Source organism: Mixophyes fleayi, chromosome 2 (assembly GCF_038048845.1).
Source record: "Mixophyes fleayi isolate aMixFle1 chromosome 2, aMixFle1.hap1, whole genome shotgun sequence".
Taxonomy (NCBI): domain Eukaryota; kingdom Metazoa; phylum Chordata; class Amphibia; order Anura; family Limnodynastidae; genus Mixophyes; species Mixophyes fleayi.
The window spans coordinates 262476607-262548556 of NC_134403.1; the positions used below are offsets into that span (position 1 = coordinate 262476607).

At 39.9% G+C, this 71950-nt stretch overlaps 1 protein-coding gene across 2 annotated transcripts; it reads left to right on the forward strand.

Annotated features, from left to right (window-relative positions):
* Positions 1 to 20928: 20928 nt before the first annotated feature.
* SOX13 (SRY-box transcription factor 13) lies at positions 20929 to 59697 on the forward strand. 2 transcript variants are annotated; one of them, XM_075196060.1, is made up of 15 exons: positions 20929 to 21462; positions 32416 to 32488; positions 35533 to 35656; positions 37070 to 37160; positions 38504 to 38590; positions 39298 to 39470; positions 39651 to 39719; positions 39829 to 39934; positions 41667 to 41728; positions 41815 to 41977; positions 45265 to 45371; positions 46145 to 46241; positions 50675 to 50815; positions 52727 to 52943; positions 58115 to 59697. In XM_075196060.1, the coding sequence occupies exons 2-15, from the start codon at positions 32427 to 32429 to the stop codon at positions 58356 to 58358; spliced, it is 1743 nt and encodes a 580-aa protein (XP_075052161.1). In that variant the 5' UTR covers positions 20929 to 21462; positions 32416 to 32426; the 3' UTR covers positions 58359 to 59697. The 2 variants fall into 2 exon arrangements, with proteins under 2 accessions (XP_075052161.1, XP_075052162.1); XM_075196061.1 differs by lacking the exons at positions 20929 to 21462; positions 32416 to 32488 and adding an exon at positions 34013 to 34174.
* The last annotated feature ends 12253 nt before the right edge of the window (positions 59698 to 71950 follow it).

Genomic DNA, 71950 nt, shown 5'->3' on the forward strand with positions numbered 1-71950 from the left:
AAGGACTTTCCTCTGTGCGATTTACAGGAACCTAATACAATGTTGTGGCTGCATTTGAGCCTGCACGCATCAATAATATCACCAACGGTTACCATCTAACTGAATTGCAGTACCGGGTGAATATTTCTTTTGTCACTTGTCGACATCTGATCTGCTCGTATATATCATTCCACTGCAACCAGTATGACTTCCTGTTAACCTACCATTTAGTCTTTCACCCATACCTCCATGCTTTTTCTTTGGACCCAATGTTGCTAAGTTCTCCAACAACGTCCTCATGTTTTGATACTATCGCATACAGGCTTACCCTACCTAGGGGCACATTTATCAATATTAACATAAAGTGAAAAATAGTTTTCAATCCTTATCACAATGATAAGGATTGAACTATTTCTCACATTTATGTACAACCCTGCACAGAAACAGCAGTTCCGAAAAAACTGCTGTTTCTGTGATAAAAAAAATCATACTTACCTGCCTCTTCGGAACGCGATGTCCCTGGATCACCTCATCGTCCTCTTCAGTCTTCTTCTTTTACCAATTGCGCATGTGCAGTTCAAAGACCTGCACATGCGCACAAACATCTCGCTTGATCTCTGCAACTATAGTTGCAGAGAGAGAGCAGTGATTGACAGGGAGGGATCACATGATCCCTCCACACATGCGCTGTCCAGCTCTGCTCTTCGGAGCAGAGCTGACAGCACTGAGATTTCTCATTTATGATAATGTACGCCAGCTTCAGCTGGTGTACATTATCAAGACAAGTTCCCGAAAATTTTTTTTTTACGGAACTTGTTAGATTGCAAGAGGGAGCAGTCACCATACTATTGAATGGTGACTGCTCCCCAAAACTAAGCAGAATGCAAAGCAGCAGATATCCACGATATCTGCTGCGATGCACCTTTAATAAATATGCGGGGGACACATCGGGGCATGAATTGTACGTTAGTGCACCTTCACAATTTGTTAAATATGCCCCCTAATCTCTACACTCCACTCATTTGGATACCTTTCGATACACTATCAGACCTTCTACTACTGTGGTCACCATGGCTCCTAAAAAATCAAGACAACCACACCTGCTTCATCTGTTCAATTCTTTAAACTGCAGACTTCTTCATTAACCACTGGAATTCCCAACAGCAACAGCAAAGAATCCTTCAAACATTGTTTTAGTGACTCTCCGAATTCACCCACTTCTCCTATCAATCTTCTCTTGCATTCGGACACATTGGTGCTCTCACCATCAAGACCATACAGCTGTTGCTTGCCTTGTTCAAATCAGAGCTAGTCTTGGATATGATGTCTTCCATACGGGAAATCAATGCAGAAGTTACTGCACTTGTTGATAGGGCCACTCGTTGCCTCCCACAGCAATCTGATTACATTTCATGAGTGGCTGGAACACCAAGTCCATTATTGATAAGATAGCGGACATGGCGGATCACTTCAGATTAACAACATCAAGATACGGTGTATCCCCGAATCTGTCTCCACTTGAGCTGTCTGCTTTTGTGACAGAGCTCTTCCATAAGTTGCTCCCTGCAGCGTCGGACCATGATCTGCTTATTGATCGCATCCATAGGCTACCTAAACCAAGATCTGGCCTTGAAGCGGCTCCTCGTAAGATGCTTATGCAAATAAATTTTTTCCATATTAAAGAAATCATCTTGAGAGCAGCCAGAGTGTCAGAATCTGCAAACTTCCATAGTGATCTTCAACTCTTCCCAGACTTTTCTGCTGTCACCATAGCCACGCAGAGACCTTGCAATGGATTCGGCCCCAGAGCGCACATCAGTAGGGAATGGTTGACAGTGACTGGAGATTGATCCAATGATATCTGGACTTTTTTCACCTGCGTTTTTCTCTTACCAATGGGACCCTCTTTGCGGACAACTACTACCTTTGTAGTTGCTTGCACTCACTTGGCTTTGTGATTTCCATCTTCTGCAAGATGGGACTGCGATTATACACTTTGCTGCTACCTCCTGGTCTGTTGGCATAGTAGTGCAAGGGCTCCACATTGGTTATCCTGTGGAAGATCTACAAGTATGTTTAATTTTATGTTGCCGCTAATGTGGAAACTTATGGATCACATGGATCTCTAGGTATTACACTTACAGTTTTACTGAAGTTCTTCTATATTTTGACATGATAATTCAGTTATGAAGTTGTAGATTGAGTTATATGACATAGCGTTTAGCTTTTTGGTTCTAAATGTGGTATGGGTGGTGACTCTTTATGTTCGAGCCCGCACCCTAGGTTACATATTTTACTGGTTATCCTCCTCCAGCAAATACTTTAACCCTATGTTTTGGGTTATTTAATTTCCTTTTGTTCCCCTGGTTCAACCTCCACCTCCATCCCACCCCTTGGCCTCTCCCCCCTGCTGAAACACAATAATCATTTTTGCCCTCATCATTAGGCACTCATTTCCTCCGCCATGTCTCAAGATACCTTTGTGTGCACTTGATTTATTTGTGCCTCGCGACCCAATTATTACATTTATTGATTTTATTTTGTCTGACAAAATGAAACTTGAAAAACTCTTTTGCACTCCAGATGCTCCAAAAAAATGGTTTGACCATGCTCCTCTGTTGTGGACTTGGAAGCTCCCTCGACCGTTTGGCATCTTGCTTGAAGCTAAAACCGCTCTTAAAGAGGCCCTAGACTTATATACCCTCACTAATCGTTCGGAAGACACTTCCATTTTTACCTTCCGCTGTACTTTCAAGGCTGTAGTTTGAACCATTCAACCACATTGAGATGTTGATTAAATTGTTACATTGGCTATACCACCGCAAAGTTGCAGAAAATGTGGCCCTCGAACTCCACGTACTGCTGGTGTAATTGTGGCAAGTTTGGTGATGCTTTCCATGTCTTTTTAGCTTTGAGATGGAGACAATGGGGGTTCCTTACTCCACCACTGCATCCTCTCCTCTAATGAAGTGGTTTTGCTAGCACAAGATCGTTACTAACATGGCCATCCTCGTCTTAAGTTCCAACATCTGATTCTCCATATTTTATTACCATATTTTATTACTTATTACCTTATTAGTCTTATTCGGCTCTAATATGCGCCTCTTCGTCTTTCCATGTTTCTGTTTTTATTGAAAATTTGGTCTATTTTGTACTGTGTGTTTTATTGTGTTCATACCACACTGCATACCGCCTTCCCTTTGTCTTTTTTCCGTACCTTTCCCCTTTTTGCTTTCTGTTCCGCCATACTTGAAAAACCTTAAGAAAAAATATTTATGATGACATCACATGAGTGATGTGACATATTACTTGAGACTCTAGATTCATAGATAAAAAAGATGGAAGCTTTCTACTCAACCAGAGTGCTAAAACCAGCGCAGTCTTCTAGCAGATAGAGACGACAGAAACCAAATGTGAATCACCACTAATGGATACAACCTACCTAAAGTTGGAAAGAGAAGATTGTGTTCTAATAAACAATGAAAGGTACAGACAAGCAATGGGGGCATGTTTTATGTTGCAGCAATTTTATTTCAGATGTCATTGGAATTATTTGTAAATGAGTGATTAACCCTTGACAAAGGGATTGGAATGCAGCCTTGCAAGTCATGTAATATCTTAAATAGTCTCAAGACATGGAGATATCCACAATAGAAGACCTTAAACTTATGACCTATATGGGCGCAGACTGAGCTAGTGACTCCACTGATTACAGGTCAACAAGTAGTTTCTTATTCAAATTAGGGGATAACCTGATCCCTTGGTCCAGCAGAAAGACAGCATTAGTTGCTTTGGCATCTACAGAGGGGGAATATGGTTCATCAGTTTATGCTAGCCAAGAGGTGATTTGGAGATCAGAGCTGGATTAAGGGGGGGCCTCCCTCTCTCCTGGGGTCCCCTGTTCCCATAGACAGTTATCAGTCTCATGCCTTTTTAAAGGCATGAGACTAATCTTTCTGTACAAACTCCTCAGAGCACTCAAACAGTGTTCTGAGGAGTCTGTACAGATTAGCTTTATGCATTTAAAAATGCATTAGACTGATAACTGTCTCCGGCAGCCTCCCAATGCAGTTCTCAGAGAGGCAGTGTGATCACTTCTGCAGCTGCGCTGTGAGCTCCTTGCTGCTCATCAGTGCCAGAGGTCATTACTAAAGATAAGTGACAAGCTAAATGACTGGCCCGCAATGAGACCTCTGAAAGAAGGAAGGGGGGTGCAATGAAACCTATCAGGGAAGGGGGCTGCAATGAGACCTATGGTGGAGGCGGGGCTGCCAAGAGATCTATGGTGGAGGGGGACCTGCAATGATACCTATGGTGGATGAGGGGGGGCTACAATGAGACCTATAGTCGGGCCTGCAATGAGACATGTGGTGGAGAGGGGGGCTGCAATGAGACCTATGGCAGAGGGGGGCTTCAATGAGACCTATGGCAGAGGGGGGGCTGCAATGAGACCTATGGCAGTAGGGGGGTTTCAATGAGACCTATGGTGGAGGGGGGGCTGCAATGAGACCTATGTTGGAGGGGGAGCTACAATGAGACCTATGGTGGAGGAGGGGGACTGTAATGAGACCTATGGTGGAGGAGGGGGACTGTAATGAGACCTATGGTGGAGGAGGAGGGCTGCAATAAGACCTATATTGGAAGGGGGGCTACAATGAGACCTATGGTGGAAGGAGTGTTGCAATGAGACATATGGTGGAGGAGGGCTGCAACAAGAGTAACATGGAGGGGACTGCAATGAGAGCAACACAGAGGGGGCTGCAATGAGAGCAACACGGAGAGGGCTGAAATGAGAGAGGTATGGAAGAGGAATGAGAGAGATATGAGGATAACAATAACAGATTTTTTCTCTCTTGTGAATGATGAAACGATGCCCTTAATTTTAGACAATCAGGCCCGTCCTGTCCTAAGTGCCCCACCTTCCCCCCCAAAATAAAAACCCTTAATCCAGCTCTGGTTGATTTCGGTGTGCCAGATGCAAGAGGATCTCGGACAGTGATATAGAAAGACAGTCAAGAGTATATCTGACTTGCAAATATTAAGAAGATAAAGGCAAATAGCAAAGCGATAAATGTGAATAGCGAGAAGATAAATGCTATAGCAAAGGATATTGATGACAGACACAATCGCCTACTTGAGGTACACACTGCAGAAACTTCCTCCTAATGCAATATCACCAGGGCCGGACTGGCCATCTGGCACTTTTGGCAAATGCCAGAAGGGCCGGTTACTAGCTGGCCGGCCCCATCGCTCAGCACACAGACTGTCATGCCAGAATTCAGCATGACAGTCTGTGTGCTGAGCAGTGGTGTCGGCACTACACTTACTTCCTGGTGTGGTCACTCCTCCCCTCTCTCCTATGAATGGCCCTGGAGATGTCACATGGGACGAGCACCATGTGATAGGTGCCGTCCCATGTGTTAGGAGAGACTGTACAGCGCGCTGCGGAGCGCACAAGGTAAGAGGGAGGGGGTAGTTTGTGTGACAGGGGAGCTATATGTGTGACAGGGGATCTATATGTGTGACAGGGGAGCTATATGTGGACAGGAGAGCTATATGTGTGACAGGGGAGCTATATGTGTGACAGGGGAGCTATATGTGGACAGGGGAGCTATATGTGTGACAGGGGAGCTATATGTGTGACAGGAGAGCTATATGTGTGACAGGGAAGCTATATGTGTGACAGGGGAGCTATATGTGTGACAGGAGAGCTATATGTGTGACAGGGGAGCTATATGTGTGACAGGGGAGCTATATGTGTGACAGGGAAGCTATATGTGGACAGGGGAGCTATATGTGGACAGGGGAGCTATATGTGGACAGGGGAGCTATATGTGTGACAGGGGAGCTATATGTGTGACAGGGGATCTATATGTGTGACAGGGGAGCTATATGTTGACAGGGGATCTATATGTGTGACAGGGGAGCTATATGTGTGACAGGGGAGCTATATGTGTGACAGGGGAGCTATATGTTGACAGGGGATCTATATGTGTGACAGGGGAGCTATATGTGTGACAGGGGAGCTATATGTGTGACAGGGGATCTATATGTGTGACAGGGGATCTATATGTGGACAGGGGATCTATATGTGTGACAGGGTATCTATTTATTTGTGTGACAGGGTATCTATTTATTTGTGTGACAGGGTATCTATTTATTTGTGTGACAGGGTATCTATTTATTTGTGTGACAGGGTATCTATTTATTTGTGTGACAGGGTATCTATTTATTTGTGTGACAGGGTATCTATTTATTTGTGTGACAGGGTATCTATCTATTTGTGTGACAGGGTATGATTACAGTGTAACAAAAAATAACACAGAATTTACTGACAGGCGCCAATAAAAATGGGATCGACAAAGTTAAAAAATATATAAATCAAGCTCTGAATGACAATGAATACAAATTACCAAAAAAATAACCCCCCAAAAAAATATCCAAAGAATGACCTTTATGATTATAGTGTGTATGTGTGTAACAGTATAACTATAGTATGTGTGTGTGTGTGTGTGTGTGTGTGTGTGTGTGTGTGTGACAGGTTATGATTATAGTGTGTATGTGTGTAACAGTATAACTATAGTATGTGTGTGTGGGCCGGTGTATGACCATAATGTGTGTATGGGTAGCTCTTAATATGATGTGGGAGGTAGGCTGTTAATCTAATAGGGAATTGCAGGTGGGGGCTAATTATTGGGTGCTATTCTATTTGTGGGGTGAAGATGGGGGCAATTTAATAGTGGGGCCTATCAATTTCAGATGGGGTGATTGGATTTTTAATTTAATGCTAGGGTGCTTTGGAGAGAGGGAAATAGTTTTATTTATTAAATGGGAATACTATTTAATGTCAGGGCTAGTTGGAGGGAAATAGATGTATTTATCAAATGTGAATACTAGTACTTTAATGTTGTGGCTGCAGTGAGGCCTAATTTTAAAACATGGATGCTATATTGATTTAACACCAGGGCTAAATTTCATCTGCTCATTTTTTTCTCCAAATAGGGCATCCAACATTCCAGGATCCAGACAAGCAGCAACTGATCTAAAGACACCAGCAGCCACAAGTGGTGACCATGACAAGACAGGTAGGAGAGACCAGGACAGTCTGCCAACTGTTCTGAATTTGATGGGTGACTGTCCCACTTAGTCAGGATTTGGTCTGACTACAAGGACAGTTGGGAGATATGCCCTGCTTCACACTGTACTGCTTGTTAAGGCAGAACTGCGTGCACCTAACAGTAGTGCACACTGTATTGCCTTTGTATTTGTCAAAAATTTGTCTAATAGCCAAATTGCATCATAGGAGCCCCCCTGACTTAAGTGCCCGGGCCCCCCGAGCCTTAATCCAGTTGGTCAGCAGGAGGATCTGTGCTCCGTCCCGGACAGGGCACAGCCTGCAGAGCAAGCAGCGGAGCTCTAAGTCTCACGAGATTTATTAACCTCATGAGACTAAGAGCTTCCCTGCTCACTCTACAGGAATGTCAGCAGCATCAGAAGCATAGATAAGTACACTGGGCTGGGGGTGTCATAATGTATCTGGGGGGGTGGCGTAATGTGGATGGGGAGGGTCTGATAAATGTAATGTTTTATTATAATGTATGTATCAACGCACCATTTTGACCACGCCCCCAACATAATGTAGCTACGCCTTTGGCGGCACCGCCACTGCACTTCGGCACACATTTTTTTTTCCAGCTTATCAACAGAGGTGGGCCTGTGTGCTTTAAATGCCAGGGCTGATTTTTAGTCCCAGTCCGGCCCTGAATATCACTAATGATTTTACCAATGACAAAAAGTCCAGATCGAAACAAGTTTTACATGATTACCTCCAGATCAATGCTCTTCATCTGTCATAACCATCGGCTGAAAAGATTGTGACTCTGTAAACTCTATGGAGATCTGTCTACACCGCTGGTTGTGAGTGCGTACACACTTCAGAATTTGCCCAACATCGTTCCATTGTTTATAGAGCTTTTTAGTCTGTTTATAAAATAAAATCAAACACTACGATGTGCTTTAGAACGATAATCGTTGCAGCGTACATGCTAATGCGATATCTGACCTGGGGGTAAATGTACCAAGCTGAAAGTTTTCCGGCGCGTTTGAAAAACCAATCATATTCTAGCTATCATTTGTTTAGTACATGCTACAAAATGATAGCTATAACCTGATTGGTTGCTATAGGCAACATCTCCAATTTTCAAACCCGCCGGAAAACTCTCAGCTTGATACATTTACCCCCTGGTGTGATTGGCACAATAATTGGGTGAAAAAAATGTAGTGTGTACCCAGCCCCTAGTGCTGTGGTTGTGTTTGTATACTTGGAAACCGACAATACGTCAATTAGTTGTCGAATGGGAGTGTTAGTTTAATAATTATTCATATACTTATCGAAACAACCATTGTACAGTATGTGTTTTTGCTTAGTTGTTAGCAAAGTAATTTTTTTAAAAAAACCACTGAGACAGAAGACAGGAAACTAGAAACTGAAAGTTGACTGAAATGACTGATGCTGCAGTGTAAGACGTAGTTAATAACATTTTCCTTATAATTAAAACATCTTTTACTTCAACATGTCTGGACAATGTCCTGAATTATCTGCTGTTGACAGTCTTGCTATACACAGGAGTGCTAGCAGATTACACTTTATGTGGTATATTTGTAAATTTGATTTCTATTTAAATGAATAGACTTATAGCAATTGTGAAAAAGTTGCAAAACACTGAATCTTGAATTATTATTTTATTTCCCTAATTTTTCCTTATATAATGGACTTAATTTTTTTTTTTTTTTTAAATAAATAAATAAATAAAAAAATAAAATAAAATAAATATATTTATTATATAATGCTAAGGAAAGCCCTATCACTCTGGTAAACAAACAAAGTGTTGGTCAAAAGATGCACCACAAACCTGACAATTAGCTTATAATGAGGGGGAAAAAACCCATATGTCATGAAATGGTTACTATACACATTTTTTATTTCATTATGTTTTTTATAAATGATGAAGTCTATAGTGAGTAGTATGCCACACCTACAATGCTGCTACCCAAGGGAACACAACACAGACAATAGGAAATGACAACACAGACAATAGGAAAAGAGACAATGAGCGGCACATACAATGGGAGAGAGAATATAAGCAGATGCAGGGGGAGCAGTCTGTACAGTGTATGGCCATGTTCTAAACAGTACAAATATAATCTGATCATAATTGATACAGTTTATACTGTATCAATTATACAGCTCCCCTCATTATATAAGTCTGAGGTCATTGACTGACCCAGCAGTTGTAAGAGAATATGTGCAGCCAACCTTTCATTGCCCTTGGGTGGCCAATATAACAGTGGTGGGTCTCCTCTATTTTGTAATCAACTACAACAATACCTGCTTAACCTGTTTCTGACCTCTCCTATTAGGGAGTGGCTGACAGCAAAGAGAAAGAGAAGGACAAAATATCATTATTTTAAGAAGGGAGGGGGGGGGGTTGTAATGATAGCACTTTTGGATCTAGTGCTTACATGGTATAAGGTTTTTTTAACCAGCATTGAGAACAGCGTGAGTATAGGAGGCTTAAGTAGTATTAAGGCATAATGGAGAGACAATGTACAGAGGGACAGTGTTTAAAACAGCTCTATAGTGAAGTTTTAATATTAGGTATTAACAGCCAGTGTAACGATTTACGGATGGAAAGAAAGAAAAATCAGCAAGTGAGGTAGATGAGAAGGTCAACAGCATTATGGATTAATTGGCAATAAAATGGGAAATTTAAGGGGCTATCCAAATTTAGACAACCCCTTCCCCCACATCCTATACCCCTCACAGCATATGAAAACCCTGATGTTACCTGAAGCCACATGCTGGAAAGTACCACTGAACATAGCTTCTCCAATTTACAGGACATGAGGACTCAAATCATTCAATTGTATTAAATAGAGTAGAATAGAAGCCTTTTATTCTAAAGTATTAAATCGGACATAAACTGCAGAGGCTGCTTTCAGATAATGTGCAGTTTGGATTCGGGTAACAGAAAATGACCCAGAGTAGGAACTACTTTTGTTTGCTATTTGAGGGCAACAGAACATGAAGAGGGGATAGTTGCTGAAAAGTGGATCAATACTTTAAGTGAAAAGACAATAATGAGGATTTTAACAATAAAGGATGTGAATCAATTATATGAAAGCATCTCACTGGATTTTAACAGTGATTGTATGTGCAGAGTGTAGAAAGGTGATAAAAGGAACACTTTTGAGCAGTAGCAATAATACTTGCTTTGTTAAATGTAATAAAATTATTCAGTGGGGTAGATGTCTTAGGAGCAGGTTAAAAATATGCATCCTGCAAGTAGAGTCCATGAGAAAATAGTGCCTATATAATTTCTTGCTGTTGCTTCCATGCTACATATTTTATTCCTGCCCATGTGAATGACATACATAGCATTGCCATGAGATAAATAGCTAGATCCCTCCCTAGCAGTATACTCGCATTGCATTCAACATTATTGTATTGCGCTCAAGTGGACGAACCCTTTGAGATGACCAGAGTGATTAGGTTTTTCATATTTAGTTATCACTTTGAACACTTACTAAATGTAATATTTTCCTATTTTGGGCTATATAGACAGAACTATAATATTTTTTTTAAAAATAATTACAATTTGGGTATTTTTTATTGACCCTGGACTCCAGAATGCCCCCATACAGAATAGTTTTATCTTTCTGTCCTTTTTAATGTATATTGTCTAATCTGAGGTGCACAATCTACAAAAACAATGTAAAACAATAATAAGACAATAATAATGTAAGTCTTTGTCTAAGGATATTAAAAGTGTTAGAGAAGGAGCCCTCAGGTCTCCATTATGGATTTCCATCTTTCTCCTCTAGAATGAGAGTACACCCGTCTCTTAGAGATGTTTTTTTTAAAAAAAAAACTTAGTGGTGAAGCCAATTACCTTGAGATGGAAAACTTACTGGCAAGGCTCTCTTTCATCTTGTATCTGTTGGGAGGGGGCTTAATCACGATTTTGTACAAGCGGATTGTTCACCCTGACTAGACTTGTGGCATTCCTGGTCGCAGGATTGCAGACAGCCTTGAGCTGCTGAGGGATACGGTCCATTACATCAAAGATCGCCTTGCACACATGGACCTGGTCAGTCTTGATCAGGAGAAGGCCTTTGATCGTGTTTCTCGTGATTTTATGCGTAAGGTTCTGTGCAGGTTTGGATTGGGTGATATGTTTTGTTCTTATGTTAACCTGATGTACTTTGATATTTACAGCTCAGTGTTGGTGAACGGCTGGAAGACTGACCCCTTTTCTGTCATGTCTGGAGTCAGACAAGGCTGCCCTCTTTCACCTCTTTTTGTCTGTTGTATAGAGCTATTCGCGATGTGCATCAGGCGGAATCCAGAGATAAGAGGCATCACCATACAGGGTCCAGACCATCTAGAGGCCAAGTGTTCGCTCTACATGGACGACGTCACTGTCTTCTGCGCTGATCAGCGTTCGGTGGCAGCACTCGTCCAGACTTGCGAGAACTTCGGCCGAGCTTCAGAGGCAAAGGTCAACTGCGGGAAGTCAGAGGTGATGCTGTTCGAACAGGGGCACCTGTCATCCCCCACTGCATTCCCCTTCACAATCAAGCCAGACTACATCAAAATCCTTGGAGTTTGGTTTGGTGGAGAGGAGGCGGCCCTGAACTGTTGGGAAGAGAGACTGGCGACAGTCAGACAGAAAATCAGACTGTGGAGCCTCAGAGACCTTACTAACGAAGGGAAAGCACTGGTGCTGCGCAATGAGATCCTTCCCGTTCTGCAGTACACGGCCCAAGCTTGGCCACCTCTTGCTGCCATCTGTAAGACCATTTCAAGGACAGTGTTTCACTTCATCTGGGGCTCCAAATTGGACAGAGTGAAGTGGTCAGTCATGTACAAGGAGCCCCACAAAGGTGGGAAAGGGATCCCTGATATCCCCACCATGCTGCGGGCCTTCTTTGTTTGCAACTGCATCCGCAGGACACTCCTTGAAAAGAACATTTGCTCTGCTGGGAAGTCCATGTCTCGCTTTTTCCTCCTGCCTCTTTGGAGGACCCTTGGTTGGGACAAGTGGGACAGCTCCTTCCCTTACAACTGGACTACACCTTGGTTTTACCTGGATGTTGGACAATTTGTGAGGAAGCACCATCTAGAGGGACTTAAGCCAGACTTGTGGAAGCCTTAAACTATCCACAAGATCATCAGAGCGAAGGACCTTATGGAGTCTGTTCCAGGGCTCCCTGTGGCTACGGCCAAACACATCTGCGAGAATGTGGCCTCTAAGAGGCTGACTAATAGACATAAGGACATTGCATGGAAGGCTATCCAAGGGGGTCTGCCTCTCAGGACATTCATGCACTCCCGGAACCTGTGCAGATATGTTCGCTGCCCCTTTTGTATCACCAGAAGGGAAACAGCTCAGCATATTTTTTGGGACTGTCCCACTGCACAGGCACTGTTGGATGCCCTGGAACATGAACTTAAGGACAGTGTGCCCAGGACTTGCCTTTCATACCATTCGGTATTTTATGGATTATTTCCTGGGACCCACACCATTGGGGCACTCCAGGAGGCCTGGAGCCTAATGAACTGTTTTAAGGACGCTATGTGGCTTGCCAGGAATCGCCTCATCTTGAAGCGGGAGAAGATGACCATCCAGGACTGTCGCAGACTGATCCACAGCCTGCTAAGAGACTATAACACCCTTGACAGTCCTGAGGAAAAAGAATACGACTATTGTTGTCTCTTCTCCTTCTCCCCATTGTTTGTTTTTTATCAATAAAATCTTTGGTTTGTGCCTCCCCTCCCTTACCCCCTCCAACCCATTCCCCTTTCACAGCTTGAAGTATTATTGAATGTCATGTCTATTTATGCACCCTTCCCTTTGTGTCTGTCCTCAATAAAACTCACCCTACCCCTCTCACCTACCTCCCACTCACATCCAATGTTTTTTATTGTAATGTGATATTGTTTAAAGTTTGAATGGTTAGTGCAGTACTTAATGTTAGGGATGAGCGCGCTCGGATTTCTGAAATCCGAGCCCACCCGAACGTTGCGGATCCGAGTCGGATCCGAGACAGATCCGGGTATTGGCGCCAAATTCAAAAGTGAAACTGAGGCTCTGACTCATAATCCCGTTGTCGGATCTCGCGATACTCGGATCCTATAAATTCCCCGCTAGTCGCCGCCATCTTCACTCGGGCATTGATCAGGGTAGAGGGAGGGTGTGTTAGGTGGTCCTCTGTGCTGTTTAGTTCTGTGCTGTTTAGTTCTGTGCTGTTTAGTGCTGTGCTGTGCTGTGCTGTGCTGTGCTGTGCTGTGCTGTGCTGTGCTGTGCTGTGCTGTGTTCTGCAGTATCAGTCCAGTGGTGCTGTGTGCTGTGCTCTGTCCTTCTGAGGTCAGTGGTGCTGCTGGGTCCTGTGCTGTGTCCTGTTCAGTCCAGTGGTGCTGTGTCCTGTGCTCTGTGCTTCTAAGGGCATAGTTATTTCCCCAATATTCCCCTGTGTTTAAAAAAATAAAAAAAAGTTTTTTTAAAAAATACCAAAAACTACTTTAATATTTTTTAATTACCACAAAATTTTCACAACCAATCCAGTGGTACTGCAATATTACAAAGTTTACACATTCTGCAGTATCAGTCCAGTGGTGCTGTGTCCTGTGCTCTGTCCTGCTGAGTTCCGTAGTGCTGCTGGGTCCTGTGCCGTGTCCTGTTCAGTCCAGTGGTGCTGTGTCCTGTGCTCTGTGCTTCTAAGGGCATAGTTATTTCCCCATTATTCCCAAGTTTTTAAAAAATAAAAAAAAAGTAAAAAATAATAAAAAATTAAAAAAAAAAAAATATATAATAATAACCAAATTTGCAAAACCAATCCAGCATTATAAGTCCATTGGTACTGCAATATTACCAAGTTCACACATTCTGCAGTATCTTGTGCTACATATAATGGAGAGCAAAAATTTGGAGGATAAAGTAGGGAAAGATCAAGACCCACTTCCTCCTAATGCTGAAGCTGCTGCCACTAGTCATGACATAGACGATGAAATGCCATCAACGTCGTCTGGCAAGCACGATGCCCAATCTCCTAGTACAGGGCATGTAAAATCCAAAAAGCCCAAGTTCTCAAAAAACAGCAAAAAAAGAAACTTAAAATCATCTGAGGAGAAACGTAAAGTTGGCAATATGCCAATTACGATAAGTAGTGGCAAGGAACGGCTTAGGCCCTGTCCCGTGTTCATGACTAGTGGTCCAACTTCACCCAAGGATCAAAGCCCTCCTCCCCCCCCCTACAAAAAATTTAAGAGAGTTATGCTGTCAGCAACAACAACAAAACAGCAAAGAACTCTGCCTTCTAAACAGATGACATCACAAATCCCCAAGGCGAGTCCAAGGGTGTTGTTGGTTGTGAACCCTGACCTTCCCATCACTGTACGGGAAGAGGTGACTCCATCCAGCATTTGCAGCACGCCCTCTGCATATGCTGGAAGGATCACCCACAGTCCAGTTACAGATTTGGCTAATGAAGGTGTGAATGTTGTGCACTGGGAGGAGGATATTGATGTAGCTGGCGCTGAGGAGGATGTTGATGATTATGATGCAGACAGATACCAAATTGCATTTCTCAATTTCTATTTATATTCTAGATTATATAACGGCTGAAAAGTTTTCTGTTTTACTCCTAGTGGAGAGGGGATCTGATGCAGACAGATACCAAACTGCCTTTGTCCATTTCTTTGTATATTTGAATTGCTAGTTCTACAGTCTATGCAGGCTGCTTTATTTATATTCAACTACAAGTGTAGGGCGGGGGGGCATAGATAGCCACCAAAGTAACGTGGTCCATTTAATTTCACTTTCTAGCTCCACAGTCTGTGCAGCCTGCTTTTTTTTATCTTCAAAGTATTTATATTTACAAGCCTTGCAATCTAAATTAACTAGAGGTAGTGACGTGGTAGAACTCCAAAAGGCAGTTTGGAAGCCCCTGTACAAACTGGCTCTATTTTTTAACTGAGTTGTCCCCCCTCCAGTGTGTACTCGGAAAGAGTTTTTAGTGCAGCGGGGAACCTGGTCAGTGAGCGGCGAAGGAGGTTGCTTCCTCACAACGTTGAAAAAATGATGTTTATAAAAATGAATAATCAATTCCTCAATGAAGTACAGCACTGCCCTCCAGACAGTACAGAGGGACTGTGGTTGTGGAGTCCAGCGGGGACGAATTGATAATGTGTGAGGAGGAGGAAGTACACACTGTAGGGGGAGAGGAATCAGAGGTTGAGGATAAGGACGACATCTTTCCTCAGTAGAGCCTGTTTAGTTTGTACAGGGAGAGATGAATTGTTTTATTGGTGTGGGGGCCCAAACAAACCAATCATTTCAGCCACAGTTGTTTGGTAGGCCCTGTCGCTGAAATGATTGGTTTGTTAAAGTGTGCATGTCCTATTTCAACAACATAAGGGTGGGTGGGAGGGCCCAAGGACAATTCCATCTTGCACCTTTTTTTTTGGCATTATGTGACCATTCAACAGTCGTTTGCCATGTTCAAAAAGTAAAAGAAAATGCCAACAAATTCAATAAATTAAATCAAAAGTTAAATGCCCTGTCATTATTTAAAACAAGAGGTTTTGACGTGCTAGAATTAGTGTAGTGTTAAGATGTTATAAACACTACACTTGGAAATTGGAGGAGGTAATGTGGCCCCGGTATCAAATTGGGTACCGGGGCCACCCCACTATGCAGTCCAGATACTTGTTTGGTGGAATTCCGACACGTGGAGGGTTTTTAAATTATATTGTGGCCTCGGTACCAAATTGTGTACCGGGGCCACCACACTACGCAGTCAAGATACTTGTTTGGTGGAATTCAGACCAGTTGAGGGTTTTATTATTATATTGTGTGGACCACTCTATCTATACCACACTACAACTCTATACCACTCTATTTCCTACTTTAATTCTATTTAATTCTATTTCCTACTTTAATTCTATTACTAATTAATTACCATAAAGAGGAACAAAAAAAACCAATTTTACCAAAAGTATAATATGACTTAGACTTACAAACACTACACTTGAAAGATCGTGCCTTTAAATGAAAAAGTCAGTCTTCATTGCACGACTATGTGCAAGTGCAACAGGGACATTTTTTTGGGTTTACAAAGTCAAACAATAACACTACGACCCTGTCTGTCTGGGGTCTGTCAATGACGAATTGTCTGGAGCATGTTTGGAGGAGGTATTGTGGCCCCGGTATCAAGTTGGGTACCGGGGCCACCCCACTACGCAGTCCAGATACTTGTTTGGTGGAATTCTGACACGTGGAGGGTGTATTTATTTTATTGTGGCCCCGGTATCAAGTTGGGTACCGGGGCCACCCCACTACGCAGTCCAGATACTTGTTTGGTGGAATTCTGACACGTGGAGGGTGTATTTATTTTATTGTGGCCCCGGTATCAAGTTGGGTACCGGGGCCACCCCACTACGCAGTCCAGATACTTGTTTGGTGGAATTCTGACACGTGGAGGGTGTATTTATTTTATTGTGGCCCCGGTATCAAGTTGGGTACCGGGGCCACCCCACTACGCAGTCCAGATACTTGTTTGGTGGAATTCTGACACGTGGAGGGTTTTTTAATTATATTGTGGCCTCGGTACCAAATTGTGTACCGGGGCCACCACACTACGCAGTCAAGATAGATAGATGCGTATCATAGATAAAGTACATTCAGTGGTGTGGGGCAAATTGAAAAATATTCAAAATGCACTGACATTATCAAAAACAAGAGGTTGTCACACGCTAAAACTCCAACATGTATATGATGGAGAGGATGGAGGAGCAGCCGTATGTGTAGTGTAATGCAGACCTGTTGAAGGTTTTTTATATATTTTATTGTGGTGCCCAGTGCCCACTCCTCTACGCAGTCCAGGTACATTTATTGGTGCGAATCAAACAAGTTGATGGTTTTCTTATTATATATATTGTGGTGACCCACTCCTCTACGCAGTCCAGGTACATTTATTGGTGCGATTCATAAAAGTTCAGGGTTTTTAATATATTGTGGTGACCCACTCCTCTACGCAGTCCAGGTACATTTATTGGTGCGATTCATAAAAGTTCAGGGTTTTTAATATATTGTGGTGACCCACTCCTCTACGCAGTCCAGGTACATTTATTGGTGCGAATCAAACAAGTTGATGGTTTTCTTATTATATATATTGTGGTGACCCACTCCTCTACGCAGTCCAGGTACATTTATTGGTGCGATTCATAAAAGTTCAGGGTTTTTAAGATATTGTGGTGACCCACTCCTCTACGCAGTCCAGGTACATTTATTGGTGCGATTCATAAAAGTTCAGGGTTTTTAAGATATTGTGGTGACCCACTCCTCTACGCAGTCCAGGTACATTTATTGGTGCGATTCATAAAAGTTCAGGGTTTTTAATATATTGTGGTGACCCACTCCTCTACGCAGTCCAGGTACATTTATTGGTGCGATTCATAAAAGTTCAGGGTTTTTAAGATATTGTGGTGACCCACTCCTCTACGCAGTCCAGGTACATTTATTGGTGCGATTCATAAAAGTTCAGGGTTTTTAAGATATTGTGGTGACCCACTCCTCTACGCAGTCCAGGTACATTTATTGGTGCGATTCATAAAAGTTCAGGGTTTTTAATATATTGTGGTGACCCACTCCTCTACGCAGTCCAGGTACAATTATTGGTGCGAATCATAAAAGTTCAGGGTTTTTAAGATATTGTGGTGACCCACTCCTCTACGCAGTCCAGAAAGATACCTTTTTGCAACGTTTTGGACTAATAACTATATTGTGAGGTGTTCAGAATACACTGTAAATTAGTGGAAATGCTTGTTATTGAATGTTATTGAGGTTAATAATAGCCTAGGAGTGAAAATAAGCCCAAAAACTTGCTTTTTAAACTTTTTATGTTTTTTTCAAAAAAAATCCGAATCCAATACCTTAAATCCGAACCGAGACCTTTCGTCAAGTGTTTTGCGAGACAAATCCGAACCTCAAAAATAACGAAAATCCGGATCCAAAACACAAAACACGAGACCTCAAAAGTCGCCGGTGCACATCCCTACTTAATGTATAGTGTAGGATGTTATATCTTGTACTTTATACCTTGTATTGTGCTAAAATGTATGCATGACTATGTCTTACGGTGTACTGTGTACACTTGAATGAAACGTATCGCCTCTGTTTTTTGTACTTTATACAAATAAAGTTACTTTTTCAATCAAAAAATCTGTTGGTCTATTCCAGTGGATTCCAAACTTTTTCAGTTCAAGACACCCTTAGGGTCTCCAAAAATTTTTCAAGGCACCCCTAAGCCAAAATAATTACCAAGTAGTCCCCCGGCTTGCTTACCACTGGCCCTGGCCGCGGCACCCCTGTGAGATCTCCAAGGCACCCCAGGTAGCCTAGGGGCACAGGTAGGCTGTTCCTGTCATTTGGTCAGGAAAAAGACATTTTTCAATTTACTAACACACCCACTGGAAAAGATCTGGCCTTCTTAGCTCAAGCTGAGTGTATCACAGAGGGGCTTGTTAGTGTGGTTGACAGACAATAGAGGTTAAAAAGCTAGCCGAATTTCAACATCATCATCTATTTATTTATTTATATAGTGCCACTAATTCCGCAGCACTATACAGAGAACTCATTCACATCAGTCCCTGCCCCATTGGAGCTTAGAATCTAAATCCCCTACCATACAGACACCGAGAGAGACTAGGGTCAATTTCTTGATACCAGTCAATTAACCTACCAGTATGTTTTTGGAGTGTGGGAGGAACCAGAGCACCTGGAGGAAGCCCATACAAACATGGTGAGAACATATAAACTCCACACAGATAAGGCCATGGTTAGGAATTGAACTCAAGACCCCAGTGCTGTGAGGCAGAGGTGCTAACCACTAAGCCATTGTGCTGCCCAGACTTTACATGCATATCCTAAAATTTTCCTATCCATTTCAATGACAAGACTATTCATCAGGCTATTTTGGGGTCCATTTGTCAATATTTTCAATGCTATTGCAGCATGTCGGGTTAACATCAAAAGACATCTACCCACTGTATACAGCTAAGGGAATGTAGTGCAATATAACAATATGTTAAATATGTTAAAGCAGCAATCTCATGAAAAAATGAGGTGTCATTTTAACATAAATCACTGTGGTCAGCTATAAGTAGTTTGGTATTTACAATTTTTCCTTGGTTAGTTTCTTCAGGCTGTTATTAATGATTGATTAATCATTTATAATACTGCAGTGTCATGGACTACTATGGCAACCACAGTCACATCATCATCATCATCAATTATATATATAGCGCCACTAATTCCGCAGTGCTGTACAGAGAACTCACATCAGTCCCTGCCCCATTGGGGCTTACAGTCTAAATTCCCTAACACACACACACAGACAGAGACAGACTAGGGTCAATTTGTTAGCAGCCAATTAACCTACCAGTATGTGTTTGGAGTGTGGGAGGAAACTGGAGCACCTAGAGGAAACCCACGCAAACACGGGGAGAACATACAAACTCCACACAGATAAGTCCATGGTTGGGAATTGAACTCATGACCCCAGTGCTGTAAGGCAGAAGTGCTAACTACTACGCCACCGTGCTGCCCTACACATGACATGATGTAGTGAGCAGAGAGGCTTTGGAACATGATGTGAGCTTTATCTGCTCCATGTAATGTAAAATCCTCCCCCTCTGCCTTCACATGACATTCTGAGAGCCCGTGTCTGTGCAGCCAACTGGCAGAGAGATTTTGAAAAGGAGATGATAATTTCTGGAAGGACAGCTAAGGAAAATGCATGCTTAAAGTGTACTTAACTTGCTATTTGAAGAAAAAAAACTATATGTGGGATTGCTGCTTAAGTAATAATAAAGTGAAGCAAACATACTATCATGTTATGAAACTCTAATAATAGTCTAGTTGAATCCACCTAAGATATTTTTTTATCACAGCAGAATAATTTTTTCAATAGAAAATTCAATCTGCTGAAAAGGTATATGTTTTATTGATATTGTTTTTAGAAAAACCTCAAAATATTTTCCATATAATGATCTGCAAGTAATGTATTATTCACCCCAAAGACATAATAGCTATGGGTTATTATAGTTGGATGCACTGTACAGAAAAATATATTTTTGTGCATTCAACAAATGTGACTCTAGCCTTCTGACCCACCAATATCAGAACCCTGTTGTCTTGCTGTACTGCTGCACCAAGGACAATTGCTATTGCCTCATACAGATACATGTCTTTGCTATTCTTTAAAAGACCCCAGCTGGCACATATCAATCACTGCACACCAAAGGTCAATAAAGCGTCAACAAGGCTCACTTGTTTTTTCTAAGCAATGGTATAAGAACTCAGAAACAGGTATGAAGAAATTAAATCTTAAGTACGTGCTCATAAAAAAGGGTAATTTTATGTTTTATTGTGAGAATCAGACGGACTGACCAGTGCTACACGAGTTAAATTATATGTATGGAGTATATGGGGCCTCTGAGTACTCCCCCACTTCCCTTTGATGTGTCCCTCACGGGACAAGAATGTGCCCCCTCCCCCCGGAGCAGGACTGAGCCATTTCCGGCTGCTCCCTGTAATAGGGTCTACGAGCATCATATGGACAGAGGAACAAAGGGCTTTTCTTCACTACCCCTCCTCTCAATGACCCATTGTTCATTGTTTTCCTGCTGGGCCTTTTGTTAATTGTCAGCTAGACACACACCCAGACATTAACGCAAAATGCTATGCAGACAGAATTCAACACAACACAAACACTAAAAACACTATATATATATATATATATATATATATATATATATATATATATATATATATTTAATATGTGTATGTACTATGTCAAAGGGTGAGTGACTGGAATAAATATTGATCATCACTGTTAAGAATATAGTGTATGTGTTTTTCAATACTAGCATTGTAAACAAACATGATCTTTTTGTCCAGACTCCATGTGGCACGCTGTCAGATTTGTGCAGATGTTATTGAGGTAAAGAAGGCAGACAGCAGTAGCATGTTGTTATTCTCCTTATAATGTGTTTGTATAAAGAATAATGGGTTTATCTTCTATGCACAATACGATCTGACGGTGACTGGTAAATACACGCACACACAGCAGGGGGCGGGCAGGAAACAGCTATTACATCCCAGGAGAGGCTCTCACACCCACAGGATCACAGAGGGGGAAGAAGGGTAGACGTACAGGAGCAGATAGGGAGGAAGGCAGTAGACTTGTGCTAAGTGAGAGAAGTACTTTTCCTACTGACAGGACCAGACAGATCGCTGTCGGAGTGACCAGATAGGCATCCAGAGTGCGGACTGGGCTGAGAAGTGGTCTTACAGCTTCCCACATAGACAGGCTGACTGCAGCAGAGTCATTGCAGGAGACACAGCACTTCCAAGAGCAGTGAGTATGTCTTTCATGGGGGACATGTCCGGGGAGGGGCTCCAGTCCCCCAGCTGTCGTTTATAGCACCCACATCTCTGTCACTCGCCCGTCTCTGGCAATATTGTTATTTATTTGTTTTTCGTTAATGCTCCTCATGAGAAGATTGGTAACTTTTTCTTCCTTGTTGCAATTAAAATATCCTCTCAACTCCATCTCCTCGGTGCCAACTAAACCGTCCCACTTCCCTGTTTTGTTTACACGCCACATAAAAGTAGCCTGAAGTACATACGTGCCCACCATTTGTATACATACAACGACTGTGCACTCCGTCCTATCCCAATGCTGCTCACACCCCACCCCCAATGCCACTCTGTGTCCTCAGTGCAGGTGAGAGGAACCTTGTATATCTCATTGACCTTTTATCTTGCAAAATGTTCATCTTAATCTTTACAGTCTTTGGCGCAATGTTGTTTTTGTGTGTCTAATAACACCTGACTTTTGTTGACAGTATATTGATTTTTATTAGTTTGTGTGCATCAAGTAATAATTATACCTGCTTACCATCTAGAGAAGCATGGATTTCAGTGTGGTTTCTGTTTATAGTGTTGTGTACAGCTTTGTCCAACACATTTCCCAGTGTAAGGAAACAGTCCTGTATAGCCAGGACTCCCATATAAAAGTAGCAAATGTGCCACACAATGTTGTAGATGCAGAACCATTTGATGTGTTTTTATGTCCAATGAAAAACTGTTGGACCCTTTTAGTTCTGCTGTATATAACAAAGTACCAGGTGTGTCGTGTGTGTGTGTATATAGAATATATATATATATATATATATATATATATATATATATATATATATATATATTCTGCTAGCATTACTCACTTCTCTCTGCAGCAATATGGATTGTTCATAACTGTCGGTATGGTTCCAGAAAGGTGTGCGAGAAGCAAAAGCAATTATTGCAGACATGATATATGTAAAATGAACTCTAATTGCTGCTAATTTGTGAAACATGATATATGTTAATCTACTATAGGAACAGTTACCCATTTCTTATTCTGTTTTTACTTAACCCACCCCCACTCCTTCACATAGGTGAGTGGAAATTTCCATATAGTAGTTAATTTCAACATACTTATGATTATTTTTATTATGATTAAATTTTAAATATTGCCAACATATTATACAATTCTGTACAGATAGAATTGTATTAATTCACATTGGTACCTGCTCCAGGCAAACTTACAGTAAAGTCCCACAAATTAGAAACTGCCAACTCCTAAGGGAATAACATTCAGTGGTATAATTGAAGATTTGGAGAAGGTGATGCCACATTCAAACCGATTTGAAGCAAAGTTAGGTTTATTCCACACCTGAAATGTTTGCAGCAAAGTGTTCATAGTAGTATTTCATAGCCCTTATATACAGGTGCATTTATGCACAATACAGTCTTTTACAGTATTCAATCATTTGATATTCATGCCCTTCAGACTACTCTGAATTACAGATAAACTGTTCACCTTTGATATACAATCAAGTATATGTCCTATAGTATCTACTAACAGCAAATCCCCTATTGTCTTGTATTCTCATTGTCTTCTGAAACAATGTATGTTCATAGTTGTTCTATATCTTGGTGTGTCTTTATCAGAATCCAATCTAAGCTCAATTGGATCTCACATGCAGCAGCCAAGGCTTTGTCCTATGACTCAGACCTTCCCCCCCCCCCCCCCCCCCCCCCCTTTGTAAATGTTGGTGTTCAGCTTTTATCAAATGGATACAAAACAGCTTTGTCTTTGCAAGGGTTGGACTACTTGTGTTGACTGAAACTATATACACTTGTTTTGTATTGGGAATCTGATTTATAATCCTCTACCCCACACCTAACACAGGCACACATACACCAATTGCATAGGGAGATAATTAATCTTACAGTTTTTGGATTGCGAGAGGAAACACATGCATGCTCTGTTTAGAGTCCAACTCAATTCACCAGTGCTAACCATGGTGCTACCATGATGCCCATTTTTGTTTGGTTCTTACATTACAATACATGTTTATTAGATACAGTCATGTTGATAGTCTAACTTAATATAAAGCCATAGAAATGCCATAAAAGGATGTCCCAACTAATTATAATGAGGGCCACAAATAACTTATCCGAGAGGTTGGTCATCAAGCACTGATGATATGTGCGTTGCAGACTAGATGAAGTGGCCCTCTGCTGCTGTGTGTTGTCGACTAGAAAAAGTGTCCCTCTGCTGATGTGCGTTGCTACAAAGTAAAATGTTGCCAACACAAATTAAATCATGTCCCTCTGCCTGGTTGCTGAATTATTGGATGTGTGGACAATTTATTCACTCGGAACGTCAAATTACAGCAATTGTTCCATCATCAAAAAGAATGATGGGATCAAAGTATAAAGGAGGTAACTACTAGTTCATGTTTGATTGATGACATTATAAGCGCACTGATGGGGATCATTGATTTTTTTTATCGCTTTCTTAGGTGTATATTTACCAAACTGCGGGATTGGAAAAGTGGAGATGTTGCCTATAGCAACCAGATTCTAGCTGTTATTTTGTAGAATGTACTAAATAAATGATCACTAGAATCTCACTGGTTGCTATAGGCATTGTTTATTTAGTACATTCTACAAAATAACAGCTAGAATCTGGTTGCTATAGGCAACATCACTTTTTTTTAATCCTGCAGTTTAGTAAATATACCCCTAAGTGTATAAATTCAATTTGATCATTGTTTGTGGAGTCGCACATGCTGCAATTTGACGTCTGTTTAGTTACAATTGCATAAGTATGAATAAAGATTTTCCACATATACACAGATACAGTGAGGGCCATATTTCTGCAATACATTGTTGTGGACACCACTAGCTTAGTATAAAGCCATGTAATTGGCAGGATATGTCTTACTTCTTATAGCAATGCATGGAAAGCCACAATGTTTAAAACCATATGGTGGAGGTCTGGATCCAATTCCAAATTTTGTAGGCTACATATAATGTGGAAAATCCAAGTTGGTCAAACCGCAACAGCTACTGTGGTCCAATGCAGATATATCTATATATTAGTTTAATTTCTAGTTCTGGCAGCACCTGTTATTGGTATGGGGCTTGACAGAACCCAGATAAAAATGAGTTTCTGAGGGAGCCTTTTGCCTAGCTTCATGTTTATTATATTTCACGCACGTGAATAAATCAAATTTACTTAAACCCAAAATTAAACTGCACGTTAATAATCATAGCTTGTTGAAATCACCTACTTTTTACCCATTTCAGTACCATCCTGTTTTACTCCCCTAAATTATTCCATCGCTCATTTTATATCCTTTCAACTCTCACAGTCAGTGACCTTATTGGATCATGAGGTCAAACTGTTCTTTTAAGCATACTCAAACCCCATATCTCTGTGAGCTTGGTATGCATGCTCTGACCAATCATGTCGTGCATCTCCGTTAGTTAAGCGAGTGATTTTATTTTGTTACAGCTACATCAAAACATTACAATAATCAGTATGGGAAAGCTGCAACATAACATGCTTGTGTATTTGCATTGGTAGGACACTTGCTATGGATGCTTATTGAAAATAAAGTGCACTCAGTTAAAACATAAAGTTGTTGGCTCACATATTGGAGTAATATGTTTGTGTTTTGTTATTTCAGTCAAATGTGTGTTTGTTTATATTTAATGGTAAGCCGTTCCAAGCACCCAATCAGCCCTGGTACTGGACTGATATATTAGCCACTAACTATATCTGTAATGTGCCTCACTGTGGCTTTACCAATAAATTAAAATGCAGTTGTCATGCAATTTAGATTTACAAAATGATACCAACACAAATTACAGCATTGGTTCTCGATGGTGTGATAACAAACTTATTAATGTTTTAAGACTCTAAACTGCATGATTACTAAAACAAAATCATTGTTTTTGCTGAACTTTTGTTTTGTGTAATATTAGAGCTGCTAAAAAATAGGCAAAAATGAGCAACATTTATGAAAACGGCACCAACAGTTTCTAGAAATGTTCCCCTATTAACTTCATGTGTTTGCCCTAAGCCAGTTCTAGCTTTACATAGCAGAAATGCATTATTAGTGCCTGTCTTGTGTTGTTTTGCTTTCATTCAAAAGTGCTATTTAATATTTTTTTTTAAATGTCACCATGGGTCCCAGCAACAATATCTGCACCTAATTTGGATAAGCTGCCCCCTTTTGTGTGCATGCTGCATTATAGATATGGGGCTCTTATTTTGCAAATTGCCACTAACAGAGCAGCTGGAGCCCACATTGTGCTCAGGTGAGCTCTCCATTGTAATGGTATTTAAAGAGAGATCGGTCAGTGAATCTAAAGCTGTCCACGAACACATCATTTTTAAATCCTTTGTTTTTTATTTAGAAAAGTTGTAGCATCGAGAAATAAATATTAAATACAGGATTACGATTAAAGCATTTCAATCTGATCCCCTCCGTTGAAAAAGTTCAACCTGGTTTCATTAGAATATCAATCAATTTGATGATTGTGTATTTGTTGTCACACACGTAGATTGTGCAACAATATGATTAAAAGATTAACCTGAAAAAAGAAATTTAGTGAAATTTGCTGGAAATAGGAACTGCAGTTGAATTCCTTTTATTTTCCTGGGTTGTAAATTTTTAAAGTAAATGTGATGACATTATTGAAGCCTTGTAGAGCAGGGAGTTGAGGTCCTGGGAGTTAAAAGGAGCTGGGAACTTTACAAGTAGCTGGATTAAAATCAAAGCCTCATGCGTGGATGACCATCAAAGGAGCAACCTCATCTGTTGTGTAGATACAAAGCGCCCTCCTTTCTACAGGTCACAGTGCGGGTAGAGTCTATAAAGAGTTATTAGTGCAGTTACGCAGCTGTGTTGCAAATCTTTAAATATACATTTTACATAATCCTGCCTGGGATATATGCCTGTTGATGAGAAAAATTACACATACTGCATCAGGAAAACAAAGCACAATATAAATGGACTGCTGTAGAAAGGTGAACAAATTTGCTCATGTGTTTACATATCATCACTTTGATGGCCGTAATGAGTAGGTTTAAACATCAGCAAAGTTGATGCAATACTTTTGTAGATACTTAAACAAAAATCTACAAAAAAATGGTTTGCACGGTTTTTTTTTTTGTTTGTTTTTAACTGGACATGCTGATTCTACCTTTCATCATCATCTATTTATTTTGTGGATAATGCAGATGTAATTATTGTTTAATATAAAATACTAATGAGTATATTTATCATCATCACCATTTATTTATATAGCGCCACTGATTCCGCAGAGAACTCATTCACATCAGTCCCTGCCCCTCTGGAGCTTACAGTCTAAATTCCCTAACACACACCCACACACAGACACAGAGAGAGAGAGACTAGGGTCAATTTAGTAGCAGCCACTTAACCTACCAGTATGTTTTTGGAGTGTGGGAGGAAACCCACGCAAACACGGGTAGAACATATAAACTCCTCACAGACAAGGCCATGGTCGGGAATTGAACTCATGACCCCAGTGCTGTGAGGCAGAAGTGCTAACCACTAAGTCACGGAAAAGTAGAGCTGTTTGTAGCTATAATTTAACTAGTACATTCTCAAAAATTACAGCTAGAATCTGGTTGTTATGGTCATCACCTCAATTTTTCCTTGTTAGGTTTGATAAATCTACCCTAAGCAATAGTTTAAAGATGATGTAAATGCAATGTCAAATACCCCATGTTCACCAAGGTATGGGAATGTTTACATATGTTACTAATATTTATATAGGAGTACTTGTATTTTTGTATAGTAGGCTGTAATTCTCTAATCCAGTGATGGCCAAAAGGTGCCCCTTGCGGGGTGTCTGCAGCCCTCCAAACTTTCACCCATAGCCCCCAGCTCCTTCCTCCTTTATTGTCAGATTTGTTTCTTTACAGCTTGTGACACTTGTTTATCTTACGTTAAAATGTCTACTGATCTTTTATTACGACAGGTGTCTTGGTTAACTTATCACTGAAATTAAGGGTAATGTCTGGCCCTGTGGAAGGTTAGAAGGAAGCGCTAATCTAGTTATGGGCAACAGATGGCCCCCCAAGCCTTCACTTGCATCCCTCCCGTTCTTTCCTAGTTTATTGTCAGATTTGTAAGTTAGTAGCTATTTTTAATAAAGTTTTACAAGCGATGATCTATTATTACAGATGGATGTTTCTCTTTTATTTTGTTGACTATATTGTTTTAACTTATTACTGATATTAAAGGTAATGCAAGGTCCTTTTGCAGGTTACAGTGTCGCACAATGCCGCCCCAAAGTTCTTTAGGCTGCCCATCACTGTTTTAATCCATACGGGACGTAAAATGAAAAATAACTAGATACATGTATTGAAAAGTAAACCATGCTCCACTCACAAAAAAGAACATTACATGCTATACATTTCTATTACACAAACAAACATATCATATCCTGTTGTTTTGGCAAGTAGAATTAGGGAAATTGTGATTTAATTTTGTCACATGCGTCTGTCTGTAATTGCAACCTGTTTGATGCAAAATTGAGACGTTACAGGCCAAGGGCTAAATTTACTAAACTGCGGGTTTGAAAAAGTGGAGATGTTGCCTATAGCAACCAATCAGATTCTAGCTGTCATTTTGTAGAATATATTAAATGATTACTAGAATCTAATTGGTTGCTATAGGCAACATCTCCGCTTTTTCAAACCCGCAGTTTAGTAAATATACCCCCCAAGTGTTTCAGCAAACTGCTATTTTTGTGCATGTTCTCTTTTGGGATACTGCATAGACACGACACCCATTGATGTTCTGTTAATAAAATAGTAAGCACTAACTAATACCTAATGTTACATACTCTGTCTTAACTAAGCTGTAGCTAGGTCACAATGTGGCATTGTGTCTACTGGAAGTTTCTTCATATTCTAACCTCAAAGTCAGTACAGTTAGCTGATGAAGTATCTTCCATGTTCTGCATTACTGATGCTGACAGATACAATCTTGGGATGGAAAAATAAACTTTAGAAAAGGGTGAAAAATAGAAAATAGATAGAATCAATTCTGTACCCACTTCCTCTGTCTTTAAAGGTAGGACCAGATCTATGGTGGGATAGTCGATAAGAATAAACTTGTTTCACTTCTTGAGTACATTTTACAAATAGTGATGTGGAATGCGATACTGTTGCCTGTGACGTCGATAACAAGTGGTGTACAAAACAAGGGAGAAAAAAATAATTGCTAAAACAATACTTGAATCAATTGGCGGCAGTAAACGGACAATCCGGTCTCTGTTTGCAAAGATTTGTAGGTAAGGAGCATCCAAATGGCATGACCACTGATTAATTCCAGGTTAATGGGCAGTTTGCCAATTTTACTTTTTTTTGGTAGTCTGTGTTCTTCCAGACGATTAATCTATTGTGAGGTCCTAAAGTTGTTGTGGTGAGCCATTACTTTCCTTTTTAGCTTCATCTTCCAATTACCCTTCAGTGTAACCAGTTTAGTAGCATAGAAATATGTGATTGTTCTGGAAGCTTCTGCATTGAGATGGAGGTGATGGTTCTTACTTTATCAAGCACTGTTTTCATATAGATCATGTGTTGGGGGGGTTTGGGGGCTTCATTGAATCTTGTTTTTTACAATTCTCTTACTATCTTTATTATCATATGCAGTTTTATTGCTCCTAGGAGCTAAATTGCACACAATGATACATACATTGTCTTGTACTCTTTGACCATATTGTAATTTGTACTCAAAGCTTCTTCCAGATGGGGGACTATCTGAGACACTTTGACTCTTCAGATACACTTCTCAAAGGCCTAGCTTCAATGGAATTCTTAAAAAGTGCTCATACATGTTTACAAATGGTTTTCTTAAAACAACAAAAAAAAAAAAGTACAAGGCATGGAAAGTGAAGACTGCTATGTTTTACATGCTACTGAACGGCTGTGAATGGGAAGATAAATATCCACCTGTATGTAACCTTGTGTATGTGTGTGTGTGTGTGTGTGTGTGTGTGTGTATATATATATATATATATATATCTCTATCTCTTTTATACTCCTGAATATGCTTGTTTTCCAATGGTGTTCTGCTCAGTCCATCACATTGTGTGATTCCTACCCCCCACTGCTCTCAAAAGATGGGCAGTGGTTCTTGACATTTTTGTGATCTTCAGTAATTTTTATGTGGAAAGGTGAGATGACACATTTATTGGCCAAGGAAGCTTTCACTATCACTTTGGAGATATTAAAACAACTAAACCAAAACCAGTGACAAAAAAACAAAAACTTTTTAGATTGCCTCAGGTCTCTGTAAGGCAGTTTTTTCGGAGACATTGTTATGAAGCGCATGGTGTGTGTAAAATGAATATATCTGCATGGTCATGTTTATCTAACTATATGTACAAAGCAGTGCAATTAAAAAATGCCTGTTAAAAGCAAAGATAACTCTGTACTTTGCCACCACTTTACACAAAGTGTTCAAAGCATGTTCTCAAAGTTCCCCTACATTGTAGTGGTTTAAGTACCGAGTGATAACGCTTGTTAGGCTGCAGACAACAGAAGAATGAATGCAAAGGAAATGCTTGTCAAAAAGTGCAAGCACAGATTCATTCGCTTACGTAATCTAAAAAATTATAAGCGTAAAAAGGCGTTTAGCGGGTCCAACTCTTGGTTTCTATGGCCGTGTGAGAACCTAAACCCCTCACTAGGTTACCTTTCTGTTTTACACATGAATATCAGCATAAAGCTACTTTGTATGAATAAATATCATATCGGCACTTTAAAGCATTGTACAGTGAATATAATCCCCTCTTCATATATACTCATTCATATGTGTGATTATTTTGTACGGAAGCCTATTTAGTGAGCACATGTTCCTCACAATTTTACATTGTAACACGTTTGTTTTTGTTATGCTTTATTAAAAAGCTAAAAACATGCCACATAATTATGTAATGGGGAGACATGCAGAAGTACACAAACATCTCTGACACAAATTTAAATATCCCAAAAACAAAATATCAATGGAGTCATTGTCATTCAAGCATAGGTCCTCATTTAAAGTTAGCAGTAAATCCAGCTAGAAGCTGTAATTTTGTACCTTAGATAAGCCTTGTTGTGCAGTTGGTCGGGGGAGGGGGGGTGAACGAAGTTTAAAATGTATGTATGGCTCTACAACTGAGAATGGGGTGTATCCTAGGCCAACTCTAAATCACTGTGCAGGCAAAATTTTGCCTATGTGCGTGCGTGCGTGTATGTATGTATGTATGTATGTTTTACACTTGTCTAAGTGCACGTTTGTACCCAGCAGCTGAATTTACTTCTAAATCATCCACATACTGTGTTTATGTTACGTTCATACATAGTCACTGTACAGGGAAGCATGCTTCATTTCTGTCCATATAAGTACAGTAATGATGCACATTACAGCCTGCACACATGTTTTTATATTTATTATCCATTCAAAAACCTTATAGCTTGTAATATGTTCAGTATCTGGACATGGATAAGGTTACATTATATTTACAAAACATGCACTCTATGAATATAGACAATTTACCAAGAATATTGTAGAAAGTTGGGAGTATAAATATATAAATGTTCTGCATGTAATATGTATTGTCCTAAAATAGAATAATTAAACAAATATAGTTCTGATATGCTACCCCTCAACTGTGCTTTTTTTCTATAATGTTATAAGTCCTACTTTTTACACTGCAAGTACATGTTTCTTTGTTTTTAATTTGCAGTTGCAAAAAGAAATGTAATTGTGGTTCAGTGCATAAATATTTAGCATTTTCGCTGCAGCCTGTATTTATAAGAATGTTTCATTTACTATACACCTTTTAATGAGTATTCTCTGGTGTGTTTAGAGTTACTGTACCCTTACTAAGGTACCTTTGTAAGACCTGTCTGACCAATCAGGTTTCTGACTATAGAATCTTGGCAGCCATCTACAATTTTTATTATTTTTTTTACTCAATGAGATGCATTTAGCGTGGCCATTATTTTCCCTTTATCTACAATTGGGCGATATGCTGTAATTACTAGTTACCCTTTTGTTTAATTTTTAGTTCTTCTAAAGTTCAAATGAGTCAATTTCAAGATCTGTAGACATGTACATGTTTGTTTGGGGGGTGGGGGTAAAATACATATTTATACACCTTATACAAAATGAAATACAAATAGTACTAAATACTAATGCATGTGATGCCAGCTCTCTACAATACTAAATGAAACACTTTACTATAATGTTCACGAGAAGTTTATTACTCTTTATTTGCATTGTTTTAGAAATGATGTGTACATGAGCAAATAAATTAGAGAACAAGTTGATATATTACTACTATTGCCATTATTTGAAAAGGTAAATCAGAACTCTGTGATCAGACTTGATAACCTACTAGTAAGGTGCGTAAGAAAGCAGCCAGAGTTGACTTCCTGTAGCCTTGTTTAAAAGCAAGCATAAATGCTGGGATTAAATATTGTGTTTATTGGCAGTAACACATGGTAGTTTGTAAAATGAATAAACTGGTGTAGGTTATTGTGCAACAAGGGGAAATAAATATTTTTTCCTAGTACAAATATAGCAATATATGATGAAAATGGATACATGTACAAATTGTGTTTTGGAGTCTGATCTGCAAATTTCTTTTGAAGATGTTGCATTAGGGTTTCATATTTACACTGAACATTTACCTTTATTTTTGTTTTCTTGCCCTGGTAGTTCAGAGAGATCTGAATGTAAAATATGTCTTTATAATTTGTGGTTCTCTCTGAGAATTGCTGCACTTTGGGTGTGTTTAGCCAACTTGCACCAACTGGGGAGTTCAGTTTTAGCTTGTAGGCTCCAGTTGTCATTTTCATTTCTTTAAGCCATATTCTAAGACAGTTCTTTCTGCCATTTGTCTTCTGTATTTAACTTTTAAATGTATTCCTCTCTTGCAGTGTCTGCTTGAATGGATCCCTCAGATGCACAAGAGGATGTGAAATGGTGTGCTGGGCACATGCAGGAGGAAAGGTAACAGAAATATGACCCTGTTCAGGTCCAGATTTGCATTGCATATGAAAATGTTTGTTTAATTCGGTTAAAGTCGGTAGATGCAAAATCATTGTGGCTTAAAATTTCTCAGTTTGCAAGACATGAAATTAGGTATAGAATATTTCCACACCTAAATTACAATAAATGGCGCTCTAGAATGCACACACACTGCTGCTTGGGTGATCTGAGCGGTACTAAATGTAATTCATGATCAGCAATTAAAATGGACATTAGCCTAAAGAAAATACTCCTTGGATCTGTAAACGCACCATGGGTATGCATCCTTATTGTAAGCAGCTTGTCATCAATTTCCCTGTTGTGTACTCAGATGCTCTCTGTTGTCCCATAAATAGTATACAAGTACTTTTGAGAAAGTCTGTATACATAAAGTCATACTACACTAAACTTCTGCCTTGTGTAGTAACATTTCTAGTTCATCAACTTAAGTTCATAAATATTTATTCAAAAAGTTCAAGAAACTTTTCAGAAATAAGTGTTGATTAGGGGAATAACTTTATTTATGTGCAAGCGTTCCTCCCTGTAAGCATACACAGAGTTCAGAGCCTGAATGACTTGCAAGCTTGATTGCTTGTATACAGCTGCATAACAAAGAACTTAATCTGTCACTTACTGACTTATTTCTTTGTTCAGCAAACGCACCCAAAAACATAAAGTAATAGACCAGTGTATGATCTATGAATACATTTACACTAATATTGCTTTATGCTTTCATCTTGCACTGCATTTTTTTTCTTTCAAAAACACAGTGCACTATGTTCCCTTGTTTGACATTCATGGGGACGCCTGTGGAATGCGTTATATACGTTCCATGTGTGTTTACAATCTGTTTAATATTTTGTGGGATAATTCATTTTGAACAGTAGTACTGTGGGTTAAACATATTATTATGTAACCCTGGGTACTTAAAAAAAAAAAAAAAAGCATCTTTAGCAATGTATTCGTATGTTTTTGTTTTTTTTTGACGGCAATATAATATTTTGTTAAGGCATATGTGTACATATACTGAGTCTTAAAGTACTAATATTCAGGCAATAATAGAGTGGTATGTTTATTAATTGTGTACTACACAGCCAGATGACCAACATTCTAAATAAATCGAAAGCTGTGTGTATACTGTGTTGTATTTTGTCTGTAGGCAATAGGTCAAAAAATAAAACTTAATTTGAGGCAGGAGATTTAATCAATTACAATCTTTCTCTTTTAACACAATCTCAATGCAACTTTGGAGAGATGTGTACATTGAATTGTTGCAAACACAGAAATACTACTAGTTAACAGGTATACAGCACAGAGAATAATTCAGATCAGGAAATTAAACACTAGTGCATTGAGCAAGAAAAGCAACTTTTTTTTTTCTAAATGCACTTATTAACAAGGGTGTTCTATACTGTCCCTTGTGTGTTCCCTTCCCTGGTGATCAGCGGCCCAGTGTGAGGAATGTGGGAGAGGCTCACTGCGTGGAGTGAGGGTGGGGGCAGTCATTGTACTCTAACAATGCCATCCTTAGCAAAGGCAGAGTCCCCACAGCAACCTGCAGGGCAGGAACAGACCTGATTGGTAGGGGGAGGGAGAGAAAATGGAGAGAACGAAGAAGCAAGAGAGAGAGCAAGAGAACACCAAGCAAATAAGATTGAGATAGCAACGGTAATGTTCTGATTATCTCTCCATACATTTATAAGGGGATATAAATGTACATGTATTTTCTATGTATCTTTCATTTGTAGCTTATTTATAGGTGTGTGAGGCAAGTAATGTAGGTATATGTGGTTTGATGATGTATGTCTGTGTGTGTGAGTGTGCAGGTTCCTGGCAGCGGAACACTATTACAATGCCCCATTGTGTCCTTGTCATACTTCCTTTGTTGGTTTGTCCGTTCATTGTTCTGCTTCCTCTGCCCCCTACTGAGTGGCCTCTCCCTGCCTTGCCTCCACTGGGAGGCTTTTGCACTCCCACCACTTCTGTGCCAGCAAAGCTTTTGACTTGTCGGACCACATGCAGTGGTGAAAGTGTTAATAAGAAGTAATGGTCTTCAGTACTGAAAGCAAACACGTCTCTGTAAATGCTTAAATACCATGTGCATGGGAGACATTCACTGTATAGCCTACACTTTTGACTTGACGCATTTCTGCTGTATGTCTTATTTTATTCTAATGTTTTATTTTCCTAGTCCTTTTTTTATTTCTTCTTTCACACCTGGCCGTGTTTACCCATCCTTTCTCCCAGACCTATACTGTACACAGTTGAATGAGAATAGGGAAAAGATACAGCGAACCCAGATGTACCGACTACAATGATTGTGAACTTTGAGCTGTGGATTTGCTTTCTTTGATTAGGTCTTTCTCCCTGAGCATACTAGCAATTTGGTTACATTCTGACAGTCTGCTGGAAAATATGCCCCATTTCTAAGTAAATGTACTTAAGTCAGTCGTAATTCATTCTGGTTCTATAAATATTCAGTGCAGTTCTGCACATAGTAATGTATCTGTAATTACTAATAAGACAGTTACTCTGGTGATTACCCTGTTCATACGGTTGAAATGCTTGGTCTTGTAAAAAACTAATTTAGGACAAGTGTCTTACTTTAACTCCACAGTCCACTTTACATAGCTATTCATATTTTTCATGCAACAAATGTCACCTATTCAAGGATCTGCTGCTTTTTTTCATACCTGTTTTCCAGGTGCATTCAGCTATGGGAATTATTTGCTTATCATTACCGGAATTACAATAAATGCTTGCAATGTTTATACTGCAGTTTTACTGCACAAATAAATTAGAAGCTCAAGTATTCTGTGATGAGGAAGTAATGGTTAAATATCACGCTGGGAGCTGTTCATGAACAATCTGCAAATGTGCAGTAACTCATGGCAACCAGGGAGCAACTAGCTGTAACCAATCTAGTGCACATAAGATTGTCTAATTGCTATAAGATACTGCATGTGTGGACCTTGTTAGTAAATAATCTCGTTTGACTGTAACCCTATTTACATCCTATATTGCAGTTTGTCTTTGAAGTTTTCAGTTCCTCCGTCGGGGGCCTACAGTAAAATGGAAGAAGATTGTAAGGAGGACGTCATACAACATATGAGTAGTTCAGCCTGTTTCAAACAAGACTCCTCTCCACATGTGAGTTGGTTCATTATATGACACATGAAAGTCAATAAGATTACAAAAGATGCTGGTGATGCATAGTCCTGCTAATAGCACAAGAGGTACTTACTTTAGTATAATGGGTAATAACACTTAAAAAATAAGCATGAAAGATCTACTAATTATTTCTTCATATGTCCGGTAAGACTAAGCAGGTCTTAAGCTGCCCAGACATGTAGGGCATTTAGATGGGGACTATTTGGTCTAAAGCATCCAAGTTGACTAAGTCAATGTCTGAGGCCAATGTGAATGGCAACCATTTAATGTCTTATCTGGACTGATGGAAAATGTGTTCTACTGATCTGACATCATTCTCAAGCTGCATTAAATACCCCCATATGATATGATCCTTAGGCCTGAGCACCGGGTGACCAGATCCTTCCAGATTGGACCTATGGATGTGTTAGTGTATGGGCAGCTTTAGTATATAACACTTAGATAACCCAATATTAATGAATACAAGACTAAAACTAACGACGGATATCTTCTCAAACAACTATGGACTGTCAAATAGAAGAAGTACCAGTAACAGTATTCTGCTTTATTTTAATTATTTAATGTTGAGCACTTTGAGCTATGTCTATTTGTGTCACCATTAACAGTTCCAGGCTAGACCTTAGTCTAGTAGTAAAATAACTTGGATCTGCCTGTTGGGTTTGTTTTGTGTACAGAAAGAGGGGGCAAAGGGTTGGGAATTTATTGCTGTGTATAGCAGTAAATGAGATAAGGCTTCTGAGAAGTTATTTATTAAATTGCAAAACAACATATTGTAAAACAACAAAACACAATAAGAAATATTGTTTTACTTTTAAATTGGGAAAAAATGTTTTCCACTATTCTTGGAAATCTGCATGTCTAACTGAATGAATAAAGTGGTTAATCATATGGTATTTTTTAAAATTGGCATAAGTAAATGGTAGGTACAGAAGTGGCTAATCCTAGATTGCTCTATGTACTATACATTTTTTTTATTTTATTTTTTTACTTTTATTTTGTTTTGAAAAGCAATAAATCAAAGCTTGGTGCTGCATGAAATGTTGAATCCTGCAGATCATTTATATTCTAGATTGTTTGTTTTGTTCTCTATGTGATGGCAATATTCATTTTTAGTTTCTTTTTTCTTTTTTTCAGTTGACAGTAGTGCCATCTAGTGTGTATACTGGGAAAATAAATTAAATGATGTTTTGTTGTTGTTATTTTGTAAATAGCTTAATTTAAACTGACTAATAGATGCAGGAAATAAATGTTGCTGATGAACCTATCCGATTTATCTTTTATCAAAATTATGTTATTAATAAATTAAAAAAATATGATTTTTTTTTTTTCAATTTTTGTGGGTGTCATGTTTTTAAATTAGGTTCACTGTTACTTGCTCTTCTCTCTTCCCAGAATGCCTCTTACCCAGCTGAACCCCAGAATAGTGCACCTGTCTCTAATGGTCGCCAAGAGAGTCTGGAGCTCAGCAGAACAATGAGAGATGGTAACATTCTTAACCCATGCCCCCAAAAAGTTAACTTTTTTTATGCTCTGACTATTATATTTGTATACATTACTTCTGAAAATGATTTGTTCTAACAGCTTTAGCTGGTTACAGACTTGCAATGTATTGCAATTATATATGTAAATAAAAAGAACCCAAACACTTGTATCATCATCATCATCATCATCATCATTTATTTATATAGCGCCACTAATTCCGCAGCGCTGTACAGAGAACTCATTTACATCAGTCCCTGCCCCATTAGAGCTTACAGTCTAATTCCCTAACACACACAGACAGAGAGGGATACAGACAGATAGAGAGGGAGAGACTAGGGTCAATTTTTGATAGCAGCAAATTAATCTACTAGTACGTTTTTGGAGTGCTTCTGTGTTTCATCTTTTTACTCTCTCGAGGGCAGATCTCGGTGCCCTAAGGGATGCAAGATTTAAATCCAAACTATGGCGTTAATGCAAGATTTAAATCCAAACTATGGCGTTAATCTAACTGCTCACTGCGATCGTCCAACGATCGTCGCCTCTCTTCCCCTCTGATTGCCTCCTCTCACGCACGTATCCAAGACTTCTCCCGCGCCGCTCCCCTCCATTGGAACAAGCTTCCCCGCTCCATCAGAACTTCCTCTAATCTGTCCTCTTTCAAACGAACATTAAAAACCCACCTTTTCCTTAAAGCCTTCCAGTCTCATGCCTAAACTCCCACCGGTCGGCTACCTCTTTCTCATCCCTTCTTCCTTTCTCCCCCTTCCTCGACTCCGTCTCCATCTCTGTTTCTCCCGTCTATCCGTCTCATCCATGTATCTGTCTGTCTTCCCCTCCCTTTAGATTGTTCGCTCCTTTGAGCAGGGCTCTCATACCTTCTGTTTCCATCACTTTTAACTGCGCTCTCCAGCTACTCAGCTCACCTCCTCTCAGTCCCTCTGCCCTCTGTCTCCTCTTGCTTCTCTCCGCTCCCCTCAGTGACTCTCAACCTGTCATCCGTGCCCACCCTCTTGGGCCATAGTTACCTGCCTATACTCACTTTTCCCCTCCCTCCCTCTCTTTCATGCTGTGCCTGAGCCCCCAGAGTTATAGTGCTTACTGTTACTTGTACTGTGCTGTTTCACCTTGTACTGTGCCATTGTTTGTCCTTGTACGGCGCTACGGATACTTTGTGGCGCCCTATAAATAAAAATTATTATTATTATTATTATTATTATTATTATTATTATTATTAACTGTGGCTTGCCAACATCTGTAGATGAAGTTTCTTTTTGTCTTTGACAACACATGTAATATGCAGCAGTGCTTCCTCTATTGTTATTCATGATTACTTTTCCCTCACAGCAATGCCTGCCCTAGAGAAGTTGCTGTCAAGTGATTGGAAGGACAGACTTTTGGGAAATGGAACAATGGACAGCAAAGATGTGAAAGGTAAGTGATTTCCTCATTACAGTTGTATGTAATGTGTATTCCAGTTAGGCTGGGTACACACCACAGAAAATTCTCCCGTTGCGATATCGTTAATGATTTTACCAAGAACTGAAAATCCCGATCAGCATGCCGATTCATGCGTTATACACTCTGCATGTTTTACAAGATTTCCTTCAGATCTGTGCTCTTCATCTTTCATAATCATCTGCTAAAAAGACCGTGACTCTATAAACTTTATGGAGATCTATGGACACTGCTGGTTGTGAGTGGACACACACTGCAGAATTTGCCCGACATTATTCCATCATTTGTAGAGAGTTTTAAACCGTTTATAATATCAAATCAAATGATACAATGTGCTTTGAAACAATAAAACATGATCATTGGAACGTACACACTAATGCAATATCAAACATAACGGTCATGTATCGTGTGATTGGCACAATAAACAGATGGAAAAACCTGTAGTGTGTACTCAGCCTTAGTGTTGTGCAGTCCTAAAACTGCTGCCCTTTTCTGACTATTACAGATGTATATACTGTTTTTGGGTTTTTTTTCTTACTGTAATATATATTCTTTCCTTAAGGGCTTGGCACACATTGCTATACATATTTCATTTCTATTGTAAGCATTAAAGCATGTTTTCTGTTTTATACATGTGCATGTAATGGCCATTTGCTTGTACATGAACTCCCCTTTGCCTATAGGCACCCAGGAGAGCTTGGCAGAGAAGGAGCTGCAGTTGTTGCTCATGATCCGCCAGCTGGCAGGGCTAAGGGACCAGTTGCTTAGTGCACATTCTGAGCATAGGAACATGGCAGCCATGTTGTTGGAGAAACAGCAGCAGCAGATGGAGCTTGCAAGGCAACAGCAGGAGCAGGTAAGGAAAAATTAAAGAGAACTTGGACTGTTTGTGTGCTGGCTTCACGCATTTTGAGTATTCTTTGTATACACTGTATTTGTGTTTGGGTTCCATCATTATGAGTACTGTTTTTATGTGCACTGTAGTGTTTATCATCCATGTTCTCTCTTGTGCACTTATATTACTTTCTCTGTACAGATTGCTAAACAGCAGCAGCAGCTCATCCAGCAGCAGCACAAAATAAATGTGTTACAGCAGCAAATTCAGGTACCGGTTACTCGTGTCTAAATTATTTTTTTTTTTTTCATTTCCTTATTTGTTCAAGAATTAACAAACCCCTCATGCTTTCTTTTTTTTTCTCATTGGACTTTTGCAGCAAGTAAATATGCCCTATGTCATGATTCCAGCATTTCCTTCTGCTCAGACAGTCCCCTCAGATTCCCAGATATCGCCTCTTATACAGCCTATTCCTTGCAAACCAGGTGAGTGCAGGACAGCTTTCTCTTTAGCCTGTGTTCAGAATACACAGTTTAAAATTGATAAGCAGGGTTAGATATATTTATAGCTGCCTATAATGGAATTGCCCATTTATGGGACAAGGGTACCTTTTTCAACTTAACCATATGCAGGGCCGGTGCTAGGGTCCATGGCGCCCTAGGCATTTTGTCAAAAGCCCCCCCCCCCGCAAAAATCGGTGGCCCTCCTCCCTCCTCACCCCGTCTTTCCTTACCTTGCCTCACCACCGCCGCCTCTCTGCTCCGTCTCCTTCCCTCCACTCACTGACACTGTTGGCCCGTGATGATAATGTCACGGCCCGACAGTCAGTGGGTGGAGGGGAGGAGACGGAGCAGAGAGGCGGTGGAGGTGAGCAATAGCCTCATCCCCCCCCCCCTCCCCGTGGATGTATCTGAATGCTGTGCGGCAGCCGTGACGGGTATGGTCAGCGGTCGCCGCACAGTTTTAAAGTAATTTTCATTCTGTGGCGCCCTCCAGAGCCCGGCGCCCTAGGCAAGTGCCTAACCTTGCCTAATGGGAGCACCGGGCCTGACCATATGTATTTTATCAAAGCAAATCCCAGGTGTTGATAAATTACTTTTATCTTTAAATGGGAAAAAAAAAACACGTCACACATTTCATGTGTGTTCGTGTTAATTACATATTATTTTTTTCCTGAAATTCTCACCAGTCAGTGGGACATTAGAGAATTGCATCTAACCCTTGAGTTTTTACAAAAGATCTGCTTTAAAATTGAATGATATAAACAAGGTCGTCTTGAAAATAAGAGAATTATATAAAAACATTTAATTTATTGCTTTGGTACTTTTCTAGAGTAAAATAGGCACAGTCTGATACTAAAACCTGTCCCTAGAAAACAACCTATCAAAGTGATTTACGGTTTAGAAATAAAACAATTTATACATGACTTATGGACATTACTAGCTTGAGGAAAAGTGTAGGGTCCACAGTATGTAATGCACATTGCATATAGTGTATGATGCAAAATTTTTCACTGTTAAATCTACATTTAGAATCCTTTAAATGTGCATGGAGTTAAGAGTAAGAACTACATATCTATTTAAAGAACAGCTACATAGGCTCGTTTATATTTTCCACATATTCCTCAACGTTTGCCAGAAATGACTTTGTGCTTGTCGTAAGGGACTATCCTTTAGTATGTCTGGTTACTGTAAGAGTGAAGATTCTGTTGTAGTTTTTTCTTTTGTGTGACCTACATGAAAACTAATTTTTGAGCAGTATAAGTATGGACACCTAGAAAATTAATTGGGAAAATTGTTTTGAAAGATTTAAAAAGGTTTCAAAAGATGAAGACTGGTTAATGGCATGGCGCAGTGGTTTTTAACCAGGTGTGTGACAACATTTCGGGGGATGTGAGTCGTCAAGCTAGAATCTTCTTCTTCTTTTTTTTTTTTTTTAACAGAAAATAATTTAGCATTTTGATTTGTAGATGATATAAGTAATTAGTTAAATCGATGTCCAAGATCAGTGAGAGATTGCAGTGACTCATTGAGCAATAAAAAACATATAAGTAGAAGCATTTCGCAATAAACTTTTATGTTTTCCTGATCTAAAAATCTGAACATATTTTTCAACGGGGTGTGAGAACATATTGCTGCCACTATTGCTCTTTTTACGATTTTAATTACAATATTTATTTGATTCATTGTTAAGTATGTCACACTTATCTAATTACAGTGGAATATCCCATGCAGATGCTTCATCCTACCCCACCAAGAGCTCCCTCTTCTGGAAAACAGGTGAAGTATTGCAGTACTGTGACAGAATCAGTGAGTCTAAACAGTGAGGTGAAAGGATGTTCTAATGCTCTTCTACTCTATGCCAGGAAACATCGCAGCCTCTGAATTTAACAGCCAAACTCAAATCTTCTGAACCATCTCCCACAACCAGGAACTCACCAACTTTAAAGCTATCCCCAGGAAACTGCAATGGTGGGGGAAGCAGCCGGGATCATGTATCCAGCCCACCGAGGACTAATCTACCACTTGGTATGTTTACTGTATACTAAAGTCTCTGCCTTTTGGGATTATACCCTTTCTCACATCCTTATCCGTTATTGACTTTTGTGGTATAGTTGATTGCTATTTAACCGTCCATCCTGATACCACCTCGCAAGTCATTATTAGGATTGTTGTGACCAAGTTAAAAAAAAGCACCTTTTATGTTACCCAGAATTATTTGTTTGTACACAATTTTAGAATGACTGACTATTTATGGTTGTATCCCATAGTCTAAACAAATATATGTATTAAATAGAATAGGTTGTGCTGGTTTTTGTCTTTCTTTTATGGTATTAACTTATGTGGCAGACTTATTATAGCATTTTGATTTTATACTACTTGGGTGTTAAATTGGGTTGAGTCCAGGGTTCTGTGCTGGCCTGTGAAGTTATTCAACACCAAACTATGAAACCATTATTTTTTTTATGGAAGTCACTTGTGCACAGCAGCATTGTCATGCTGAAACAGGAAAGGGCCTTCTCCAAACTGTTGCCACATGTTGAAAGCTCACAATTCTGTATGCGGTTGCAATATGATTTCCCTTTACTAGAACGAAGGGGTCCAGGGTAAACGTGAAAAAACGGCTCCAGACCATTATTCCTCTTCCACCAAACTTTACAGCAGTAGTAATGTTTGCCAGCCAGTTGATGAAGTGCGATTCGTCACTCCAGGTAACGCATCTCCCCTACTCCAGAGTACACCACTCCAGTTGATGTTTGGCATTGCGCATGGTGATCTGAGGCTTGTGTGCTGCTGCTCGGCCATAGACACCCAATTTGTGAAGCTTATGATGAACCATTCTTATGCTAAGGTTTCTTCCATAGGCAGCTTGGAACTCTGTGTTGCAACTGAGGAGGAATACTTTTTATCTACTTTAGTATTCGGCAGTCCCTTTCTGTGTGGACTTTCATTAACAATTGAACTGTTGTTGCTCCTAGACCTTTGTTGACAAACTAACTTGTTGGAAAGGCAGCATTCTATTATGATGCCATTTTGAAAGTCGCTGAGCTCTTCAGTACTACCCGTTCTGTTGCTAATATTTTATCTATGGAGATTGCATGGCTGAATGTTTCATTCTATGCACCCGATAGCATTGGGTGTGGCTGAAATGGCTCTAATTAATTAGAAGGGACGTCCACATACTTTTTGGTCGTGTGTGTGTGTATTAATATGGTAACGCTGACAGAGATTCAGACATTGGACGGTTGGGTTGAGCAGCATGATTGGTCACGTTTAAATCCAGACTAGTAAGCATGCACGAAGCACCGGAACTCGTAGGGGGGGAATTCAATTGCCAGAGATGTGGTGCGTGGACATCGCGCCACGCACATTGCCGACAATTACGGTAGAAACCTCTGCTCATTTTCCCTCATATCTGTCAAATCTTTTCCGCAAGGTGTCTCGCGGAAGTTTCGAAGACCCTTCACGTCTAATTGAATTTCCTCCATAACCTAGGCTGGTTGAGGCAAATGCAGGTGGCTGAACAACAGAGTGGGTTCTCCCACATAAAAGCCACAGCCTGCACTAGGTTTTTTCAGGATTGGCTGGTCACACTATAACATGGAAACCTGCAGCGATTATATAGGATAAATCGATCAGCCACAACATTAAAACCACTGACAAGTGAAGTAAACAACATTGATTATCTCGGTACAATGACACCTGTCATGGGATATATTAAGCAGCAAGTGAACAGTCAGTTGGAAGCAGGACATATCAGCAAGTATTTGAGCTACATTGACAAGGGCCATATTGTGATGACTGCATGACTGGGTCAGAGCATCTCCAAAACGGCAGGTCTTGAAGGGTGTTCCCGGTATGCAGTGCTTACCGAAATTGGTCCAGGGAAGAACAATCAGTGAGAGGGTTATGGGCACCCAAGGCACATTGAAGGTGAGAAGGCTAACCTGTGTGGTCCAATGCCACAGAAGAGCTACTGTAACACAAATTGCTGATAAAGTTAATGCTGGCTATGAAAAACAATGTCAAAAACACACACAGTGCATCGCAGCTTGCTGTGTATGGGGTTGCATAGCCACAGACCAGTCAATGTGCCCATGCTGACCCCTGTTCACCATCAAAAATGCATACAATGGGTACTTGAGAACCAAAACTGGACCATGGAGCAATGGAAAAAGGTGGTCTGATAAATGAAGCTTTCTTTCACATCATTTGAATGGCCGGGTGCGTGTGTGTCAAGTATTCAGGGAAGAGATGGCATCAGGATGCACTATGGGAAGAATGCAAGCCGGCAGAGGCAGTGTGATGCTCTGGGCAATATTCTGCTAAAAAAAAAACCTTGGGTCCTTGTATTCATGTTGATGTTACTTTGACACGTACTACCTACCTAAACATTGTTGCAGACCAAGTACACCCCTTCATGGCAACGGTATTATCTGATGGCAGTGGCCTCTTTCAGCAGGATAATGCGCCCTGCCACACTGCTGAAATTGTTCAGGAATGGTTTGTGGAACATGACAAAGAGTTCAAGGTGTTGACTTGGCCTCCAATTCCCCAGATCTCAATCGATCAAGCATCTCTAGGGTGTACTGGAAACACAAGTCTGAGCCATGGAGGCCCCACCTCGCAGCTTTCAGGACTTAAAGGATCTGCTACTAACTTCTTGGTGCCAGATACCACAGGATAACTTCAGAGGTCTTGTGGAAGCTAATGCCTCTGCGACCTACAAATTATTGAGCAAATTATTTAAATGTTGTGACTGATCTGTGTTTGTGTGTGTGTGTATATATGTATGTGTGTATATATATATATATATATATATATATATATATATATATATATATATATATATATATATATATATATATATATATATATATATATATATTCCAGAATAAAATATGATTTTTGTCCTGATAAATATTTAGGTACAAAATGGAAAAGTTATCCTCAAGAAATGTTTTGTAGACCAAATGTGAAAATCAGTTTGGTCAGATCACCTGAAACAGGTAAATGGGACAGTATTAATATGTTTGTCTTGATTACATCACAAAGTCTTGGTACACAAGCCCATTAATTGCTACCTTACTGAAATAAATATTAGACTGGGGTGCTGTATCACTCTGCTCTTATATGTGCAGAACAGTGTGTACAAAGGTGCCTAGCAATGTGTTCTTGGAGTAGTGAGCAGGAGATTGTGAAGTCTTTGCATGCTAGGATATAAATTTAGCGTGCCACTTTCAATTGCATGTTTCTTTTTTTTTTTTTACACTCCTTTCTTTCTTAGCTTTTTATAAACGCTTTTCACTTATCAGGTTTCCTGGGTGAAGGAGATGCAATCACTAAAGCGATACAGGAAGCACGACAACTTCTCCATGGACAGAACAGAACACCAGAGCACCGTGAAAGTCACAATGTTAAGGTAAAAGGGGCAACGGGGATTTTTTATTGCGCTTCCTTAACAAGAAGGAAAGATTACTTGATGGCTGATAAGAATGATACAGGAAATGTGATAAGTTGGCTGATTCTGCACTGGGGAGTTCTGAGAAATTCAAACCTCTAACTTTGGAAAATGTTACTAATCTTTAATCCTAAATTCAAATATCTGTTTCATTTAATTTCTTTCCTCAGTCTTACCATTGCAGGTTTTAAATGTCTTGTTAGCATTTGTTTGAATACACTCATGTAGAAAACATCAAGCTGTAGGATGTTTTATGAATTGAGATCCAAATGTTGGTTGAGAAAAGAGCCATTAATCTACAACATGCAAGGGTATTACTAGGGAGGAACAAGTTTGTTTTGGCTGCTTGATATGTCGTCTGAATATTTTGGGTTTGCATGGCCTGAGCAGTGTTGTAAAGTGAAATGCAGTTTGATATGGATTTGGATAGATATAATCCATTAGAGTTTTGGGAAGTTACATGATCTTCCATATCATAGAACAGAAAATAATGGATTTGTATTGCAGATATTGATAATAAAATGTTTCCCATTCCCATTATTTCGTTGATTCTCTGTAAACTTGAGTAAAGGGGGAGAATGTAAACTAACAAATCAATAAGCAAATTGAATTGTGGCGTTTTGCTTATCTGTAGCTACAACTAAAGCTCACGAAGATCAACATATTGTAGCGTACATAGAGCAGATTTTACAGCTAATCTCCATAATAAACTACAGTGTTTCTGTGTCCTGCAGGAAACTCTTGAAACCCTGCCAGAAAAGGAGCTGCATGATGAGGCTTCTCTGCAGCAAGGTGAAGACTCTCTGCTGCGGTGCAGCATGGACATTGATGGTAAGGCCTACAATGCTAACTACCATATATAGTATATATGGCCTCTATTAAATGATCTGCAATTTTCCTGGTAATTTGGCCTCTTGGAGGGAAAGGCTCTGTTAATCAGTGGTTGGTACATTTTACCATGGCAGAGCCAAAAATATTGTAAATAGTTTGTATGCATATTTGCAGGGAAGCAAGTTTTTTATGTGCGGAATACCTACATGGTTATGTGGGGCTTTCTCTTTCATTCTGTCTGGGGACACTGTTACCATGGGTTGTATGAGGGTGCATGCAGTTGACACTTAAAAAGTTAACTAGTGTTTAATGTAACTTGCTGCTGTCTCCTCCCCTCTGTAACCCCCTGTAGCCTCAGTGTAGTTTAAGTGCCCAAGAAGTTGGGCTCATCCAGTACTGCTCTGCAGGTCCTTTCTGTTTGTTAGTTATTTCTTTCACACTAGTTGGGGGACACTGCTCACCTTGGGGTATAGAGGGTGCGGTGGAAATAATGGGACTAAAAAACTTGGCTAGCCTGCTCACCTTCCCTCTATGCCCCCTCCACAGGAAGAGCTTAGTTTTTTTTTCTTGGTGCCTATGGAGTAGGGCACTTTTAGTCTAGTCTTAGAAGTGTTTTTTTTATAGATACTAGGATTTCTGAGTTGGCTCCTCTGGCAAAGATGCTGCTGAGTTTTTAGGTGATGCGGTTCTGGATGCAGGTCAGGGGTTGTCAAAAATATCTTCCTTAGCAGTGGCAGCTAGGCGCACATTGTGGTTAAGATCTTGGGAGGCGGATGCTGATTCCAAGAGAGCTTTGGAATCTGTCCCATATGACAGAGCGGCTTTGTTTGGTACTCCTTTGGACAAATTCATCACTCAGACCACAGGTGGGAAGAGTGCTCTTCTTCCGGTAGCTGCATCAAAAGCAAAAGAGAGGCATTTTCACTCCTTCCAGTTTGTCGGTCGCACTAGAGGTGGTTATTCCAGAAGCCAAGCTCCAGTTACAAGGGGAGGGGGGCAAAGAGGCAGACATGCCTGGACAGGACATCACCCTGCCCCTAAGCCAGCAGACAAACAGCATGACTTCCTGCATCCTCCACCAGTGGCCCAGGTCCAACACAGACGACTGAGTGAAAGGTATAGTGTCCAGGGTATACATCTTGGACCTAGTGGGGGCACCTCCATGGTGTTTCATGACTACACCTTTTCCCAGGGAGTCATAGAAAACACAGGATTTGTAGGGGGCATTAGTCATCACGAGTGTTCACAAAGGTGATGGCTATAATGGCAGCTCAGCTGCTTTTACAGAGGGTGACTATTTTACCTTACCTAGGCGACCTGCTGATCAAGACTGAGTGGGACCTCTGCTTCAGTCACATCTGCAGCTGACCAGGGACATTCTGTAGGAACATGGATGGGTGACCAACTACAAAAAATCCAGTTGGATACCAACCCAACATATGGTGTTCCTGGGATTGTTGTTAGACACAAATTGTCAAAGGGTTTTTCTCCCTTCAGACATAGTGCGGAAGATCCGGCGTCAGGTGAAAGATCTTTTATCTCTAAATCGCGTTTCAGTACTTTAGTGTATGAAGCTACTGGTTCACATGGTTTCCTCATTCGAGGCACTGCTGTTTGCTCGTTTCCATTCGCGCAAGTTCCAGCAGGAGATTCTGGCAAAATGGTCATGGTCTTTCGGTTGTGACAATCCTGCAATTTCAGGTTTGTTCATTCTGGGGATGTACAACTGGGAGGCCGACTACTTAAGTCGGCATGCCCTTCACCAGGTGAATGGTCGCTCCATCCGAAGGTGTTTTCTCAATTAGTCCTCCGGTAGGGTCAGCCAGAAATAGACATGATGGCCTTGCGACACAACTGCAAGGTAGAAAGGTATTATGCCAGGTTAAGAGGCCCTCAGGCATTCTTGGTGGATGCTATGACGGTACACTGGAACTTCAAGTTGCTGTACCTTTACCCTCCACTTCTGATGCTGCGGCGGATCTTGCAGAAAGTGAGGCAAAACGGTGCCAGTGATTCTACTGGCACCAGATTGGGCGAGAAGAGTAGTACTCAGATCTTCTAGACATATCAGTGGATCATCCTTGGCATCTGTCTCTCAGGAAGGATCTTCTCAGTCAAAGTCCATTATTTTATTTTCCATCAGAAGCTAGATCGATTGGCTTGGAAGTTGAATTCTTGATTCTCAAAAAGAAAGGGTTTTCAGAGAGAATGGTTAAAACCTGATTCAGGTGAGAAAACCGTCATTCACCATTTATCACCGCATTTAGAAAGCATATATATTTTGATGTGAGAAGATCAAAGTGCCTACTAATTCTTTTCGTTTAGCCAGGGTGTTGACTTTTCTGCAAGATGGTCTGGACAAGGGATTGAGGTTGTTGTCCCTTAAGGTCCAGGTAGCGGCGTTGTTGGTGTATTTTTACAAATGTATAGCTCTGTTACCGGAAGTGCAGACGTGTCTACATGGTGTACTTCATGTACAACTGCCTTTTGTTCCGGCATTGGTTCCGTGGGACCTAAACTTGGTCCTTTCGCCGCTTCAAAATCCGCCCTTTGAACATTTGGAGTCCGTTTCTTTTAAAACCTTTTTGCTGGCCATTGCTTCGGAGAGGCGAGTTTCGGAGTTGGCAGCCCTGTCATGTCGGGCTCCTCTTCTGATTTTCCATGACGATCGTGCTTGGAACGAAGTCTTCGTTTCAACCAAAGGTGGTCTCTAGGTTTTGCATAAATAATGTTCTGCCAGTTCTTCCTCGGATTCGCTGGTGCCTGGTCAGGACTCAGTCTCTTTAGATGTGGTAGAGCTTTGAGAATTTACAGCTTCGGTTTGGAACACTGATCATCTTTTAGCTCTGTATGACGATCGCAAACGTGGCTGGTCGGCAACAAAGCAGACAGTGGCTAAATGGATCATCGCTACTATCCGGCAGGCGTACATTTCGGAGGGCTCTCTGGTTCCTGAAGGTCTGACAGCTCATTCCACGAGGTCGGTTAGCGCCTCTTGGGCGGCATGGCATGGGGCCTCGGCTGAGAAGTTGTGTAGGGCAGCTTCTTGGTCTTCTGTTCATACATTCACCAGGTTTTATCGTTTCCACGTTTTTGCTTCAAAAGACGCAAGTTTGGGCCGTAAAGTTTTACGTGCCGCTCATTCTGAGCATTCCCACCCATAGGGGCAGCTTTGGAACATCCCTAAGGTGAGCAGTGTCCCCCAACTCGTGTTCAAAGAGAGATTTTATGGTAAGTACAAAAATCCTATTTTTTTTCTTCATTTATGCTTATTTTGTACAAGCAGGCAAGGGTATAAGTGCTACGTGCAGCACTTATACTCAGTGTCTGTAATGGAAGCTCTTCCGTCACTACAGACCCATTTTACTTTATTTTCTCACAAGACCATGACAGCGGCTGCTAAAAGCATAGCTGTCACTAATTTACAGGCTACGAGGGCCATCATGTAGAGGGCACTGGCGCCTTGTAATGTGGGTGGCCATGACAGACATGGAAGATGCCAAGTTCCCCGCTGTATCGGAAGGGGGACTTGGATCAGACTATGGCCTGCACCGTTATGGAAATAAAAAATAAATTAAGTAAACAGTACCCAATGTCCTCAGCTATGTGCGGGATTCACAGGGGAAGCGCCGCATAATGGCTGTGTATGTAAACACAATATGTATGATACATATATCATTTGGATATGTTCCTTCTCCCTATTAGTGAGGACAAAAAGAAAATTGTAGCAAGTACATTCATACATATCTATCTATCTCTCTATATCTATCTGTTTGTGTGCATATTAGGAAATTTAGACTGTAAGCCCCACTGGGGCAGGGACTGATGTGAATGAGTTCTCTGTACAGTGCAGCAGAATCAGTGGCGCTATATAAATAAATGATTATGATGATCTCTCTCTATCGCTCTCGCAGTGTCCCACAGATGGAATCGGAGAAAGATTTATTGCAAGTACAAAAAATTGCAATTACTAAATGGTACAAAATGAAAATTGTAAAGGCAACAGAAACCCGCCAAGATTGAAAATGACGAACTAGAGGTCTTCAAACCTTAAAATTCCTATGCTGGTCAAAATGTTGACATACATTTTACATGGCTCCGCTAACTGTGTAGAATTAATCCATGGTTTATTGTATTTGTTTCCTTATTTTGCTAGTTTAATCCTGCAATATTTGAATTTTAAGGATTTGTCCCAAAAAGAGAAAATATAAGAGCTGGAATACATGTGGCCATTAAGAGGTTAATATATATTCTAATTGAACTGCCCTTTCTTCCCACACCAAAAAATAAAAGCAACAAATAAAACAAAATTAGAATTTAGTCATTGACATTTCCTTCTCACAAGGGACAGCCTCATGTATTTTTATTTGTGTTTTATAATAATTTGAGAAATGACATTCAGCTTACTTAAGCCTTTTGTCTTATTCCTATAGGATCTCGTCACTTTCCTGAGGGACGTGGCAGTCACATTAAACGTCCAATGAATGCGTTTATGGTGTGGGCGAAGGATGAACGAAGAAAGATCTTGCAAGCGTTCCCAGATATGCACAATTCCAGCATCAGCAAAATCCTAGGTGAACTTATTTTTGTATGTAAAAGGGAAGAATTACTGTATCATACTGTATCACACTGATGCTTGTGTACACTTAAAATTTGCTGTCATCCAGCCCTTCTAATGGGTTTCAGGAAAGATATAACAAAATGTTTTCGTACTTGCTTATTACGCTCCATACACACAAACAATATTAAGTGTTAAACACATGTTCTCAAATCCTATTAAAACATTCTTTGGTGCTGATAATAATGTAAGTTGACATGACAAGTGTACGCTTTGCTTACATTTTGATGATACCAGCAGCATTTAGAAGTGTTAATGTGTGGTAAAAATACAGTGTTGTTTTACTTGAAAGCTTATGTAATTCCTGAAATGTAGTGTACTATGTAAAGTTAGAGACCCGTTAATGAACACTTATGGAAGGCATTGTGACATCAACACCATAGTGCAAAGATTTATCTATGTAAATAGCATTTTTTATTATTATTATTGTCTCTTAGGGAAAGATTTAATTCAGCGCAATGTGTCTCCTGAACAGTCCACGGAGACAGTTTGCGGCGATGTTTAGAATGGAATCTACTCTCATTTTTCCTTGCACCTCATAGATATGCGAGGAAAAATGAATGGAGATGCCTTACTGTAATGGCTGGCAATGTGCGCAGCTGGACATTGCGGCCAATTGAATCTCCCCCTTAGTAGTTTATTTTGGAGGATTACTCTACCACTGGACATGAAGTTATCAATTCTATGGTCAGGTTCTGCAGTATTCACTCAGTGCCATGTCCCTTCTAGCACAGTTCACCATAGTTTTCAGGAGATGTTGCCTGGACGTAATGGACTTAAACTTAAATGCAGTAGCACTATTGTTGAGTTAAATGCACACACTGCCTAAAAGTTTCAAAAGAAGACTTGCAGCTGTAATTTTAACAGGGAAGGGTCTGCAAGTAGTAAGGAAAAATTGTTCCTAAACGGACATCAATATATAGAAGTAGGAGTGAAGTCTAGAAGAGGAGAGTTTTACTGTCTACTGTATATCCTATAAAGTTGTGAGTCTCGGCACTGGACGTCTGGTACCCTCAAAAAGCCATGTTTTTGAGAATTTCCATCTGAGCAAGCAGGAATACCAATTACTAACACATTGGATAGATTTTGCCTGTGTTTATAATCACATTAGAGAGGCATATAGATGTTTGGTGTAGTTAATTACCATATCCTATATCGTTCATTGAACTGCAACTGTTTTCGGTGAGGGTCAAGTCTAACATCCTTTCATCTTGCTGGTACTTATAACTATTATTGCTTATATTTATTTGCATAGATCATTTAATGCTTTCTTCGACCCCACTTTCTATGGAATCGCCCTACCATAGAAAGTGGTGTTGCTTTTTCAAGGGCTCTTGCCAACAAAGGACAACTGTCAAAAGTTTAGAACTCTTTGCCTCTTGATGTCTTGGATTTGTCAGTGATCCTCAGACCCTCCTAGTCAGCCAGTTGGGGTAACTTAGATGCCCATGGGGAAGTTCCCACTTCTGAGTTGGTCTGTCCCATTATTATCTGTTTGGTTGTGTATTTAGAATTGCTTCATTTATTTTCTGAGTCCATATACTCTTTCATGAAGACAAAGCAATTCATAAACTGGATCATTTATTTATTTTTAAAAAATAGATCTTGACATGCCAGCTGGCAAACTGGTTTGATTACATTATTATTGCAGTGCTCCAAACCATAAACAGCCCTACTAATTTGGTAGCATGTGGCTATGCCTTGATCTAAGAGAAAAGTCTGGTATACCGCACACCCATACATAAAATTAAACTTTATTATGGCTATTTTATGTATCCGACTATAAAGCGGGGATTATATGTTTTAGGCACTAGGCAGCAATAGTTTCGTGTTTTGTGGTTGATAGCTGTATTTGCTCCCTATGCAGGTTCTCGTTGGAAATCTATGAGTAATTCTGAAAAACAGCCGTATTATGAAGAGCAGGCACGACTCAGTCGACAGCACTTGGAGAGATATCCGGACTACAAATACAAGCCACGCCCTAAACGTACTTGCATTGTAGAGGGGAAAAGGCTGCGAGTGGGAGAGTATAAGGCCCTAATGAAGAACAGACGGCAAGACTCCCGACATGGATATGTGATCACGTAAGTGTACAAAGATATCTAGCACAGAAGATGCACATTCATTTGCTACTGTTAGTGTATTTCAAATGCATTGCTGTGACTCACAATTATCTGTACTTATTTATAGAACTGTTCTTTTCTGCATCACTGAAATCAAGAAAACTACATATACTCTCATTCCTAGGAATAAAATGTTGCATATATAAAATACATTTGAAAATTGGTTTCTCCATATTGCACCTAAAATCTCATCTGTTAATAGGAAATCATGATATTTAGTCATCAACCAAACTTTTTTAAAGAGCGAAAAATAATCACCTGCAGGACATAAGAAAATTAAACATTCTTAACACAAGGGGGCATCTTAAATAACACAACGCTGTAAATTGTACATACGTTATTTTTGGACCCAAAGATTCTTTAGAATCCTAAAACTCACCTGAAAGTTCATGGTCCAAAAAATGCAATGGAACTTTTCCTCACTTTTTCCTCGAACAATCATTTTGGTGAAAACCAAGTCGGACATAAGCCATGTTGCCGAATGGTAGCCGCACTTCTATGCTTTCATTTAGAGGAAAGGTAGTTGTGTGATGTGTGGGCCTGACTATACACATAGTGTAGAATCCTGTTTGATGTCATGGAATGTAGTGAAGGGATAGACTTTCAGGTAAAAGTAAGTTTGATAGCTGTATCTAGGTGGCATCAGGTATTGAATGTCACCTCATGTGTTTAATAATAACTGTGACAATCTCTTATGGACACATTTTGACTATAATACACAGTCAACTTTTTGCCTATTTTTCTATGGCCAAGCAAAACTGGGAAGCTCATAAATAAATCCTCCGCATAAATGGTACAACTATCATCCGCACAATTGTGAAGGTGGCTTGTGTCTCAGGGGTTTCCACACCACTGAGATGGCAGCTTGTTTGAAGTATAGAGATCTTTCACATTTTAAAATATTGTATGATATTTTAGAATCTCAAACAGTTAGCATCTGCTAACTGACCATGTCACAGTTGAAAAGGGTGGAGGATTATTGGAAGGATTGGCTAAGCCTGTACATCAAAGTCCAGAACCCAAGAGTTTAGTCACAGCAGATGAGTCCTGCCTAGTATTGTAGAGCTTCATAGAGCTTTCACGTACAAAAATACCATATCATTAAAACAGAGTAACATTAACTTGGCAACTTTTTTTTTTTTTTTTTTTATTACATGGCAAAATACAAACTACCGTATATACTCGAGTATAAGCCGAGTTTTTCAGCACATTTTTTGTGCTGAAAAAGTCCCCCCTCGGCTTATACTCGAGTGATGCTCGGGGTGAGGTAGATGAGCGGCATCCCTAGTGGGGAGAGAAGGTTCCGTATTTAGTGCAATGCAGGCTGCAGCAGAGCGGGCAAGGTGGGTGGTGCAGGTGCGGCCTGTGCAGAGTGACCTCTGACACCACGTCGGGAATAGCTGAGCACTCTTTTAGATGCTGCCCGGCATTAGACTGCGCATGCGCAGCAGTTCTCCCAGGTCCCGTTGCAGACTGCTGTTCCTGATCGTCTGCGTCTTGGGCTCCGGGTGTCCACTTTTCACTGCAACTTCGGCTTCCAGATAGACCCAAAAGGTGAGTGCAGTGCCTGGGACGCATCATCCTCCAATCCCCAAGCATGGAGCGCTTACTTATACGGGGGGTTTAACAAACACCTTAAAAACCAGCGAAGGAGAAGTGTGGGTGACAGGGCATTATTTACCCAAATTTATCCAGGCTGGGAGGGAGAAGAGCAGCGCCAGTAATAGAGAGCTGCTAGTTTGGAATAGAGCTGTGACTGACTCTACCCGCCCTTGGTTCTATACCTGCCGCGAGTGTCATATACAGTTTAAAGTTGGAATTGATCGTTGACACTTACCTCTTTTGCTCTCCCATACATACTTGGCACACTGTAATCTGCCACTGCCGCTACGGAACACCGGAGCTGAGATAGATAGACCATTTAACGTCTACCCTGTCGCTGATCTCTCTGACCTAAAATACCAATTATCCACTGAAGAGGCGACATCAGTGAAAAATTGCACAAACCTAGCGGCACTGATCAACGCCACAGGCAAGAGGCTAATATCACACTGTCAGCCATCATCACTAGATCGGCACCTCTGCTGATTCCCCGCAGAGACATAAAGTTTGCCTAACATCAGAAAACAGATAAGAGACTGCAATGTATGGATTTACATTACCATTTACTCTAGAGATGGTTCTCTCTCAGTATAACTAAACTTAGGAAGACACTTTATAAAGGAATTACAGAACAATTCCTGTGTTCTCATAATTACGTCCCCTCTTTATGTATTATGTCCAGACACTATTAAGGGCAGAATTCTGTAAGCTGTCATGGAGGTATTTATCAGGTTTAGAGAACTTGTAGCACCTGTTGTACAAGTTTCAGCCTGTGGCAGCTGCTTATGGTCCAGAAGAACTGGAGAGCTGAAGGTTGCCCAAACCTGGATCATAGTCTACAGTTCATTGATTAGCAAATTGGCATAATAATGGTGTACCAGGTAGCCATTAGCCTAATGTGATGCAATCTAGGTAAAGTTACACAGTATGAAAAAATCTATAAAAAGTTAAATTTACCAGTAGCTGCTGCATTTCCCACCCTAGGCTTATACTCGAGTCAATAAGTTTTCCCAGTTTTTTGAGGTAAAATTAGGTGCCTCGGCTTATATTCGGGTCGACTTATACTCGAGTATATACGGTATATATAATGTTAGCCACACAGGAGCACTTAGTTAAGAGAATTACAAGAACTTTTAATTTTGTTTTTTTGTAATCATTATAAATATTTTTCTGTGTATACGCAAGATGAGCTAGAATAATCATTTTTCTTGTAACTGCTTTCACAGATAGCATGTTTTTGTATATCGCTATAAATTTTTGTATGACACTGTTTTAGTGTCAGATAAACAACTACAAAGCGTCAGATTTTGGACATAGAACAAGCCTTTTGTCTGCAACTGATCAAAATGTCTTTGTTAACGTGTGGCTATCTCCTGTTCTAACGTAAAAAGAGCAGTTTTATAAAAAGATGAATTATTGACTTTGGCACTGATATCAATATCTGAATATAAAATCTTTACAAGATTCATTCTTAAAAGCATGGAGAATTTTAGTTTTTCCCACTATTTTAAACAAAAAATAAATAAAATAATGGGTAATTCTGTTCATATAATTTGTTTAAACTGGTTTTACTGTATTGCCAGTTTTAATCTAACCCTTTGTTAACTTTGCAACCTGTCGGCATTCACAGTATCTACATTTTAACCCTGTCAACTTAGTGAACATGTCAACATTCTGAATGTCAACATGTTCATTGTCGACATTCTGACTACATCTCGTTCATTTCGTTAGGTACTTTCAAGGTACCAAAATAGAACGAGTAACTTGTTTTATGATCAAATTTTTTTAAAAAATAAGCTTTTTTAATGACTGCAGTTTTCTTGCTATATGCTATTTAGATATAAATAAATAGTCACATATGTTGGACATTGATACTACTGCTTTTATGATTAAAAATGCTATGAACAGCAGTTTTCTAGTAATAAGAAAATCACTGGGTGAAATTTTGAATAGAAATTAAAATGAGACCACTAGTATCATGTCTTTTTGAACCACTACTGTTCAAATCACTTGTATTATTGCTTAAAAATTTTTTTAAGCAAATCTAATTAGCCTTAATATTAAGTTACAATAATTTCGGTATTACTAAAATGCAGAGAGAAAATCGATACATACAAATCCCAGATTTTCAATAGAACACAAGCTATTTAATACGATCCTTAAGATTCCAAACCAACTTCTGCAAAATAACTGTAAAAAATTTGGCATAATATTCTGATCGTCTTGGCAGTCTATCCCTAGAATTATGATACAAACTGGAATGCCTATAGAGCTTTTCTTGGTATGTTGCATTCACAGAGAATGACTTCAACCAGTGAATGGAACAAACCACTATAACTCATGCTTCTGTTTTGTTCCATCAATGTTTAAAGTTAATACTGTTAGTACTGATGGTCTTTTCATAGGTCTCAATATTTCACTATTTTGAGGACCTCTTACGTCGTACACCTCTCGGTGAATGCAAAGCAGGCCAATATCCAGCAGGCAGCTCTATAACTACGTGCGAGTCCATACCCTTTAGTAGGTTGAGAACATTTGCTATGTGGCATCAGCCATTTAGGAGTAGAATTCCTTTACAAGCTACACTTTTAGAAACTTGCATGTTAAATATTTGATGAAGAATTGGAATTACTCATCCTTATAACCGTCTCTTGAGAAGCTGAGTGTATGGTCCAATAAAGTGATAAATTCAAAGGAAAATTGCAATCAATATGGTTCTCGTAAAGGTTTCCATTGCAAGGCTTGTTCTGGACTTTAGCTATGCCTCTGCTGAAACGACTTGTCTCAAGCTGAGAAATGCGTCGGGCTGTTTTCTACTTTTGTGGTGTGAAGCGATCAACAAACCCCAGGGTTTTCTATTCGGTGCACAGTTCCAGGTGCTCCTAACTACATATTATTGGACTCGCCGATGGATTGTCATTTAATATAATCTACCTTGCAGGCTGGAGATACGGATAAGTACCATATTTATTGTATGGAAATTATTTCTCATCTACACCCTGATATATTTTGGAGATTTAATGCACACACAGCTGTGCCATTTGGGTGTTAGAGCCTAGGTACAATTACTTTGCTATTTTATCATATACTACCTCAGTTGCATAAACTTTGGATATTTTCCTATGATTCTCAATAGCCAATTAAGAGTGTCAGGAGTCGGACTGTGTTCATATCTACGTCATTAATTCATACTCGCCAAAATATCTTTTGTTTTATTTTATTTTATCTCATGAATATTTTGAATTTGTAAAATATGATTTTATTAAAGTAATGTTTGGTTTCAAGTTTTGCGCTCTCTTTTGCTGCTTCTTTTCTATTGAACGAGAATTATTAATTTATGGAAATATAAACACAAATATGCAGATATTTAATATATAACAATTTTTTTGCATATTGTATTAAATAGAAAAGTTTTTTTTTCCAGGTTTACATGGAATTTAGGAATATTCCATTTTTATAGCATACAAGGGAATTGTGTGCAGTTTTTTTAAAATTTGTTGATCAAAAGGTGTTTGTTTATTTTTCTGCAGATCTCAAGGGTCATTGGCAAATCCTCCATCACCATGTGGATTTCAGTCCCAATCTACTGGAACCATATCTCAATTGTCCACTTCTGATATCTACCAGACCCAGGATAATATGCCAGTCATCATCAATACCAGAAGCCTTCAAACTCAGGACCCAAGAGGGTCCATGCCTCGTATGCATGAACTCTGCAGTGACTCTGAGGACTCTGGGAAGAGTGATGGAGAACTTGTAGTTATAACAGATTGAGAAGACAAGGCCTAGTTGTCTTCTTTTTTGGGTGTTGTGTACATACAGAGAAACTTAATATCAACCTTATTGCAGAGTTCAGACTATAAGACGCATCTGCATATTTTGCAGCTTTCAGTTGCTTCCATCATTTGAGTCTGTGTTGATAGGTTATAGACACATGTACTAAATATTGAAAAACAGAATATTAGAACATGGACAAATACATGAAAATATCATCTGTTTGAAAAATAGTGTCTCAGCATTAAAAATCCTTTTGAAGGGTTTGGCACTTTTAGGATACACTGTATTTGTAAAGCAACATGGTAGATTTCGGGAAAAGGGTGAACAAATGTAGAAGTTTCCTAAAAATGAGGTACTGCTCCTCTGGTGTTACAAGTACCAGTCACTATTCTTCTCCTGCATAGAATGCAGCATGCATTTACAATCAGTGGATTTATAGTTAAGTAATAAACAGCAAACTACCTATGCATGATGCAAACCTGCATACATACAAAGTTCTATATGTTCCCTTTATCTTTGACACTTGCAATATAGAATATGCAAATGAGTTAGACGACCAATTCATTGCAAGCATTCCAAGAGTTTAAAAATAAAGCTGGACCCATAGAAAGCTCCTCTGGATAATAGACAGGTGTCCCAGTGTTTCCGCAGAATTGTACAGCCACATTTTAATGTGTTTTTCTTGGGCATTGCTGCTTTAAGTTCTAAAGTGACAACAATGGGTTTCTGTTGGTGGATGAATCAATTTAGTAAGACTTACTTCATCCACTTCAGAAATCAAAATGCAGTGATTCCTTATTATTTTGTAGTTCATAATCATGATACTTGTTGGGGAATGTGTTGAATTATTATAGAAAAAAAAAAATGTTAAACTGCTTGAAAAATACCAATGTGGTTTTATATAAATATAATGAGCCCACTTTAAACTCCAGGGGGTAGATTTACTAAAACTTCTAAAAAGGAAAAGTGGAAGTGTTGACTATAGTAACCAATCAGATTCTAGAAATCATTTTCTAGAGTGTACCAAATAAATGATGGCTAAAATCTGATTGGTTGAAATGAACGGCACCACCATGTTTCCTTTTTAGAAGTTTTAATAAATCTACTCCAGGTCTCCCTTATGTCACAATGGCGTTGTGCAATCATTTTTACACCCTCATAGTGCCTTACTGAATGTACTGAAGGGATTTGATCTAACAACCCATAATTCTCATACCTCATAAAAGACACAATATATCTATATGAATATATGTATATTTTTATACCTCTGTAAATATAGATCATAGAAATTCTTTTTTTATTATGTTAAATAAAAAGAAAATAACTTAAACCTGAATTATTTCTCCAATTCTCTGTTTATTGTGACAAAAAATAAAATAACCTACACTTTGTGTGAAAACGGTCTCTGTCTGGCTGCTGTTGAAGTTCCTAAATTACATGTCTAACAAATTGTCCAGTTGTGGATCTACTGCTTGCTAATTTGAGGCACAAATTTTACACGGACCCGTACACAGGAGTGTTGACTTCATGGCAAGCAACTTCACAGGCACAGAAAAAGCCTTACAAAACTATACAGAAGGACAAGATAGGATCAAGACCTAGGTTGGCCCATATACAGGATAGGGTTGGTGTGGGCAGTAATGGTTCAGCACAAATAAGTGCCAATACAACCTGTTTAGGCACCAGGCAATAGACTGCGTGAGTTTAAATGCATGAATGACATCATGGGCAAGTGAGCTTACACAGAACAGGTGCTTATTCAGATGTGTATGCATAAAAGGCTGTGCTATTGGCTCTGAAGACTTGAGAATGAGGAAAAACGGACATTGTACCTGAGGTGGTGAGCGCACAAGGACCCTCATGGGTGGCCACCAGCTGACCTCTGTAAAGTTTGATAGGTTGGATAAAAGGAATTTTTGGACCAGAAGAGGATCAATAATCTCATGTTATTCAAAGAGCACACCCCATTGTCATAACTCTTATAATATACTGAACTTATTCACCTCTGCAGATTTTAAAATCCTAATCTAAATCCAGGCTCCTTGTCTTTGTTAAGGAATGGGCCGTTGATGTTTATCCGTCACTTTCTTTTGACAAGAAGTAGCTTTGCATAGATCAGGAAAAATATTTGCTTAAGGTAGACTTGGCTGTCTGTTCTCCTGAAGGGGAGAGATAATGGATCTGGAAATCTTTGGTTAGTATCATATACCATTTAAGAACAGAGTTTTGTTGGTAAATGTGGTTATTGTGGGCACACTCATCCCATGGCAGTAAGTCGCTCCAGTAATCCTAATGAGCAGAAGTATAGAACCTTTAAATATTCCACCAGTACTTGTTTTGCTTTTTTGTTCTAGCTGTTGGATCGCAGATTATAGTTTGAGGAAAATTTAATTTGACTTCAAATTTATTGCAGAAAGTTCTTCTTTTGGGCACAAACTGTACCTCCTAATCAGATGCTTTTTCCTATGGGAGTCCATGTAAGCAATTTTTTTTTCTGATAAAGGTATAAGCAAGATGCAATAGAAAAGCCTTTCAGCAGATAGTTTAAAGAAAGCTTAATGTTTAAGAAAAAATGGTCAACCATGACCCAAATGACAGGAAAATCTTTTGAAATTGGTAGTTTGTTGATGAATTCCATCGATTATGTGTTTTTAGAGGGTTACTTGGAATTGTATAGTGTTTTATAATCTTCAAGGTTTTTTATTCCAGGATGTCGAGAGAACTTTGTTATGACCCCAATAAAGCAGTTTAGCTTTATATTCTTCAACCACAAAGATTTGCATGGGGGAATTTTTAAATAGGCAAGAATTCAAAACGTGTCCGTCATGTGAGATGGTTCTTCCTGTGATTGAGTCATTCCAATAAAATGACCAAGAAAGAATTTCCGCTTTATACTTTTGTGAAACTAGGGCAGAAAGTCAACATGAAAGTGAACTCGGAAATAGTAACGTCGATTGTGCGACTGCTCCCTACTACTATCTCTGGCCTTGACATATAAGGTTGTTTGACTTTTCAGCCATTATTGCCGTTTCAATAATAAAAATAAAAGTTTCCACTCCTACCACAGTGTCTACATATAGGCCTTGTTGCTCATCACCCCTATCTTAATGTTTTCCTCTCATCAGAGTGGTATTGTTAATTTTGGGTCTTAGATTTGATTCTGATGTTTGTCTGGACCCAGTATTCAGAAACCTTGTTACACATTATCTGTTGCCCTGGAGGTTAGCCAAGTTAATTTCTTTTCTAAAATAGACAATTATGATTGGTTAAGAAAGCACATGGATTGCATTCTTATTAGTTTTGAAGGCATATATTTGACAGAACTAACATGTGCTGGAGAAGATCTTCACTGGTAAAAGCGCTTGAACATTATTATTATAGTTTCATATGCCAGCCCACTTCGATCAGTGGGTATGGGACAATATGAATTCCTGATTAGGAGTCTATACGCATTGTGATCTTATAGAACACTGATATATACCACTCTATTTTTTTTTTTAATCTACTGATTTAAATACCAGCATCAACTGCCAGTTCTAAGATGGCATTGGTTTCTTCAATGCCCTTTAGGCCTTATATTTGTGTCACTAAGGTACTTGTTATGAAAATAAAAATTAGAGATGGTCACTGACCCCCGTTTTTTGGTTTTGTATTCGGTTTTGGATCTGGATTACCTTCATGTTTTGGTTTTGCAAAACCGCCCTTGCGTGTTTTGGTTTTGTTTTGTTATTTTTGAAAATTTAGTGCTCCACCAGTTTCTTAGATAAGTGAGGTAATTCTAAAGCTAATTATGAAAAAAACAAAATAGTATTCTGTTTTGCACATAAGTTAAATACTGACTGTTTTTTCATGTAGCACACAAATAAGCCATCAAGTATTTGTGTGCTACATGACAAAAAACAGTCAGTATTTAACTTATGTGCAAAACGGAAAACTAATTTGCACCCCTTGCATTGTAACATGGTCTTGTCCAGGAAACTTAAATAAGAAGTTTCTTAAGTTAAGATCCTTAATGAATCAGGCCCTAGGTCATCAATGAGTGTGTCTGTGGATGTGAAAACCATTATTCAATCTGTAAAGGCCAAAATCATGAAGGGCATTCAAACATGTCTAAAGTCAGTGTAAATATTAGTTCTTGCCCCCTAAACATGTGTAAAAGCTCTAATGAATGCATCTTCACAAAATAATAAAATGGTTTATATTTATTTGTCTTTATGTATGCCTTTTATTAGCATACAGAACTAAAAAGAGAGCTGTATTAATATACATCTCCTACCTTCCAATTATCCGAACTCAATGCCTCACTCGTATAAAAAGAAGTTTCCCCTACCTTTCCATACGCACTTATCACATTCTCACATCACCTTAACTATTCATAAACATTTTACTGATAACCTCTTCTCTAAGCCTACATTGCTTCTCTTTCTATAATCATACAATTTACTGACCTCCAAGCCTTCACACTGGAGCAGATTCAATTTGCAGAAAAGTGCTTGTGTATATCATGGCAAAGTCCATCTGTGCACACCTTCAGTTAATATGGTACTGAAAACTCCAGTTAATTTTGCTTGCACATCATTGCAATTGAAGCATACAAAAACAAAGCAGTTCTTACTGTGTATCAACTGAACTAATGGTATACATAGCCAAAGAACATAACCATCATAGTGCCAGGTCCAAACTGCCATATTTAATAATTAAGACATTGAAACAATTGTTTAATTAAATAAAAAACTGGGGAGCAAGAAAAGCATCACCACAAAAACTTTGATCCTATGCACTCAACAAAAACATTGTTAATGGTATTATAGCTACTGTTAGTTCCACAGATTGCATTACATGGAAGCTATTGCAATCATAGTCTGTCCGACTTCATGAGTGGTGAGGAAGCTGAAGTTGAATACTGTAAACTGATCATCTACATCTCAAAACATTGTTGAATTTTAGTTATTATCTTGGTAATAGATGGGGAAGAAAAATGTGTCCATTGTTGTGTAATAGCTGAACCAGTGCTAGTAATATGTAATAAAATATGCTTATAGTAATATGTGTCACAAATCATATAGAGTATGTGTAGGACAATAAGTCTATTCTCAATAACTTGCTTCTGCTTTGAAGAATTATTTCTATAATTGCTGAATCAGCGGCCAGTTCCAATTGATATGGATTATATCTTCCATTAAAATTGCGCCAGAATTATTTAGTCTGAGTTGGCCACATTTTATGGAGTCTGACTGGTAATAAATAGGTTCTATTTATTAGTTTGATAAGCATTTCAGTATGGTTGAGGTATCTGGATATTCAATGAGAGTTTATAAAAAAGGACTCCAATTGGTCATTTGAGAACAAAATTTTTAAATTAGTTTCCCATTGTAGCCAGATTATAGATATCTGGGATACCTTAGGAGATATAATAAATGTGAACCAATAGCAGATCCCAACTTTGCCATCTCCCTTGGCTAATTTTGTTAATATTAATAAAATGATTGGGGCTCTTATATAATACATCCCTGTAATGTGTCTCCCTTTATCCAATATCTGATCTGTAAATATTAATAGAACCTTCACTAGGGAATCTGAAATTACATTTGTTGCTATGCAAAGAGCAGTAGGCTATAAAGTTCAAACATATGATTAAAATGGTGATCCCTTTTGAGTGCCATAAATTTAGATTAAGGTCTGGAATCAGTTTAGCCAAATTCTTTGTTGAGTCTTAATGAAGGTGTAATTTTCTTCTCCCGGATTCAATTGTTGTGACCCTATTTTTCTATAGTTGTTACATGCATATTTTTAGTGATGGTCTTAGGAGCTATCCATGGGCTTTAGCCTACATTAAGGAAATAATCTTTTATTTGCGTTAACAGATAAGCTTCCTGATATTTAGCTAGGTTAGGAATGTCTACTCTTTCTCATTTTGGAAGACCCATATGATTAAGTGCCATGTTTGCTTTTCCATATAAAGGACATCATGATCTACCACCTATACCCTAGGTTCCCAAAGTGTGCGCAGCGGCTCCCTGGGGTGCTGTGGCCACCCTAGCAAAAGAAAAATACCAATCTAGCACCGGATCCTCCTCCTCACTGGCGGGTGTGACGTCATCACGTTCGACAGTGTCAGTGAGGAGCAGCAACAGAGAGGACATCAGGAAAGAAGACAGCAGAAAATGAGGAAAGAAAGTAAATAAAGGAATGGAGAGTGAAGGGTGACAGAGAGAGATGCTAAAGGTGGGGGGACAGGTACGGAGTGAGCTGCTGAAGGGGGGGAAAGAGTGAGATGCTGGAGGGGGGTGAGACAGAGTGAGATGCTGGAGGGGGGTGAGACAGAGTGAGATGCTGGAAGGGGGTGAGACAGAGTGAGATGCTGGAGGGGGGTGAGACAGAGTGAGATGCTGGAGGGGGGGTCAGAGTGAGATGCCGAAGGGGGGGGACAGAGTGAGATGCTGAAGGGGGGAAAAAGGGAAATGCTGAAGGGGGGGGGACAGAGTGAGATGCTGAAGGGGGAAAAAGGGAGATGCTGAAGGGGGAGCAGAGAGAGATGCTAAAGGGAGAGGACAGTGAGAGATACTGAAGGGGGGACAGAGTGTGAGCTGATGGCGAAGGGGGTCACCGAGTGTGCGATAGCAAAGGGAGACACATAGTGTGCCTCGAACTGAGAAAGTTTGGGAACCAGTGACCTATACCCCTGTGCATATAACGGAGTGAGCGGAGTACCACTGGCTCTCCCTGCTGCTCCATAGAACCACCTCTCTCACATAGACAAACTCTAATGTTTAAATCCCCTGAAGGGAACTTTAGAGCCCCAGCTCCAGAGCCCTGGCCGGGTAGTATAATGGAGGTTATTCATGGCCACTAATTTCACATTCCAGTAATAGCTGACTGAACCTTTTAAACTCTCATATAATCAGTATATTTACATTCCTGTTTCTCTGAATCTATTTCTCCAACTAAACTGAAAATAGGACTGTCCTGCCACCCAGTGGTCATCTATTATTATAACACACTTTATGCCTGTACAAGCCACACTCCCACAGTTCTACAATCCAGGTCTGTTCTGGTATTGAAAGTTCTTGCACACTAAAGTCTGACTTTTAGCTGTAGCTCTTAATCTTGCAGTACACTCTATACTTGCAAACCGGATTATATTTCTACTGCCATGTATCCAATACGATAAAGTGCAAGCACTACTGCCCATGCAGTGACTTCATCTAACAAAGACACGTCTCAATTCTCAAATTGAAAGCAAAGTTTTCCATTTACTGTATTCTGTATTTTACCACCGTGTAGACAGTAATTAGCAATGAAGAACCTTTATTCTCTAAAGATAAAATTAAGTTTTAATCGCTGCCACCTAGCTGTAAGGACGGAGATCCAACACCAATAAAAGTCCTGGGGATCAATCTCTATTTGGACGCCCTTCTCACAGTGAAAACAGTACATCAATTGCTTACTGCACTCAAAGCAGAGATCTTATCTAAAATGAGAGCAATGGTTAGATAGATTAGATCTGAAATTTTAACGCTCCGTGATCATATACAACTCACGATTATCTCCAAAAGAGGTCTCATTACCAATAACGAGTGGAGCTTGTAGTCACTGGTAATTTATCCAGTAACCCCACTTAATGCAGTAATGATTAGTTCAGTATGGTCCTATTATGGATGCGTGCAGTCCTTGTAAGTATATACGTGTAGCAAAACATTTACATAAAGTGGGAATAACTTTTTATACTGGTTTGGAACTATGTCAAATCTCTTTATACATGCATCATAACCAAGGATTAGAAAGTGCAAGTTATTTTCTAGAAAAGGAGAAAAAGCTAAGGAACATATTGTCATCAAAAGGTTCATTCTCATGCATAACTGTGTTTGGTTTGAGGATAACCACTACCTACAGACACAAGGCATGGTCATGGGCACCAAGTTTGTACCAAGCTGTGCCAACTTATTTATGAGTTGGTGAGAAAAACTTCATCCTCTGGCGAAGATTTATTGATGACATCATATTTGTCGGGAAGGGCAATGAGAAATCCTTAGCCAACTGCATTGTAAGTATGATAAGTAAGATATAAATGACAAGAACCTTCAATTTGTCACTTTTGTGAGCAAAGAACAGGGGCGGATTGGCCATAGGCCATACCGGGAATTTTACCTGGAGGCCGATGGTATGAGGACATTTATTTTCCCTCCTGATGTAATCTTTTTTTTTTCGCATTACATTTTTTTTTTGTTTAAATCTCCGGACTGCTGGGATAACTGCATGTCAGCAGCGCCCTCCAGCACAGACAGAGAGGGGGGGATCGGGGGAACATGCTCAGGGTGCCAGCGGTGGACTACCTAGTGGCCGCGGATCTTCTCCTGCTTACCTCCCTCCCCCTATGCGTGGCCTTGTCCTATCCCAGATGTCACATGGGACGTGCACCATGTGACAGGTGCCATCCCATGTGTGCACTGCAGGAAACGCGGCTTCAACAAGGTAAGTGTGAAGGCAGGGGGTTAATTTAGTGTAAAGTGTGAGGACAAGTGGCTTATATTAATGTTGGTATGTGTATGTGAGGGCAAGGGGCTTATATCATTGTTATGTATGTGTGAGGGCAGGAGGATTATATCATTGTTATGTATGTATGTGTGTGTGTAAGGGCAGGAGGCTGATATCATTGTTATGTATGTATGTATGTATGTATGTATGTATGTGTGTGTAAGGGCAGGAGGCTGATATCATTGTTATGTGTGTGTGTGTGTGTGTGTGTGTGTGTGTGTGTGTGTGAGGGCAGGAGGCTAATATCATTGTTATGTATGTGTGTGTGAGGGCAGGAGGCTGATATCATTGTTATGTATGTATGTATGTGTGTGTGTGTGTGAGGGCAGGAGGCTGATATCATTGTTATGTGTGTGTGTGAGGGCAGGAGGCTTATATCATTGTTATGTGTGTGTGTGTGTGTGTGAGGGCAGGAGGCTTATATCATTGTTATGTGTGTGTGTGTGTGTGTGTGTGTGTGTGAGGGCAGGAGGCTTATATCATTGTTATGTGTGTGTGTGTGTGTGTGTGTGTGTGTGTGTGTGAGGGCAGGAGGCTTATATCATTGTTATGTATGTATGTGTGTGTGTGTGAGTGTGTGTGAGGGCAGGAGGCTTATAAAAGTCTTATGTCTGATACCTTAACCACTTTGACCTTCTTCATCTTATTCAACTATAACCTTACAGTAACAACACGAGACTTGAATAGGGCACAAATAAATGATTTATTTAACTATGGAGGAGGTGAATAAAGCAGACAGGCTGACGTGTGCCAGGCAAAACCCAACCGTCCTAGCATATCCTTAGGACTACTCACTGGGGAACAACCAAACCCCTGGGTTCAAGTAGGGGACCAACCAATCAAACCCCGGGCGCACATCTCTACCTGGACGGGGCACCACGTTCCAATTCTACCGAACCCGCCCCTCCTCTGGGCTATAAGGGAAGCAACCACAGGGCGACCCACAGGGGTGGTACCTGAAACTGAGACTAATAGCCGATTCACTCGAAGAGAGGCGGGTTTACCATGCCCAATACCGTAAATGTGTGCCCAAACCACTGGCCGTCGACTGTACTGCTTTTCCGGCCAATACACCATCCATCTTCGCTGAGAAACATGCCTGCCTCCAATGCTGATATCCATCGTAACAGCATCCAGTCGACTCCTTTGTCTCCCAGGAACCAAAGGAAACAGGGAGGGTGGGTGGGCAACATCCAGATCTGCCAAGACGGAACAAAACTCCGCCCATCCAACTTATAGCCCTATACCCCTCCCCTATGACACCGGATGGGCGTACCAAATAGGTAACTATTAACACTCCAGAGAATAACTCAGTTAAAGATACAGCAAAGCTTTTATTATCCTTCGCTCCTATGCAGATCTCAGTTCTTATATCATTGTTATGTATGTATGTGTGTGTGAGGGCAGGAGGCTTATATCATTGTTATGTAAGTGTGTATGTGTATGTGTGAGGGCAGGGGTTCAGTATTGAGTCAATATTGAGGAATAGAGTGAACTGTGACATTGCTCTGTACTGTCTGCAACCATTTTTTATACAAAAGGTATTGTATGATATGTGTTAGTGAAATTTAATAAATTGTAATGTATATTGCTAGTGAGAAGTATTGTGGCTAGAGTATTATTGTAGGATAGCAATTAAAGGGGTTAAAGATACCTCTAATGGTATATAACAAGTAAGACATGTTTAAAATGTATTTAGTATTAGTTCTGTTCATTTGATCTAGTAGAAACGTTTGTATCTAAATTGCTGTGTATTTATTGTGGTTGCTTAACCCAAAGTTATCCTTGAACCACTGCTTGATTTAAAGAGTTATATTTTAGAAATATAAAACTTACAAAACCTTAAGAAGTCCACGAATAATAAGCGTTGCTGTTGTGGCTTCTAAAGACCAGCCTGGTGTAATGTTTAATTTGCATGTGTCTGTGTCTTCAGTAGGATGACAGAGGGTTCCTTTGTCTCCCTCTGGTGTTGCTCATTCTAAGAACATTACCCCATGAAGATCCTATAGTACTCAGATTAAGGTGGAAGCACTAAGCAGTAAAGGAAACAAGGTAAGAGTTTATATAAAGATAGGACACAAATCCATACACAAGCGGGAAAGGGGAGTTACAAGTATATAAACACATTCTGTGTTTCTCCAGTGTTCTTTTAAACGCCTATTATTTAACTGAATATGGTCATAAGTATTAATAACTCAGTGTGCCTTTGCGAATGACCTCTCAACTAATTTCCTTTAATGATTTGTCCTTATTTTATTGTTCAGGATTAATTTTGATGTCCACCAACTTTTTTTTTGCAATAACTTTTTATTGAGCAAAAATATTCAAAATCTACAATCATGTAAAGATAAAGGGCAATCAAACAAACTGTCATATAATATTGAAGTAAGGAGGCATCCAGTAGAAATAATTTTCATGAAGCCCGGTAAAGAACAAGTTATAAATTCAACATTGAATCATACGGCTTTACAAAGTAAGATATACATTAGAATAAATGCCATGGTTAGCTAATTATTAAATATTTAAAAAGAGTAAACAAACAAAACTGGAACATTTAAAGGAAGGAAAGGTTAAGAGAGGTGGGAAAGGAAGGAGAGGGAGGGGGGGCCACTCAAAACAGTTATCTCAATCTCCAATGATAACAAGATAAAGGATAAATGGAAAGGGGAGAAAACAATGCTCACTCCCTTCAAGAAACTCTGCATAAGGGGACTATCTGGATAAATAAAAATATTATTTAGTGTCTTGGGATTCCAGCTGATAGATCCGTATATCACAATAGTCATTGAATCTACCAGAAGAGCAGAGGATCAGATCATCCATATATCTATATAATTCAATGCGGGCAAACCATTCTTTCAGAGTTGAAGGAGAGGAGGATTTCCAATGCTCAGGAATCACTGCCTTTGCGGCACTATTTAGATGTTTTAACTGGGACTTTTCATGTAACAAAATTGGGAGTTTTGTAAAATTCAATAGCCAAAAACCTGGATCTTCTAGTACCTCAGTTTTCATACTTTCTTTTGAGGTAGTAATGACTCCATCCCAAAATGGTCTTAAAGACATTCCCACCAAATGTGTGTTGGTGTCCCAATAGCCAGATAACATCTCCAACAAGTGTTAAAGGTCCCAGGATACATTTTGGCGAGGACACTAGGACATTTGTACCATCTGGAAAGGACCTTATACTGTGTCTCAAGCCAGGGCCCTCTTAAGAACATCTTGGGCCCCCGGGCACAGCAGTGCACCGGGGCCCCTGTATATACAAAAAAAAAATTATTATATATATGGGCCCTGCAGCCCAGGGGGGCCCGTCGGAGGCAGCAAAAAAAAACCTGAAAAAAAAGAAGAAAATACTTACCTTGCGGTCAGCTGGCGATCCGGCTCCCTCCATGGTCTCCTCCTCCGTCGCGCTCCGCAATGGATGTCGGGCGGGCGTGATGATGTCACACCCCCGACATGCACTGCGAGCGTGAGGAGGAGACCATGGAGGGAGCCGGATCGCCAGCTGACCGCAAGGTAAGTATTTTCTTCAGGTTTTTTTTTTTTTTTTGCTGCCTCTGACGGGCCACCCTGGGCTGCAGGGCCCCCGGCCACATGCCCATTGTGCCCAATGGGAAAGAAGGCCCTGTCTCAAGCATCAAAATGCTCAGTGAGGAAGAGGAATATAAAAAATGGTCTCCGGCAGGGGTCTGGCTAACTGATAGGCCCATCTGGTGTTCATCCCTTTGAATATATCCAGGGCAAGTGGAGTTTGCCCAGCTCAGAACTCTGGCACTATTTACAACTGAAACTCTTCTTAATTACAGGAGAGTTGCGCAGAGTTGCTAATAGTTCATTGATATGATGCAAGACTTTGTGTGTTACTTTCATATTGCTTTTGCGCATCCTTTCTGGGATTTACAAACTCCTGATTGAAAATCGTTTACCTCTCTGCCAAAGTTTACAAATGACTGGTGTGACAGGATGGACAGTCTATGCCACCCTTTCTGTTGTTGCTGGGAACCGGCTTGGCTTACTTTGCCACCGTTCCCTTTCGTTATTTCGAATACACCCTTCCTGCCGCAGTGGGAGGGGACTGCTGCCACCACTGAGCTCCTTCTATGGCACTCAGAACCACGTTCCTTCTGGGTAACAGACGCTGCTAGTGTACCTCATTGCTGGTGTACCCGGGCTGGTAACTCCGGACCTCTTACTATGGATCCCGGTTGCTGTGAATGGATCCCCCCCCCGGCCTATCACATTGACCAGGGCTGCTGGGTATCAGGCAGAGCGGTGGTACTGGAAACGCTTGGGTCCAAACCTCTGAGACAGTCGGAGAACTGATTAGATTTAGGGTCTAATCTGTAGATCACAGGAATACAGCAATATTGAAGATGTTTCCAAGCAGGTCTTTGAAGCAAGTTGGTTTATTTGCTCTCACACACTGGTGGAAGATACCAGTGTGATCAGGTCAGATGAAAAATCAGAAGAATACATTACATGCTCACACTACTCATCTTTTATACAGTTCCGAAAAAGTCTATTTTTAGAATCAGGATGTACTATATTTACACAAACATGGATTTACATGCATTGCAAAGCCACTAATATTTATACTTAGCTATGAAATTCTTAAAAACCTTGCTGTGATTTCCTGGACCTTATTTCAGAGGCAGGAGAGTCATTAGCAAGTCAAAAGGTCTGACTGGCATGAATACTACAGACAGTCGCCGAATACACATTTCAACAGAACAACAAAAACCCAAAACAAGCCATTTCCCCACATCACAGTACACCAAAGGCTTGGTAAACACAGGCTCGTTGTATCAGATATATATATCAGAAATAGGCATATCCTATAGCAAGGTTAAACAGAAAAAACAACTTTTCTACCTTGGTCTCAGAGATAACGATTTCCTATCTCACAATATACACAATATCAAAAATAAGTGCACGTGCAATTACATAAATAAGTGCCCTGCGCTATTTGCTTTAAATAAATTTTTACCAAAAGTTATTTAATAGTGCTCCAGTCACAACTGTGAAATAGATCTGGGTAACTTGGTTCAATA

Excerpts from the sequence above, each read along its gene's own strand:
- SOX13 (XM_075196060.1), top strand. The coding sequence starts at position 32,427 with ATGGATCCCTCAGATGCACAAGAGGATGTGAAATGGTGTGCTGGGCAC. Across the intron at positions 46,242-50,674 it reads GTGCAGCATGGACATTGATG|GATCTCGTCACTTTCCTGAG; the intron begins GTAAGGCCTACA and ends TTATTCCTATAG. Across the intron at positions 50,816-52,726 it reads CAGCATCAGCAAAATCCTAG|GTTCTCGTTGGAAATCTATG; the intron begins GTGAACTTATTT and ends CTCCCTATGCAG.